A 72,089-nucleotide genomic window follows, 5' to 3' on the forward strand; every position below is an offset into this window, starting at 1 on the left:
GCAGGAAGAGTGAGGTGCATTTTGAGGTGATGGTGCAAAGGGCATAGGGACTAGGGAGCAGCTGTCCACACCGGAAGCGCCTTGAAAGAAACACCCAGAAGGGGAAGGCAGCACTCCTTCTCCCTTGCAAGGCACACTTGTACCTCCCTGAGAAGGACGAGGACCTGGTAAAGAATCCAGGTGCCTCATTCCCCTCTTGCCTTATCATTGCTGCATTGAGCTAATGGATAAGGTGAAGGCATGCAGGTCTGTGCACATCTCTGGAAACCAATGAGTGGTCTATTGGATTTGCCTCTTCATGATGGTCATAAATCTGTCATTGAAGGAAGCCAAGTGCACACCCATCAGAGACATAGAAGCACTCATGGCTTGGATGGACCCCTTCATCATCCGCCGATGGATGCACATAGCCTCAGGAAGCTCCACTAGTTGTTCCATTGTCTCCCGCTGCAGCTGCAGCAATTGCTATGTCATGGCTGACTCCAAAGGCATGCCATTAATCTGGGGCTTAGCATGGGCCAGGCTTCCCACAATCCTCTGACTGTCAGTGGCCTCGGCTGTCAGCCTCCATCAGCAGTGGTCGCATGAGCACCATGCCTTTTGTGTGCCAGATGCACCCTTGTGAACTCCTACTTGTTAACTCACCCTCTTGGCTTGGCACACCTGTCTCGCCGTCAGCGATTGCACGGCTGCCCTGGTGGCCAGCCGACCCTAAGATCCTAAGATGTGGTTAGGAAGGCATATGGGATACTTGCCTTTATTAGCCGAAGCATAGAATATAAGAGCAGGAAGGATATGATGGAGCTGTATAAAATGCTAGTTAGGTCACAGCTGGAGTACTGTGTACAGTTCTGGTCGCCACACTATAGGAAGGATGTGATTGCACTGGAGAGAGTGCAGAGGAGATTCACTAGTATGTTGCCTGGGCTGGAGCATTTCAGCTATGAAGAGAGACTGGATAGGCCAGAGTTCTTTTCCTTAGAGCAGAGAAGGCTGAGGGGAAACCTGACTGAGGTATACAAAATTATGAGGGGCATTGATAGGATAGATAGGAAGAAACTTTTTCCCTTTGTGGAGGTGTTAATAACCAGGGGGCATAAATTTAAGGTAACGGGCAGGAGGTTTCGAGGGGATTTGAGGCAAATGTTTTTTACCCAGAGGGTGGTTGGAATCCGGAACACACTGCCTGAAAGGGTGGTAGAAGTAGGAACCCTCACAACATTTAAGAAGTATTTAGATGAGCACTTGAAATGCCATAACATACAAGGCTACGGGCCAAGTGCTGGAAAATGGGATTAGAATAGATAAGTGCTTGATGGCTGGCGCAGATATGGTGGGCCAAATGGCCTGTTTCTATACTGTATAACTCTATGCTCTATGATTCTATGATCAGGTACAGAAAATAATCAAAAAGATCAATGAAATGCTCTGGTTTGTAGCTGGAGGACGATAACATAAGGTGTTAGACGTTATGCTGCAGCTATACAAACCCCACATCCAGAGCAGTTCTGGGTACCACACCTTAGAAATGATATATTGGCCTTGGAGGGAGTGCAGCCTAGTTTTAGCAGAAGGATACCTGTACTCCGAGTTAATAATTAAATTACGAGGAGAGATTATACAAGCTAGGGTTTTATTTACTGGAATTTAGAAGGTTAAGGGGTGATTTGATTGAAGATTTCAAGATAACAATGGGAACAGATAGGGTACATAGAGAGAAACTATTTCCACTGGTTGGGGAGTCTAGGACTAGGGGGCATAGTATAAATATTAGAGCCAGACCTTTCAGTAGTGAAATTAGGAAACACTTTACACACAAAGAGTGGTAGAAGTTTTGAACTCTCTTCCGCAAATGACAATTGATGCTAGGTCAATTTAAATCTGAGATTGATGGATTTTTGTTAACCATAGGTATTAAGGGATATGGGGCAGAGGTGAGTATATGGAGTTGGGTCACAGATCAGCCATGATCTTGTTGAATGGCAGAATGGCAAGAAGGCTTGAGAAGCTAAATGGTCTACTCCTGTTCCTATGTTCCTAAGTGAGAAAGCTCCCGGTGGGAGATCCAGCCAAGGCTTGGAGCTCAATCCAAATATCAAATTGGGCCAACGTTGGAAAACCTGGTGGAGTTGACCACGTGGTTCCACATTGTTAATTGTTTCTTTTCAAGTATCATGAGCAATGGAAAATATATTGTCATGCAGACTCCCACCTGCCAAGAATGAGGCATATTAATTTTGTCATATGAACATTGATTTTAAATTGTTGCTGGAGTGAAGAAATGACTTGTTTGAAGATCACAAGACACTGGGCTGGAAGGCTATTTGCATATGAAGACACACTGCTTGTGGAGACAAAGGACTATTCCCTGCTCCAATTAACCCAAATGGATTTTGATCACCAGACATTGAAGGTGTAAGGAAGTGCATTCCAGGCCTTGCTAAGATGATAAAATCCACAGAGCCAGGACTGGTTATAGCAGCTGGTCACATGACTAACTGGCTGGTCCAGATATTTTGAACTAGTCACAGGACAGTTTGAATTCAGAAGGCAGTGTATAACTGAAGCTGGAACAAGGAAGTCTCTCTCTCTCTCTCGCTTTCTCCCAAGCCACCAGACCCATGGAAATCGCATAAACCTCAAGAGAGAAAAGACTCCTATATCGGAACAAGTTGAAGTGTGAACTGGGCCTCAACGAATTGCAAGACTTACTGGCAACCAAAGACTCCACATTGAACTTAAAGGACTGCAACTACCAGACATTGCCTCACACTTTTCCCCTTTATTCCTTCTACCTTTTCTCTATCTGCGCATGTGGCATGCTAACGGGGTGCGTCGCATATTCATAGCCGTTAAACTGATTGGAATTGAAGATTAATAAACTTCTACCTTTCTTGTTGAAATCTAAGGAAACCTGTTTGAGTTCTTTGCCTTACAATTGGAGCAGTGAACAAGGATTCACTAAGGGGGAGCTAAAAACACAGTTTTTAAAAATTAAACCCTATTACGGTTAAGCCAGGCAAAGGCTGAGAGGGAACCCCTAGACCCCTTCTCACCTGGTCATAACACTATTCTTATTTTTATGTCGTAGTTCTCTTTCATTTCTTCTACTACTTTCCATCCAGTAGATCATAATTTGGATTATTTCTGTAATGATATACCCCTTTTAACCGTTGTCTAATTTTGTTTGCGGTTGACCAGTTTACGGTCATCCTTCCTCATATTTCCTCCTTTGGCTCAGCTACTGTAAAGAACCTCGGGACATTTTTCTATGTTAAAGCTGCTATGTAAATGCTAGCTTTTCTTTCTGTTGTTGCCATAGTTATTCTCATGTGTATCACATTAGTATCATGTGTCTTTTGGAGGCAGAGCTAACCACTTTGTAGAAAGCCATGTCATCAGCAGAGAGAACAATGTAACTTTTGGTGATATTAATGAAGATCAAAAACAGAGTGTTGTCAAAAATATCTCCTTACGGGTCTCAGTATAAGGTTCTGAGGCAAGAAGACAAACACATATTTAACAAGGCATGGTGTCTGTGCATGCTTCAGCAGCTTAAGAAATAGGCTGAAAAAGACTTTTTTTAAATTGGGCTGGAATGCCCTATCCTATTGAATCATCTAAAAATGGCAAGAGCTACCACCCTAATGTCATGTTTGGTATTAAAAGAATCAGTTGTTTTTGGACCATGAGATAGAAAATTATGCAAAATGCTAATGGCATTTGTAAATGATTAATTAAAATCTCATCCAGTTATTTTCCTAAGTCATGACTCGCAGACAAAAGTAAAATAAATATCTTGTCTCTCTTTCCCTCTCTCTATGGCTCTCATATTCTTTCAGTCATTGTCATCTTTGTATCTCTCTGTTGTCTCTGACTCTTTTCCTTATTCTTTCATTCTCTTTTTGTAAGAAAAATAGGCAGACTTGTTCTTTTTAAACTTATCTATATACTTTGCTGTGATCTGGTCAGAACTGCATCGACTATTGTTGTCGAGTACTGCTGTGAAGGTTTTCTCAGCACATTTCCATGAATATTGCCTTCCCTAATCTCATTCCTGGATACTTCTTGCAGCACTGCGTTGCTACTTTTTGAACATCAGGGCACCGTGTATTTCAAAACTGTTTGTTGTTGCTTTTTCTTTCTGAGAATGAACAGTTGAATTTTTATCTTTTGTGTTCTCCAAAAACGCTCCAGTACTTCCAGACACTTTGCAATAGAAAATGTTCCTAAAGATAACTTTACCTGCAATTTGGGTGCCTTGTCCTTTAAATAATGCCAGTGCAGGGGCCATCTTGCAGCAGAATGATCTACAATTTTGTTGCCAGGACTAATGTTGCCCAAATTAGGCATCCTGGCATCACATCAGCTGGTTAGGCTATATAACATCAGGATAGTGTCGACTCGAGGCCTTCCAGCACAGGTTGGGCTGCCCCTGTGCACACCTTCTCTTCTCATAGCACCATGCGGGCCACGCAGGAAGCAGTCGGTCGTGCAAGGTACCCCGCAAAAGCAGTTCCAGTCCTCACATCAGGAAATTTCTAGCCCTGCAAGTTTTGTAACAAAACACATTTCCTAATTTCTTGTTTTATAGGCAAGATGTTTAAAATTTTCAACTGTATGCTGTTTGAATATTTCCTGAGATTTAAGACTTTGTTTAGGTGTGTAGAGATACATTTGAGCTTATTTGCCCAATAGTCAGATCATCTTCGTAATTTGTAGGGAGGTTTGAGCAGAACAGCCCAGTTGCCATGTTCATTTCCAAATAGTAACATTAATCACCAGTGATGTTAATGCTGTTAAATAACACATACTAAAGGATTTACTATGCTAACAACAGCTCTCAGAGCAGATTTGATTCAATTTCTTTTGCCAGGAAAAGCTTCTTAACAACACAAGCAGAAGAGGAATTACCCTGCCGACTGAATTTGTCAGCTAAAAGAATGTATAGTTTTACTATCAATTTACGAATAAAACTGCCTCTAAAATCCAGCAGGTTCATAATGTTGTCCATTATCCTTAGTAGTCCAGATCATTCAATGTGTGGTTTTGGTCAAGATTATTATTTTTAAAATATATTAGCCAATTGAACAGCATTTTATTTGCACGAACTGAGTATCAGAACTTATGTGATGATTTCTTAACTTCTCTGATTACTGAGTCATCAAATTCAGTAAAACACATTGATAGCCATAGTATAACTGCATTTATTAGAAAAGGAAATGTCAGTAAATGGTAGAGAAATTGAGGTGGAAAGAGGTAATAAACATTTCTTCCCTCTCTTAAATAGCTACTGCATTTCAAGCGAAGGGAACACCGTTTAGGTGAAAACTGACTGCAGTTCAAAGAAGATGGCTGGAAGCACTCCAGGAATTTCCCCTTTACTGTAATGTTGAGGAAAGTAGACAACTTTGAGACTGAGGGGAACCCTCCTAATAAAGCAAAAGTACAGCAGTAGATGACAGTGAATATGGTGCCCCATGTACATGGCTGTTATGACCAGGTGAGCAATGTCTAGTGGTCTTTTGCTTTCTTTACCTGGTCTTATTGTAACAGGGTTTAATTTTTAAACACACTGTGTTTTGAGCTCCCCTTTGTGTGAATCCTTGTTCACAGTTTCCAATTATAAGGCAAAGAACTGAGCGTACACAGGCTTTCTTTGGTTTAAAGCAGAAAGAGGAAATTTATTAAAACCTTAAACTTAAACTCTAATACAGTTCATGCCTACAGATTTATGACAGGCTTGCATGCACACGTGATATAAACATGCAGATAGGAATAGAAAAGAGCAGAAGAAAAGATAAGTAGAACAGTTTGAGGCAATATCTTGTTACTGTTTCTCAAGCTCACTGTAGTCCTTGGTTGAAGATATCGTCTTGTGATTTGTTGGGGCCCAGTAATCTTCTTAAAACTTTGTTCACGTGGCAAACCTTTCTCACCTTGGGTTTCACTTGTTTTCACAAGATTCAGTTCTGTGGGAAGAGATGAAGGCAGGCAGACAGGCAGGCTGGCAGGAGAGGAGATGTTCTCAGTCCCAGGAGAAGGTCTTTACTCCATGATCACATGGCTTTGTTTGAGTTCAAATTCAAAAAAGACTCCCAGGTTGCCCTGCAGGTTAGTCATGTGACTAGTTCCTTATATGAAACAGTCTTTTCAACATCCTTTGTTGGAGGCTCAAATCCAAAAGCTCCAGCCAGCTAGACATGTGACTAGAACTGGTTTGACCACTTCTGTGTATTGGAGAAGCAGCTGCTTGATCCCCATTGTTTCACCATTGTCTGTTACCATGGAAATGTCTTTCCGGTCAGGGCTTGCAATTTTAAGTTTTAATGTTCATGTGGTGAAATAATGCGTGCCTCACCCTTGGCAGGTGGGGTTTGCCTGACATGGGTCAAATAACAAATATGCAAAAATCCTTATAACTAAGGGAGAGTGCTTATGTGTGTTTCAATAAATGATGCCCACTAAATGGAAAAGAATGCAAATACGATACATGCATTAAGTACCCAACCTGCATTATGGTGTCATATTAAAAATATAGTCTGCAAAGCACTGAGCACTGGCTCCAACACTTACATCTTACACCTCCTGACAACCATGTCAATGAAGTCGCAGCTCCAACTTGATTGTGAAGGCTTCCTTTGATTCATCAAATCATCACGTGTTTTCTCCCCCACATTAAAGGCCGGCTTGGGTCTGCAAACAAAACCCAACCCAAGCCCGACAGAACCACATCTGACCCTGAGCTCAACCCAGCCTGAGTCCTTCCAGTTTTTCCCCTGCCCGACCCAACCGGACCTGATCGAACCATCAGTTAACCTACCTTTTCACTTTGTTGCTTATCTGCACAAGCTTAAAATAACTGCAACTAAACCACCTTTCTAGTCCAAAAATTACATTAACATTGGAGCCACCTACCTAAGGTTGTGATAGAGTGTGTCTGACCCGGCCCAATCCGACCCGAGCCCAAAGGCTGGACCCGGAAGTGCGACCCGACCTGACCCGACCCGAACCCGACACATGTCGTCGAGTCCCGTTGGGTTCAGGTCAGGTAGCCGGCCTTTACCCCACATACTTCAAACCACTTGTAAGCTCTTCACTCCTTTCACACTTGCTAATTTGTAGGCTTGCCATAAGGCTGCACCTTCTCTTACATTCAACTGTAAGGAGAAAGGTGCAAGCAACCTTTGAAGGAGAGCCCTCAGAGGGGAAAACCTAATTTCTACTGTCTCAACTACTAGGAAGAACAAGTCGTCCAAATAACTGGTAAGGAAACCATCAAAAAAGTGGGTGAGAAACAGTCTTGGGGCTTCATGTCAGCCCAGTAATAAGTGCTCATTTCAACTTCAAAGCACTTTATACTTAAAGGACAGCAACTTGCTATAACTGCCCCTTGACTGAAAGGCACAGTATTGGTCTTACTACTGTGTGCACAGTCATTGGAGGCTTACCTTCTAAAGGAAAGGACTTGCATTTATATAGCACCTTTTCACAATTTCAGGATGTCCCAAAATACCTTGTGGTTAATTAAGTATTTTTCACATGTAGTCATCCTTGAAATGTGGAGAAATGAGGCAGCTAACATGCACACAAGCTCCCGTAACTAGCAATGAAATAAATATCTAGATAGCCTGTTTAATGATGTTGGGTGAGAAATAGGTATTGGCCAAGACATCAGCAGAACACTTGTGCTCTTTTTTGGATGGTGCATTGGGATCATTTACACCCACCTGAGATGGCAGATTGAGCTTTGGTTTAACATCTCATCTGAAAGCCATCATCAAAATGCATCTGTACTGTACTGAAGTGTAAAACTGGATTTTTGTGCTCAAATCCCTAGAGTGGAACTGAATCCACAACTTTCTTACTCAGAGGTGAAAGTGCTCCCAGTGAGCCAGGACTAATGTATGTTCCCTATTGTTTGTGTAGGGACCTCCAAAAGCCATCAGCTGTTAACATCAGTGTGGAACAAAGCTGACCCATCAAATGAGCTCCAATCAAACTCTCCAGACTCACATGCACCAACACAGAAGCATCCACTTTGAGGGAATCAGATCAGGGATCAAGAGGAAGCACATGGCGAGGCACTGAGCACCAGTGAGGAGGAGCAACTAGAGTGACAGAAGTAACCAGAAGTGAAGGTTAGGGGCAAACGTCAGCTTCTGCAGAATCACAGATTTAGACTTTACAGGGTCTTCACATCAAGCTGCACTAATTAATGATCAGAAGGTCTTCATGCAGTTAATTGAGAATAGTCAGAGTTGCCTACATAGAATGGCCAGGAAACCTTTTCCTTTTTTTACTTCCTTTTCTGCTTCCAAGACTGCAGATTCACTGTCCAGAATCTCTAGCTGCAGGGGTTTCTCTCTATGAATGCCAGAAAAATGCAGAACACATCAGTGAAAATTGGGCATGGAGGATTACACACCTATAACAGTGCCTGCCTAAGTTTTGATCAATTAGTTTTTTCTTCTCTGTGCTATGCCCATGTGATCCTTAACACCAAATATAAGAAAAACTTGCATCACATGTACTAAATTACCAAGAGTGCTGTTTTTGTACAAATACCATTTACCTCTGCTAAGATCACAGAGAGAAGAAAACTGATACTAATGTCCTAAGCATCCCCCACAACAACGTCCCTCACAATAATTTCCAAGGTTGTATTATTAACTTACTGCTGAGAAAATAGTTCAGTATGTTACTTGCATGCCTTCGCCTGGATCTTTAGGTCAATTGTCACAATCAGCTTTATAATCCTTTCACTGACATTATACAGCTTCTACCACACACTTGGGACTGAATGTTATGAGTGCACCGCATCCCCGGCAACGGCGTCTGGCGCCACTACACAGGTGCTGGCGCCAGTTTTAAAGGGCTTTAAGCCCTTACAATGTAGTTTTAATTTTTAAAGGTGCAATCATCAGGAAGTTTTATTAGCAATGAATAAAGATGTTGAGGCTGTTCCCCAACCCCCGCAATGGTCAATTAAGTGGCATTTATTCTCAAAAAATCATTTGTTCCCTTCCCGAACTTTCCCCCTGAACCTTTGAGCATTTGGCCTCTAACCCCTTCGCACCATCCCCACATCCAATAAAAAGTGTTCTCCCCGCTCCTCCACCCCTCCCGCCCTGACAATTTTATTACTCCACACTCCCCACCAGGTTCTCACTCGGAACTCCGGATGGAGTTCCGAAGGTGCGCGGAGCACGAACAGCAGCCGTAATATCAGAGTGGGAGGTGCATCACCTGCAGGTAGGTGAATTTGCATTTCATTAGCCCTTATTTTAATATGGAGATGAAGGGCCTGCCGCCTGGTGGTGTTGGGGTGGGGGGCGCACCGCCGGTAATATGCAGCTTCTTGACGTCGCGTGTCGAGGCGGGCCTCTCCCTGCAGAATTTTACCAGCCCCCGTGCTGCGACCGGTGCATTGAGGGGCCAGTAAAATTCAGCCCTTGGTTTGCAGGTTCCAGAATGGTTAGAAAAATGGAACCACAGTTCATTGTTTTGATATAGAGTGGTTTGCATTTGTCCAATGTCTTGTACAACATAGGGTGCAGTGAAATGATGCTGAGAATACCCTTGTATTGGTAGGAAATCGTTTTTAAGTACTGAATAAATAAGGATCCCAGCAAGGCTAGGTTGGTGGTTGCATAATAATAGGTCAGGTGGTGGTAGTTGGTTGAAACAAAATGAGTCTAGTGCTTCACCATGGAACAATGTGGTTCTGATTATTTAATAAATGTAATGTGTGTTCCTCATGTCTCAAAAAATTCTAAATAAAGCATTTATAATATTGCTAAATTATTCAAATTAAAAGAAAAGAAACTGCAAATGCTGGAAATGCTAAGCAGATCTGTCAGCATCTGAAAAGAGTAAAGACAGTTTAATGCTTTGGATGTAGACCCTTCATCAGACCTGGAAACTGAAAACTATGCAACCCTGTTAATGACACTGAGCAAAATGAGAGGGGGGGAAAAGAACAGCAGCCAGAAGTAAAGAGTCAACTCCTGGTCAACAAAGCTCATCAAATAGTCTTGAAAAGCTGGAAAAAGGCAAAAAAAATGGATACTGATACACAAAGATCATCTCATGGAGACAATGAGAAGTAGACATTAAAAGAAAAAGTAGTTAAGTAAGATGGTGGAAAGAAATGAGAAAGATGCATAAAAATAAACCTTCAAATGTAGGTGAATTAAACATGCAAAGAAATGTAATATGTAAAAGGAAAAAGTTGCATTTGGCATAAAAATGGGAAAATGTTGTGAATACACAGCAGAGCCATTATGATCCAAAAAGAAAAAGGACATACGAACATTTTAGGTGCAGATCCCTCCCACTAAAGAACTGTATTCTGATGAAAGATTCAGAACCAAAATGCTAACCTGCTTCTCCTTCCTCCAGATGCAAATGGCCCTATCAAACATCCTCAATAACCTCTGCTTCGAAAAAGCATTAGACAAATCGAGGGGTAGAAATTGATATGTATCACCCTCATTTTTCAGGCATAAAACAGGTGCAAAGCATACCAATTAAGCATTGAACTGCCAGCACCTAATCAATACCTGTTGAAAGACCTTATTCAGAAATTAGTTGGTGCTGAATACAGCAAGTGATGGACCTGACAGACTCTGGACTCTTCAGTGGCCCTTGCGATCTCCAATGAACATACGAACATACAAACTAGGAGCAGGAGTAGGTCACTCGGCCCCTTGAGCCTGCTCCGCCATTCAATAAGTTCATGACTGAACTGATTTCTCCACATTACCACTGGCACGGGCACTGATTCCTGAATTCCTCACAACCAGGACTGATGAACAGCGCAGAAAGATACAAAAATATTTCAAAATGGCATGTACAGGTAGCATGCTACCACACTCTCCCCTCTCCTCCCCATCCAGTATGGGAACCACCCACACTTCACCCTCTTAATGCAACATTTACACTATTTACCCTTCACACAACACTTTGGGGAAGGGTGGCAAAACTTCCCTAACACACATTGCCTGCCTTGTGCAACCCCCAAAACACCTCCAAAACTAAAGCAAAATGCTGCAGATACTGGAAATCTGAATTAAAAACAGGAAATGCTGGAAACAATCAGCAAGCCAGGCAACTCTATTTCTCTCTCCAATAACCTTTCATCAGAGCAGCAGAAGCCCAAACATCATTTTCTACATTAACATGCTCACGTGCTCACATCTCTTCCTTCGCCTCTCACATCACAATTGCCACACACTCTTTAACGGACAGCTTAATCCTCAAGGTCAACCTCCTAACCCTTTATCTTGCAATGAAAGAAATGTTTGTTTTGAAATATACTGGACACTTGCTTTGTGATTTCTTATTTAGAAGCATTGCAGTAAGACTGGAAGAGACCATTCAGTAGGTTTGAAATTCTTTGCACAGGTGAGGATTCCAGACAAGGTGCTGCTGGGCCAAACAGATCTGCTTTGATGGCATTTGGTTGGGTGCATAAGGCTTAGGTGCTGCCGCTAATAAAGATTTCCTGCAAAATCTGCACATTGATAATCATTGCAGCGGCAAGTGAGAACATGGCTTGTTTGGCAGTGCAGATGGCCTGGACATTCTCCGTGTCATGCATGTGTCAGGATAGCATTCTGCACCCGTGGAATCCAACTATCCTGTAGAAGCCCTTTGCTCTGTGCCTCTGCTGCTTGGAGATGATGCAGAAGTGGATAAAGTTGGCTGCTGTATGAAAGAAAGCATCTGTCACCAAAACTATACACGCCCTGACAGCTCCCAGGTTAATGTTGGACTGATCTCCTGTGGCAGCCTGGAAGGATCTGGAGCATTAAAAGTTGAGAGATGTTATCACTTTAATTGCGACGGACAGGAAGTTGTAGCAGTAGAGTGAGTCTGCAAATCTTCATGATACATCTTTGAGAGACATGGCCTTTGGATGCAAAGTGTAGCCTGTACACACTCACAAAGGATCATACCTGGTAGGCTTTTGTCCTTTACCATGCTGCATGATTATCCTGATTTGTACACAATGCTGCTCAATTCTTCCTCTATCATAGGGTGGTATGCCCATGGAGAAAGCCATCCTTTTCAGAAGTCAATCTGAGAATGGGTTTTGGTATTAAGAGAAATCATGTCGTCAACTTTTTGTCTGGGAAGGGAAGAAAGTACCACAGTAAAATGAAATGTAGCTGCTAAAAAATATAAAGGAAGGTGTTGTATATTGTTGCTAGCCATTCAGATGCTAGATTGAGCTTGGTTTACAGAGAACTCTGAGTCATCGTAAATCTGGTTCATTTATTATTTTTACATGGACTATATACACTTTCCATAAGCCTGTCCAGCTTCAGCTCCTCATGATGCTTCTTGCTTCTCTCAAGCCTATTGCACATGTGACTCTTACATCATCCTCACAGTGGGAGGTGTTAATCTCACTGTCCCAAACATTAACCCTTTTGGACCCTTATACTACATCTCTTGCCAAGTCTTTGACCATATATATTATCATACATATACATTCATTTTTACATTACATACTACCCCATCTCCCCCAAAGTCTCTGACATCACAGATTCAATCTGTCAGGAAGCTTCACGACTCTCCCTGATCAAGTTCTTTTCAGACTCGGAAGATGAGTAATATTTTTCTGGACACTTGGTCGTTGACTTGGATGGCCTTCATTGACGTTTGTAGTATCTGGTTTTCTCTGAACTTCAGGATCAACACCTGGTTCATTCAAAGATATGTTTGATTGATGTCTTTGAGGAATAGAAATAAGGTTTCTCCTATTTTGTCTTATAGTACCTTCTGAGGTGAGTATTAAATGAGATCTCTGGTGATTTTCATCTCTCCGGATAATTGTTCCTTCTCTGCCTTGGTCTCGTATCTATCCCTTTTGTCCATCCATCAACTTGGGTAGGTTTCTGGTACAATATCTTTGATTGTAATTCTGAACTTTTTGTTTCTAATTAGACTTCTCTCTGTCTTAAACTCTTTGATAATCCAGGACATCTAGCCAGTCATGGATGAGCTGGACGAACAGCCAACAAAATCGGAACTCAGTGATGCCATCGATTCTCTAGCCAGTGGAAAAGCCCCTGGAAAGGATAGCATTACTCCTGAAATAATCAAGAGTGCCAAGCCTGCTATACTCTCAGCACTCCATGAACTGCTTTGCCTGTGCTGGGATGAGGGAGCTGTACCACAGGACATGCGTCTTGCCAATATCATCACCCTCTATAAGAACAAGGGTGACCGCGGTGACTGCAACAACTACCGTGGAATCTCCCTGCTCAGCAAAGTGGGGAAAGCCTTCGCTCGAGTCGTTTTAAACAGACTCCAGAAGCTGACTGAGCATGTCTACCCTGAGACACAGTATGGCTTTCGAGCAGAGAGATCCACCATTGACATGCTGTTCTCCGTTCGCCTGCTACAGGAGAAATGCCGTGAACAACAGATGCCCCTCTACGTTGCCTTCATAGATCTCACCAAAGACTTTGACCTCATCAGCAGACGTGGTCTCTTCAGACTACTAGCAAAGATCGGATGTCCACCAAAGCTACTAAGTATTATCAACTCATTCCATGACAATATGAAAGGCACAGTTCAGCATAGCAGTGCCTCATCAGACCCCTTTCCTATCCTGAGTGGCGTGAAACAGGTCTGTGTTCTCGCAGCTACACTGTTTGGGATCTTCTTCTCACTGCTGCTCTCATACGTCTTTAAGTCTTCAGAAGAAGGAATTTTCCTCCACACAAGATCAGGTGGCAGGTTGTTCAACCTTGCCCGTCTAAGAGCGAAGACCAAAGTACAGAAAGTCCTCATCAGGGAACTCCTCTTTGCTGACGATGCTGCATTAACATCCCACACGGAAGAGTGTCTGCAGAGACGCATCGACAGGTTTGCGGCTGCCTGTAACGAATTTGGCCTAACCATCAGCCTCAAGAAAACGAACATCATGGGACAGGACATCAGAAATGCTCCATCCATTAACACTGGCAACCACGCTCTGGAAGTGGTTCAAGAGTTCACCTACCTAGGCTCAACTATCACCAGTAACCTGTTTCTCGATGCAGAAATCAACAAGCGCATGGGAAAGACTGGCCAATAGGGTGTGGGAAAATGGCGCATTGACACGGAACACAAAAGTCTGAGTGTTTCAAGCCTGTATTCTCAGTCCCTTGATCTATGGCAGCAAGGCCTGGACAACGTATGTCAACCAAGAGCGACGTCTCAACACATTCCATCTTGCTGTCCCCGGACAATCCTTGGCATCAGGTGGCAGGACCATATCTCCAACGCAGAATTCCTCGAGGTGGCCAACATCCCCAGCATATATGCCCTATTGAGCTAGCAGCGCTTGAGATGGCTTGGCCATGTGAGCCGCATGGAAGATGGCAGGATCCCCAAGGACGCATTGTACAGCGAGCTCGTCACTGGTATCAGACCCACTGGCCGTCTATGTCTCCGCTTTAAAGACGCCTGCAAATGCAACATGAAGTCCTGTGACATTGACCACAAGTCATGGGAGTCAGTTGCCAGCAATCGCCAGAGCTGGTGGGCAGCTATAAAGGCGAGGCTAAAGAGAGGTGAGTCGAAGAGACTGAGTCGTTGGCAGGAAAAGAGACAGAAGTGTAAGGAGAGAGGCAACTGTCTAACAGCCCTGACAACCAATTTTATCTGCAGCACCTGTGGAAGAGTCTGTCACTCTAGAATTGGCCTTTATAGCCACTCCAGGTGCTGCTCCACAAACCACTGACCACCTCTAGGCGCTTACCCATTGTCTCTCGAGACATGGAGGCCAAAGAAGAAGCCCTGAAAGTAGTTTTTTTTGGGTCAGATAGGAAGTTGAGTTTTGAGCTTCCTCCTCATCAACAGCTCGGACAGTCCTCATCCACATAACAATGGAATAGATCTGTAGTTTAAGAGTGCAGTTTGAAAATCTATGTTTTTCTTCAAAAATGCTTTAATAGTTCGAACTCCTCTTTCAGCTTCACTGAGGATAACACGGGCAACTTATGAGATGTATGAATCCACATTTTCCCACAAATTGCGTGAAGTATTCAATTACAAATTGGGGTCCATTATCTGGCACAACCTCGTCAGGGATGCCATGCTTTGTAAAGATCTCTTGTAAAGCTCGAATTAAAGATACAATAGTTGTCATATACAACCTTTTAACATCAATCCATCTTGAAAAATAGTCAATCTCTATCATATAGGATTTCCCATGAAAGAAAAATAGTTCCATCACTAGAGATTCCCACAGTCTGATTGGAAATGGTATCGATACAAGGGGTTCCCTCTGGTCTGGTCTGTGCCCTGCACATACCTGACAATTAGAGATCATTTGTTCTATATCTCTGGATATCCCTGGCCACCAAACAGATGACTGAGCCCATGCTCTGCATTTCGTGATACCCATGTGGCCTTGATGTATTCTTTCCAAGATATATGTCCCGAGTGAGACCAGAATTGTCAGCCTATCATTATACACCAGCAAATCAACCACAATAGTGAAGTGCTTTCTGTGCTCAAAGAAAATTTTCATCACTGTACCACTAGGACATTGCTGCGGCCAACATTGCATGCAATATTGACGTATTCGGATGCATTCCTCATCTCGCTTCTGAACATGACAAATTTCTTGGAGCTTTTGTGAACTTGCCGGCCGTTGCAATGCAGTGTACTGTGAGAACAACTCAATCTCATCAACAAAGTTAACATCCTGTTTGTAGGATGGTCAACAGTAGCTCTGGATAAAGCATCTGTGGAAGTTTGCATCTTGCCTTGTACATACACCGTCTCGTAGGTGAATCTCATTAACCTCAACCGGAATCTCTGAATTATCGGAGGCATTCTAGTGAGTTCCTTTTCATCCGATAAGAATACTAAGGGTTCGTGTCTCTATGACAACTTTTAAGTCAATAATATAATTTGAGAACTTTTCACAAGCCGATGTGACTGCAAGTGCTTCTTTCTGTATGACAGCATACCTTTTCTCAGTCTCAGACAATACTCGTGGTGCATAGTAGATTGGTCTTTTACATCCATCAGGCTGTTCGTGAAAAAAGCCCTGTGGATGAGGTGTCTGCTACAATTGTGGTTGGTAGTGAAGGGTTGTAATGCACTAAGATATCTGGCAAAATCAGCATTTCCTTGATCCTTTGAAATGCCATCTCTTGATGTGCATTCCGACACCATGATTGATATCTCTTTACGAGTTGTCTTAATGGATCAGTAACTTGCGTTAGATTGGGCAAAAATTTTGCCAACTAATTAACCATTCCAAGGAATCGTTGAAGATCTTGGACAGAAGTAGGAATTGGAAATTCGCGAATGGCTCTTGTCTTTTCCGGGTCTGACATTATGTCCTTACTATTAACAATGTGTCCTAAGAAATGAATAGACATTTTCAAGAATTCACACTTTTCATTAAGTGTCAGGCCTTCTTCTTTTGGACAATTTAAAACCGCTTGAATCTTCAGACCATGTTCTTCAATGGATTCATCATGGACTAATATGTCATCCATATGGCATATTACTCCTTTAAGACCTTGTAAAATGTTTGACATAATCCTTTGGAATATTTCAGGTGCAGATGTTATCCCGAATGGTAAACGATTAAAACAAAATCTTCCAAATGGAGTAATGAAGGCTGTCAGTAATCTTGACTTCTTATCCAACGGAACTTGCCAAAGGCCACTATTCACGTCAAGTTTTGTGAACATAATACTCTTGGATAACTTTGCCAGGCTTTCATCTGCTGAGGACATTGGATGAATTTCCCTTGTGAATGCCTTATTAAACTGAGTTGGGTCTACACAGATGCGAGGAGTCCCATTTGGTTTAGGACTGGAACCTCTGGCTTCATGGAAGGAGAAATGATTCCCATCCTGGTCAACTCTTCCAGCTGAATTTGGACTTTCTCCATCAATGGGTGTGGAAACTTATCGGAAGCCTCATTGATGGTCGCTCCCTTGGCACTAAGCCGACCCTCTCATGATACCACATGTAAGCCTCAAAGGGAAATGTGGTATGGAGTACTCACCTTGGCAGACCAAATGAGGTCATTGATGCACATCCAACACTAGATCCAGGTTCGGGGGTGAACCCAAGGGTGATGACCTCCTCTGCTATCTTTGTCCAGGCTTGGTCAGCCAGGGTCCTCTGCTCCTCCCATCCATTGGAAAGTCGATTTCCCACCTTGCCCTTGCAGCCTAGAGGAGAACCTGCAGGGAGGCATCACTGAACCATGAGGCCGCCTGGGATCTTCCTTCTACCATTGTGTGTGTTGCCTCCAAAGGAGCTCCCTGGTACCTTTGAGTCTTGAATGAGGGGTGCAGCAGCAGCAGCAGCAGCAGCAGGAGGATGGTTGAAGGCAGCTGGAACAGAGTGTCTTCAGGCAGCAGAGGCAGTTTACACCAAGGCAAAAGGAACAAGAAGCACTCCTTTGTTCATCTAGAAATGAATGCAGGGCTGGCAGACCTTTAAATATGGCACCACCACCTGCTGCAGCATCAGCTGAGGATAACATTGCCACATTCATTCCTGCCATGGGCCAAGGATTGGATAGCCCCCGTGCCTTGAACTTATTAATTGGCTTACTGCCATGAGATCGTGTGCAGCTGGCTCCCTAACTCTGTAATGGAAAAGCACCCACTTTGGTGCCACCGCCGTGACCAGCACCATTGCCATAAAATCCAGCCCTACGTAATGTGGGCTGGAAAACTTCCATCTCCAGCTTTCATTGTTGCTTTGAAACATGCGGGCATGTTTTAACATACCTGACCTGCTGGGACCAGAGAGACAATCGAGCACAGGGAAACCAGAAGTTGGGATTGTCCCACACGTTGTAGTAATTTAACTCCACAACATGCATGTGACATCACCGACAGGTTCCCTCACAGAAGCCAGTCAGTGGAGGTTGAGGATTGGGGGGTGGGGGGGGGTGGTGGTAGTGGGTCCAGTCCTGGTATCCCAGGGAGGGTAGGGTCAGAGGTCTTTGCTGGGGGAAGAAGCGATTGGAGGTTCAGGGAGGGCCAAAGGCTTCAGTGAGAGACCTGACACCTGAGCTGGGGAGGTTGAAGGCTCAGTGGGGGAAGGTCAGGGGAAGATTGGAGGCCTTGATGGGAGTGGTGGGATGTCAGAGGCCTTGGGAAGGGGAAAATCAGAGGCCTCACGGGGGGCTACTTTTGAGGCCTCTGGGTGGGATTGGAGGCATGGGTGGAATGGTAGTGAAATAGGAGACCTCAATGGGGAGGGGGGTGGATCTGAGGGCTTGTAGGGGAAATCGGAGGTCTCATGGGGGAGACTGAAGGCCTCAGAGAGGTGAGATCGGAAGAGTTGTCAGGGGTGGTGCCCAATCATGGGGATTTGGCCAGGCAGGCACACTGGATCCAGCAGGGAAGTGGAAAGTCACTCACCTCTCAATACAGCAGTCCCTCATCTTGGTTTAACTGGCAGGTTTCCCAAGGTGCAGGAAACCTGGTTGGCCAGAGTTAAATTTCAAATGGTGACTAAAAATGAGGCACACAGCCTCATTATAATATTATAAAGTGCAAACACACCTCCTTGGAGCAGTTTGGCTGCTCGCCACCCTCCTCCCCGTCCTGACTCCATTAAAAATGATTGGCTGAATTTTATGGGGCCTGAAAGAGCAGGATAGGAGGTGGGGAGAGGGGGGGGGTGCGGGGTATCCTGAAAAATCAGGAGGGGATGGGCTCGTCCCGAGCCCTGACATCGGTTCTGCATTTTATGGGCAACTGGAAAGATGGAGGGTGGAGTTGCAACTACACGCAGCAGGACTTCAATTTGGCTTATTGAGACGATAATTAAGCTGAATTTGCAGGACGTGAATGTGATTATACAGGGCGTTTTTTCACTTGATGAACACGCATGGAGATCACGGGCCTTCAGATTCCCGACTGGTGACAGCTGGCGTCAACAAGACGAGACCTCAGTACCACCTCTGGAAGTCAGCCATTGTGAGAGTGTTCAGTGGCTGAAAGGGGAAGACTGGGCAGTATTGTGCTATTGCTTTAACTGTTGAATATGTAAATAATCTAACATTAATCACCATAGGAAATGATGTAGACCGACGCATGACATAGCAGTTGGAGCAGTGTTAGTCTACAGTAAGCACGTGGATCTCGGAACTCTCCTGTAATTCTGTTATTTTGCAATAAAGAACCCTTCATTCAACTTACCATTCAGCCTCAGATTGTTTGGTACCTTTGTGTTGAGAAATCAATAACAAAACAGGGAGTGGAGGCCATTGCTGACCAGCAGCCAGAGGCCTCTAAGGGTGGGTGCTGCTTAAGGTGGTGGGTGATCTTTAAGGGACACAGAGGGGCATTGATGTACAATTTACAAGGTAGGACTGAATGCAGGGCTGGTATTTAAAGATGGCACCAGCACCTGCCTCTGCATAACCTGACAATGAGATTGATGCCTCGTGGCCCACCCACAGTCGAGTATTGCATGAGTCCCACGTCTCCAGGCCATTAGTTAACCGCCACTGCATAATCAGGATCTGCTGGCCACATTACTCTTGTGTGGCAGTGGTATCTGCTTATGGTGCTGCTGCCGAGACCCACGCAACACGTACAAAATTGAGCTTGAAGGGGACAGGTTGGAGGCAAGTTGGTGTTAGGATTCAGACTTTTAACACTTTAACCTCCGTCCCGATCAAAATATTCTTGTTTTTTGGCATTAAGATTCCTGCCATCGTTCCTGCTGTAACAACTCAGTTAAGTTGTTTTGCTCAAGGTAAGCTTACTGTATTATATCTGTAGATTGGTTGGAATAGAATTGAAAACATTTGTAGCCATGGCACGATACGTCTTGCCATAAGCCCATTAGAGTCAGATCGAAGTTGAGGGCATGTTTCAGCTTTGAATTTGGCTTTGGGGGTTGTCCCATTTTGGTATTTACAAAGCTGAGCCTGAAATTTAATTCATTCATTACCTGCATCTTCCAGTCTGCCATAAAACCCTCCTTTACTCTGTTGACAGCAGAAACAAAACCTTCACCAGCCTCTATAGCAACAAATATCAGCACAGAAATGGGCTCTGATCTCAAACAATAGGATTAACATTTATGAGTTAGCCCTGCTGCAACAAAGCTTTGCCTTATTGGATCACTTATCAGGAATTTGGACATCCAATTCATGACCTGCACTTAAACTTAACGCACAAAAATCTCTCCTCTCATGCAAAATTCTGTTCCAGGAGCACTTGCTTGTAATTTTTACCCCGATAGGTCTCATCAATATGTCTGACCATAACACTACCAGAGAAACATGTTCCAGTACTAAACTCCAGGCAACTGGTTGTTTTTAGCTTTTCCTTTCATGATTCACCATTTGTCACCATTGTTTCCCCTTAGCGCTGTTACAGTGCAGGCTATTTCCTAACCTTCTGTACTTGTTCACAACAAAAAACACTTTTCATAGCTGACCCACATGCCCTATGATCTGAAGCCTACATTATGTCTGCTGTGAATGGGAGTAGCATGCCACTGGACTGACAGATACCCTTTTAATTGTGTGCTTCCCCACAGGACATTTCACAGTCTATCCAGCAATGCACCATTGTCCACCATACTGCTCGTCCATACCATTCAAGCTGATAGTCAATTTAGTAATGCAGAATATAATCCGATGGAAGGAAAGAATGCGATAAATATTTAAATATTTCATAGGTGCTCCTGGTTTATAATGTGCTGGGAGGAACACGGAACTTGGTGGTTGGAATGTCAGGCACAAGCAGCCTCAGAAGAGCTTCTTACTTTTAGTTTATGATGGAAAAACCATTTATTTTATTGTGCTGAGGCATTGAAGAAATTGCCCATCAAAGGCCTGCAGAAAGGTGGGACAGAACGTAAGATCAACACTATAACAAGGGAAGGGAAATCCGTGAATGAAATGTGTAACTTGCCAGTTGAACCTCCCTTCAGCGCCATTAAAAACATGCACTCAACAATTGGTGTGCTGCTGAAGTGATTACATTTCATTATATGCAGACCTCCTAATGTTAATGTTTATGAATCTTGTGTACTTATGCTGCTGCATTGCTTGGCCACATAAGGGGCATTGAGCCCATCAGGCATGAGGTAGTCTTCAGGTTTTTATAGCTGATTATGTGGGGCCCACATAATCAGCTCCACAGAGCTGCTCTCTATTACTGCACCATAATTTCCAATTATTTTTATCAGGTCATACATCTTACTAGCTCATAATTACCCAAATTTCCTGAGCCTTTTTGGCATAATGAGTAAGAGCAGTGTTGAGGCATTTATTTTCTGCAGATAGTTGCACATAACTAAGTTACGACAGTTTTATGTGCTAATTTACCATCACTCTTGTTATGTAATCAGGGTTATCAACTCTGGTTGGAATTTTCTCTGGAGGTTTCATCACATGGTCTCTCATCTACAACTGCCCCACCTCCACACTCCTGCCATTGGTCACCCATCATGTCCATTCTTGTGAGGCATCGCTTTCCCCTAACATGTATAAAGTGAACAGACTCTTTGTTACACAATTGGATCATTCTTGACTGTCAGTCAAACAGCCCATTTTCCTATCTCCAATTGTTTTACAACTAACAAATGAAAACGATCAAAGAAAATGAAATGACAAAGTTTTTTTTAATGTCTCTCTGATTTTTCTCCTGCTTTGCTTACAGCAGTGTTCTAAAGATTAATTTTCAATTCCTGAAGACTTCAGACCAATCCTGGAGGGCTGGCAACACTACTTCAGATTGTACATTGAAATACTGCCAATCTGATCATCCTTGGTTCGTACTACCTCATGATAAAATGACAGCATTTCATGTAGGCTTAGCAATTTCATCATCATCGTGATTTGAAGGAAAATAAAGTGCACATAAAATCTCTCTGGGGTAATTAGTGCATGTGAAATAACATTAAATATCTCCGAAATTGTCCTTTCACTTTTGGGAGATGAAGATTCTGTTATTACAAGGCATGAAAGATCCAAATATTCCAAACCACCCTGGGAGAGAAATAAAAACAGAAAGTGCTAGAAATACTCAGCAGGTCAGGCAGCATCTGTGGAGAGAGAAGCAGAGTTAACATTTCAGGTCTGTGACCTTTCATTAGAACTGACAAAGGTTAGTGTGCTACACCTGTCTCTTTTTCGTGATTGCAAGTGGCTCTGCAGGAGGGGAGGTGGTGGGGTATTGGTAATGTTACTAACCTAGCAACCCAAAATCACATGCAAATGCTTTGGGGACTAGGGTTTGAATCCTACCATGGTGGATGGTGGAAATATAATTCAATTAATACATCTGGAATTAAAACGCAAGGATAGTGGTGATTATGAAACCATTGTTGTAAAAACCCAGGTGGTTTGCTAATGTTCTTCAGGGAAGGAAATCTGCTGTCCTTATCTGGCCTACTTGTGACTCCAGACCCACAGAAATGTGGTTGACTCTTAAATGGCCTATCAAACCATAACAAAGCCTAAGAGAAGGAATGAAATTGGACAGAGCACCCAGCATTGACCTAGGCATCAGAAACAACAATAGCAAATCCAGCCCTGTTGACTCTGCAAAGTCCTCTTTACTAACATCTGGGGGCTTGTGCTAAAATTGGGAGAGCTTTCCCACAGACTAGTTAAGCAACAGCCTGACATAGTCATACTTACAGAATCATAACTTACAGAGAATGTCCGAGGCATCACCATCCCTGGTCGCCCACCATATGTGGCGGCACAGTGGTATACAGTCAGGAGGGAGTTGCCCTGGGAGTCCTCAACATCGACTCTGGATCCCATGAAGTCGCATGGCATCAGGTCAAACATGGGCACTGAAACCTCTGAATGATTACGACCTTCTGCCCACCTTGGCTGATGAATCAGTGCTTCGCCATGTTAAGCATCAACTGGAAGAAGCAGTGAGGATAGCAAGGGCACAAAATGCACTATAGGTGGGGAACTTCAAAGACCACCACCAAGAATGGCTGTGTAGTAGCACTGCTTGCTGAGTCCTAAAGGACACAACCGCTAAACTGGGTCTGCGGCAAGTGGTGAGGGAAAAGCATACTTGACCTTGTCCTCACCAACAGAGCTAGGCGATTCCCCCAACCAACAGATCAATTCTAAGCTCTGCAGTCCTGCTACATCAGTCGTGAGTGGTGGTGGACAATTAAACAACTGACAAGAGGAGGAAGCTCCACAACATCCTCAACGATGGAGGAACCCAGCATATCAGTGCAAAAGACAAGGTTGAAGCATTTGCATCCGTCTTCAGCCAGAATTGCGAGTGGATGATCCATCTCCGCCTCCTCCTGAGGTCCCAGCACCACGGATGCCAGTCTTCATCCAATCCAATTCACTCCATATCATATCAAGAAACGACTGAAGGCATTGGATACGGCAAAGCCTGTGGACCCTGACAACATTCCAGTAACAGTAATGAAGGCTTGTGCTCCAGCCAAGCTGTTCCAGTACAGCTACAACCTGGCATCTACCCAGCAATGTGGAAAATTGCCCAGATATGTCACGTGCACAAAAGGCAGGACAAATCCAATCCGAACAATTACCACCTTATCAGTCTACTCTTGATCATCATCAAAGTGACGGAAGGGGTTGCCCACAGTATTACCAAGTGGCACTTGCTTATCAATAACCAGCTCACTGTCACTCAGTTTGGTTCTGCCAGGGCCACTCAGCTCCTGACCTCATCATGGACTTGGACCAAACATGGACAAAAGAGCTGAACTCCAGAGATGAGGTGACAGTGACTACCCTTGACATCAAGGCAGCAAAAACTGGAGTCAATGGGTATCGGGGGGAAACTTTCTGCTGGTTGGAGTCATACCTAGCACAAAGGGAGATGGTTGTGGTTGTTGGAGGTCAATCATCTGTCCCAGGACATCACTGCAGAAGTGCCTCAGGCTAATGTCCTAGACCCAACCATCTTCAGCTACTTCGTAGGAATATAGGAGCAGGAGTAGGCCATTCAGCCCATCGGGCCTGCTCCGTCATTCAATACGATCACGGCTGATCATCCACTTCAATGCCTTTTTCCCACACTATCCATCAATGACCTTCCCCCCATCATAAGGTCAGGAGTAGGGATGTTCGCTAATGATGATGACAATGTTCAGCACCATTCGCGACTCCTCAGTTACTGAAGCAGCCCATGTGCATGTGCAGTAAGACCGGGACAATATCCAGGCTTGGGCTGAGAAGTGGCAAGTAACAGTTGTGCCACTCAAATGCCAGGCAATGGCCATCCCAAACAAGAGAGAATCTAACCATCTTCCCTTGAAATTCAATGGCATTACCATCGCTGAATCCCCCACCATCAAGATCCTGGAGGTCACCATTGACCAGAAATTGAACTGGACCAGCCATATAAGTACTGTGGCTACAAGAACAGATCAGAGTCTTGGAAATCGGCAGTGAGTAACTCACCTTCTGCCTCCCTAGTGCCTGTCCACCATCTGCAAGGCACAAGTCAGGAGTGTGATGAAATACTCTCCATTTGCCTGGGTGGGTGCAGCTCCAACAACACTCAAGAAGCTTGGCACCATCCAGGACAAAGCAGCCCGCTTGACTGCCACCCCATCCACCACCTTCAACATTCACTCCCTCTACCACCGACGCACAGTGGCAGCAGTGTGTACCATCTACAAGATGCACTGCAGCAACTCATCGAGGCTCCTTCAACAGCACCTTCCAAACCTGCGACCTCTACCACCTAGAAGGACAAGGGCAGCAGATGCGTGGGAGCACCACCACCTGCAAGTTCCCCTCTAAGCCACACACCATCCTGACTTGGAACTATATCGCTGTTCCTTCACCTTCACTGGATCAAAAACCTGGAACTCTCTTCCTAACAGCACTGTTAGTGTACCTACACCCCAAGGACTGCATTGGTTCAAGAAGACAGCTTACCACCACCTTTTACTATTTATACATCTACAGAAGACTTAGGGATTCCCTTTTATATTAGCTGCCAGTCTCTGTTCATACTCTCCCTTTGCTTCTCTTATATGCTTTTTCACTTCCCCTCTGAACCTTCTATATTCAGCCTGGTTCTGAAACGGAGTGCAGATTGTAGGCTGCGTATGGAGATTCAAGTTTGGTAAGTGGTGAGTTTGGTGAAGGGGAAGGAGGAGCTCCATTTTTCTACTTTTTTAACCCTCCAGTATTTTTTCCTGCTTCGGTGCAGTGGAAAGAGCTGTTTGGTGACTAATTGGTAAGCTATTCTATTTATAATAAATAGTCTGTAAAATTAAGGTATAGCAGGGCAGCTCTGTCGAGTGGAATGTACAGCTTGTGACATGTGGGAAGTCATGGATGCACCATTTGTCCTAGACAAACACATCTGCAGGATGTGTCACCGGCTGCAGAAGCTTGAGCTCTGGGTTTCGGAACTCGAGCGGCGGCTGGTATTACCATTGTGCATCCACGAGGCGAAGGACTATGTGGACAGCACGTTGAGGCAGGTGGTCACACCACAGCTTAGGAGTACGCAGGCAGATAGTGAATGGATGACAGCCAGGCAGCCTAAGAGAACCAGGCAGGTAGTGCACGAGTCCCCTGATATGATCTCACTCACTAATCGGTTTTCCCTTTTGGATACTGGTGAGAGTGATGGTTCCTCAGAGGAGTGCAATCACAGTCAAGTTTGTGGCACCACAAGTGGCTCACCCGCATAGGAGGGGAGGAAGAGGAGTAGAAGAGCAGTAGTGATAGGGTACTCCTTAGTTAAGAGAACAGACAGGAGTTTCTGCAACAGTAAACGTGACTCCAGAATGGTGTGTTGACTCCCTTGTGCCAGGGTCAAGGATGTCACGGAGAGGCTGCAGGACATTCTTCTGGGGGGAGGGTGAACAGCCAGAGGTCATGGTCCACAACAGGCAAGAAGGGGATGAGGTCCTGAAAGCAGATTTTAGGGAGCTAGGAAGGAGATTAAAAGCAGTAATCTCAGGATTACTCCCAGTCCCACATGCAAGTGAGCACAGGAATAGGAGAATCAAGCGATTGAACATATGGCTGGAGAACTGGTGTAGGAGGGAGGGCATCAGATTACTGAGACATTGGGACTGGTTCTGGGGCAGGTGAGACCTGTACAAGGTGGTCGGGTTGCATCTTAGCAAGACTGGGATGAATATCTTCGCAGGGAGATTTGCTAGTGCCTATGGAGAGGCTTTAAACTAAATTGTCAGGGGGTTGGGAACCTGAGAGAGAGCTCTGATTGGAAGGAAGCAAAACTGGTAACTTGTCGGGGGTGTGGGAACCAGGAGCATGTATTAGAGAGGAATACCCAGATGCACAGAATACTGGGGAAGATTCTCCAATTCTTGTTGCATTTCCTTCTCTTCCTCCATCTTCTAGCAGCTTGTCCTCCTCTGTGTGAGCTTTCTTCATTCTGCCAGTCATGTTCAATTCCAAGAGGGAAGCCTATCATGTTGTCCAAATTTTTTAATCAGCACCAGCCAGACCACTCCCTGTGGATTATTCAAACTTTAGGTACATATAGGAAAGCTCCAGAAATAATCCAGTGACTAACCTGCAAGTAGTTCATGATCCCTTTAAGTCATGCAGCTTGGGTGGGGGTGGTCCTCATGCCATTTAACATCATGTTCAGCTCTGCAAGATTAAGCAGCATGTAGACTGGAGTGTAGCATTCAAAAATGACAGCGTTGTTTCCAAATCAACATTGCACAATGATTGACATCATAATCTGCCTGCTTTGCGTGCTGCCAGTATGTTAGGTGCACTCGCACAAACCGTTTTAACAAGGTGCAGACTGGCACGCTTCCAGTCAATAGTGAGCACACACATCTCGGACAATATTTTACTCGAATAGGAGGCTGCGTGGTGCTTAAAATACCTGTGCTACAGAGCCCAATTTCTTGCCCCCATACTTTAAATTCAAAATGTGAACAAAGGGACTGCTCATGTGCCTTTTGTAAGCCCACATCATTTCTTACAAAATATATTTTAAGAAAGCTTTCCCTGTGAGTATGGTAATAAGCATTCAATCTACTCAAGTTCTGATCAAAATGCATCAAAAGGATTTCACTGAATAATAAGATAAGGGCGCGATCAATACGCTTTCATCTTCTTTGAACTTTTCTCCAAATAGACCATCAGGACCTGATGCTTTACCACTCATATTGCCACTAATGGCTTTCTAATCTGATCTTCAGTAATGTTAGAGTTTAAAACCCCATTTACTTCATTATGTGAACATAAATCAAAGACAGGAGCCATTACCCTGACCTTATGCTGCAATATTTATTAGTGTCTGTAGTATCCTGGTTTAAAGTTTCTTTCAAATAAATCCTCCAGTCGGATGATTATAGATTTTTAGGCTATGAATATTACTGCATGATACATGCATAATTCATTTAATATATGTGTGTATATATATAATATAGAATATTAATTAAAGTGAGACAGTATATTACTTAACTGCATATGAGTGTTATATCTCGATGATTACTGTATAGTGATAAGAACCAGTCTGGTCTCCAGTAAACATAGGCCTCTGATTGATTATTGAATGAGACTTGACCAAGATGATCTGAGAAAGGTGTGTTTGTTTTTTTTTCTGTGGAAATTGATGTAATTATTATCTCTTCCAAATGTTATCTACAATGGTGCTTTTGTTGTCACCACTGAAAAGAACAGAGCAATGTAGTACCATGAAGAACAAAACAGCAACAATACTCTTCAACCTGCAATTTGAACATGATTTGCATGAACATTTACATAATGCTGTATCATGTGCCAACGTACTTCAACTATAATGAATTGCTTTCAAGTCCAATGGCTGTTTTAATATGGGGAAACAGCAGCCATTTTTCAAGCAACTGATCCCCTACAAAAACTAATGAGAGAAATGAACAGTTATTCTGTAGATTAAGGGAGGAATGTTGACTAGAATACCAGCCAAATTATTTTCTCTTTGAAAAGTTCTCATCCGCCTGAACTATAAGATAAGGCCTTGGCTTAGCATCTTATCAGAAAGCTGGTACCTCCAGAAATGCAGCACTTCTGCAGCACAGTCTGGAATGCTAGTCTGGATTATCTGCTCAAACCCTGGATCAGTGGGGCTTGGACTCTCAACAGTTTAACTCAGAGCTGGCAGTGCTTAAAAAAATGGGCCAAACCAGTTCAATAAAGAGATACAGAAAATATTTCTCCTTAAGTCTGTTATTTTTAATATTCATTCAGCAGGGTGGGGGGGGGGTACTTCTTAAATTATTTGATTATGTGGACATACTCATAAAGCTTGATTCTGACCCTGTAACTTCAGAACTGTTCCATCAACCATACTTGCAATTTTATAAGTGGCTTCTCCATCATCAGGTTTCCTTTTCGAAGCTTGATCTGATAAGGGGAAATCCAAGATGGCCCTTGGGAACATCAGCAACATTTTGATTTTAATACGACCACAATAACTTTGAAACTGTTCAATAACTCAGTACTATATCTTAGAGGTGGGTAGAGTTTCTGAGGTGGCACTCGTGGTGCAATGGGAAAAATGTGCAAGCAGTGATTTGGGTGTGCTGCCCTCCATGGTAAAATCCTTCATGTGCGCTCCCAGACTGCAAAGTTTTGCAGTGGGGGCACTAAATTTTACCCAACAATTTCACAGTAATTAATTTTTGCAAACATAGGTGACTAGTTCAATCAGTCCAATTTTGCAAGGTTGGCAATGTCATAAGCACATTCACACTTGCAGGAAGGAGGGCTAGCAGCAAGATTTTATGAAACCTGCCCCTCCTGATTGACAGCTGCCAAAACTTACAGGCCTGGCCCAACTTGATATGCATTGTGAGGCCTCCATATGAAATGGGTAAATGGGTCTGCTGCTGGGAGCTTGCACAGTAGGGGAGTCAGCGATTGTAGGGGGGAGATGGGGGGTGGGGGGTGGTGCAGTGGTGGGGGGAAGCGCTGAGGATAGACAATTTCTGTGTTGCTGGAGTGTAGCTTCAGCATGCAGTTAAAGAGAAGATGACCACTTCAAATGAGTGGCCAAATAGGCAGAACAGAACATTTCTGGCTGGCAAAAGTTTCCAATTTCCAGAACAATTTTAGTTAACAAAAAACTTTCACAGTAGCAAACAAACAAAGGTGGATGTAGAGAAAACATCACTTTGAGAAAAATGTATTCAAATATGTAAATTACAATTATAGCCCATGGTGCACATAAGTTGCTTATATTAGATTTGATCTGTGATAGAGGATAGCAGAAGCCTTGCTCCAAAGTATATATGTTTATTATTGTTACAAAATAAACTACAAAACAAGAAGTAAAGAAGCAAAGTTAGAGCCCATGGAATAAAAGGGACAGTAGTAGCATGGATATGAAATTGGCTAAATGATAGGAAAGAGAGTTGTGAACGGTTGTTTTTTGAACCGGAGGACGGTATACAGTTGGGTTCCCCAGGGGTCTATGTTAGGACCCCTGCTTTTCTTGATATATATTAATGACCTAGACTTGGGTGTACAGGGCACAATTTCAAAGTTTTTGGATGACACAAAGCTTGGCGGTATTGTGAACTGTGAGGAGGACAGTGATAAACTTCAAGAGGACATAGACAGGCTGGTGGGATGGGTGGCGTAGGGGAAGTGGCAGATGAAATTTGATGCAGAAAAGTGTGAAGTGATTCATTTTGGTAGGAAGAATGAGAAGAGGCAATATAAAATAAAGGGTACAATTCTAAAGGAGGTGCAGGAGCAGAGGGACCTGGGGGTATACGTGCACAAATCATTGAAGGCTGTAGGGCAGATTGAGAAAGCATTTAATAAAGCATGCAGGATCCTGGGCTTTATAAATAGGGGCATAGAGTACAATAACAAGCAAGTTATGATAAACCAGTATAAATTACTGGTTCAGCCTCAACTCAAGTATTGTGTCCAGTTTTGGGCACCACACTTTAGGAAGGATGTGAAAGTGTTAGAGAGGGTGCAGAAAAGATTCATGAGAATGGTTCCAGGGATGAGAAACTTCAATTACGTGGATAGGTTAGAGAAGCTGGGGCTGTTCTCCTTGGAGAAGAGAATTTAAGAGGCGATTTGATGGAGATGTTCAAAATAATGAGGGTCTGGACAGAGTCGATAAGGAGAAACTGTTGCCAATGGTGGACAGATAAAGAACCAGAGGACCCCAGTTTAAGATGATTGGCAAAAGAAGCAACAGTGACATGAGGAAAAACTTTTTACGGAGTGAGTGATTAGGATTTGGAATGCACTGTGTAAGAGGCAAATTCAATTGAGGCCTTCGAAAGATAATTGGATAATTATCTGATGAGAAAAAAATTGCAGGGCTACAGGGAAAAGGTGGGGAAGTGGGACTAGGGGAATCTCTCTTGCAGAGAGCGAGCACAGACATGATGGGTCAAATGGCCTCCTTCTGTGCCGTTACCATTCTATGATTTTATGATTCTAAGTTACAATACAATGGCTCTACTTCTAGCATGGTCAGTTAAAGAAAGATACAACCTGTTAACATCTACAAGGTTTCAAGGTGATTGATCTCAAATGGCCTTGCTACCACTTGAGGATGTCCAGTTTTGCTCCAATAACATTCCAACATCCATTCTCCAAGACCAGGCGCATATACATTAAAACACACCTTTATTCCAACTATCATTGTTCCCTAGGTGATGTCCCATCAATAATATTCTTTGTCTCTCACCTGGCACTCCTTGTTCCATTATCTCAACTGAGATAACACACAGAATACCTAATCTTCCTAAAACCATCAAATAAAGTTAAGGTGAGAAGGATGGATAGGTACCTCCTTATTCAAAATGCTCCAAAGATATGTTTAACTAGACAAGGGCCGGGATTTTATCCTTGGTAGACGGGAACCATCCACCGACTGAAAAGTCAGTGGCGAACCCGCTTCTGCCTGGCCTGGGGATCTGACCTATATTTTGCGGGTCCCCGGCATTTAGTTGTTTTGAGGCGGGACTTCCACCCGCTTGAGGCAGGAAGACCCGCCTAATAGAGCTGCCGGCCAATCAGCCAATCAGGAACGGTGGCGGCTGCTGGGACTGCAGCCCAACTTCGTGAGGAAGATGTTGGGGAACCCTGGAACGCAGGTAAGGTTTTTTTTTGCCTCGCCAGGGGTGATCGGTCGGACCCCGGCCACCCTGCGTAAAGTGGCAACGGAGGCGGGAGTGGGTCCGGAAGGGCCCCCCAAGCCTCCCGCTCCATTTTATGCCCCACCCCTGCTACCTTCCCATTGTTGGGGGGGTGGTGCGGGGTGTAAAATTCAACCCATGATTTCAGTCTTTAGCTGCCTAGTAAACTATAATGTTCATATCGAAAGCTTTCTTCTAAAGTAAAAGCCTACAAAAGTGCTTTGCTTACATATTAGTTTAGTGATACAGCACTGAAACAGGCCCTTTGGCCCACCGAGTCTGTGCCGACCATCAACGACCCATTTATACTAATCCTACACGAATCCCTTATTCCTACCACATCCCCACCTGTCCCTATATTTCTCTACCATCTACCTATACTAGGGGCAATTTATAATGGCCAATTTACTTACCAACCTGCAAGTCTTTTGGCTTGTGGGAGGAAACCGGAGCACCTGGAGAAAACCCACGCAGACACAGGGAGAACTTGCAAACTCCACACAGGCAGTACCCAGAATTGAACTCGGGTCGCTGGAGCTGTGAGGCTGCGGTGCTAACCACTGCGCCACTGTGCCGCCATTGAGCATATGAATTTCCCATATGCTCACTTGTCTACCCCAACCTCATTCTACAGGTCCTGTCCTATGTTGTAAATCATCTCCCATCATGCATGGTTTCCAAGGGTAGATGTCCCCATTTTTTTAATGTCAGAGTTATGTTAATATGCATGTCAGTCTTTCAATATAAGGGTTATTAAACTGCAGAAGTAATCCAAGAAAATGGTTTATTTACTACTTCACAGTCTCAGTCTTCAGAAGCCCCTGGTTACTCCGCATGACCTAATACATTGCATACCTTTTTCATGCCATCTGCTTTTTTAATCTAAAGTTCACGGTCAATTCTACACATAATGATACAGACAAAGAAGATCATAATACTTTACACAGAAACCAAGAAATCATTGACTTAACAGTCTCTCCAGAACTCCTTTAACCATTATCCATCATGTCGATATTCTTGCTAAGTACTTTTCACCCCAGCTGTCAGCTGTCCTAGTTTAATAGTTAACTCAACAGAAACTAACCCTGTATTTTGTAAATCCAAATTCTAGATCCCTCTTTACTTTAGTTTCATCCCTCTGATATGCAGCAGTATGTTTAACTTTATCTTGATTGTTTTATTGAAAATTTGAAAATCACAAAAGCGTCAGTCCTTGCAAAGGCAGAGCTCCCAAATGTGTTGACACTAATCAAACAGAGGCAGCTTCAGTGGATTGGATATGTCCACAGAATGGAAGATGGTTGCATACCCAAGGACCTTCTGTCTGGTGATGCAGCTGGGGCCAGATGACCAGTGGGGCGCCCAAAGATCCGCTTCAAGGATGCTTGCAAGCATGACATGCAGGCCCTAAACATTGACTGTCACACCTGGGAGTCACTAGCTGGCAAAAGAAAGAAATGGCGACACATCCTGTGAACTGGCATGCACTACCATGATGGCCAGTGGCTACAGCAGCTTGGCAACTGGCGTCAACGCCAAAAACAACAACTCACAGCATCACTAGGCAGCTTCACATGTGGCACTCTAGGCAGAAACTGCCTCTCAAGGATTGGCCATTAGCAGAGGTGCACCAAGAGAAGACACCACCTGAATAGATTATTTGCTGCATGTCCATTATCTTTCGTGGATGGAAGGATGCCAACCAACCATATCTCTATGGAGCATGTGTCATTGCTTGATTAAAATGTTTTCTTATTCTTCTGAGCCACATCACCCATTTTATGTTTAATGTTGTCAAGTGACTCAGCAAGTCTGTGACCCCGTTCTTTAGTTCCCCCAAATAAACTGGCAAGAAGAGATGGAAAAGGGGTACAAGGAATGGAATTTTTACATGTGTACTGGTCTCATTTTATATTCAATGTGTAAAAAGCCAAATAAGCAAGGGAGCACTGCTGGATCTAGTAATTGGATATGAACCAGAACAGAGAAGTGAAGCATAAGGGAACATTCAGACAATAGCATCAATAATATCATAAATTTTAAGATAAACATTGAGAAGGACATAAGTATGACAAAGACCAAAACAATAAATTAGAAAAAAACAGTGGGACAGCAATGGGATGATCAATAAAGTCCAGGAGAAATATATCCCACTAAAATGTAAGAACAAATGAGTCAGTAATGACACACCGTGGATGAATAAAGAAATAAGAGAAAATTGAAACTAAAGGAAAAGGCATAAACTAAATACATAGACAATAAAGGAGAGGATGACAACAGGGAATATGAAAAGGTTAGGAAAGAAGTCAAAAAACACAAATAGGAATGTGAAGAAAAACTACAAAATTAAATTATCAAGTTATATAAAAATAATTAGTAATGTTTTCAACAGACATATAAATAACAAATAAAAAACAGATAGGAATAGGGCCACTAAGGATGCATGTGATAATCTAGATAAGAACTAGGAGCAGGATTAGGCAATTCAGCCCCTCGAGCCTGCTCCGTCATTCAATACGATCATGGCTGATCTCATCTCAGCCTCAACTCCACTTTCCTGTCCATTCTCCATAATCCTTCAACCCATTACTAATTAAAAATATGTCTATCTCCTCTTTAAATTTACTCAATGTTGCGGCATCCACCGCACTGTGGGGTAGTGAATTGCACAGACTCACGACCCTTTGAGAGAAGTAATTTCTCCTCATCTCTGTTTTAAATCTGCTACCCCTTATTTTAAAACTATGACCTCTCATTCTAGATTGCCCCACAAGAGGAAACATCCTCTCTACATCTACTTTGACAATCGCCTTACTTATCTTATATGCCTCAATTAGATCTCCTCTTATTCTTCTAAACTCTAAAGGGTAAAGGCCTAAAGTGTTCAATCTCTCTTCATAAGACAAATCCCTCATCCCTGGAATCAATCTAGTGAACCTCCTCTGAACTGCCTCCAATGCAATTACATCCCTCCTCAAGTAAGGGGACTAAAACTGTATGCAATACTCCAGGTGCAGTCTCATTGATGCCTTGTACAGTTGCACTAACACTTCCCTACTTTTATATTCTATTCCTTTAGCAATAAATGCCAAAATTCCATTTGCCTTCCTTATCACCTGCTGTACCTGCATACTAGCTTTCTCCAATTCATGCACCAGGACACCCAGATCCCTCTGCACTGAAACACTCTGAAGTTTCTCTCCATTTAGATAATAATTTGCCTTTCTATTCTTCCGAGCAAAATGAATAACCTCACACTTATCCACATTAAACTCCATCTGCCAAATTTTGGCCCATTTATCTAATCTATCCATATCCATTTGTAGATTTCTTATTTCTTTATTGCAACTTACTATCCCACCAATTTTAGTGTCATCTGCAAATTTGGCTTTCGTACCTTTTATCCCTACATCCAAGTCTTTAATATAGATTGTAAATGATTGGGGCCCAAGGACCGAACCCTGTGGCACCCCACTAGTTACATCTTGCCAACCAGAAAAAGACCCATTTATCCCGACTCTCTGTTTTCTGTTGGTTAGCCAATCCTCTATCCAAGTTAATAAATTGCCCCTAACCCCCGTGATCTTACCTTGTGTATTAACCTTTTGTGTGGCACCTTATCAGATGCCATCTGCAAGTCCAGATATACTACATCTACAGGATCCCCATTATCTACTTTTCTTGTCACAGCTTCGAAGAACTCGGACAAATTAGTCAAACACGATTTACCCTTCATAAAACCATGCTGACTCTGATGGATTGCGTTTTGACTTTCTAAATGTCCTGTCATTACTTCCTTAATAATGGATTCTAACAATTTCCCAACAACAGATGTTAAACTAACTGGTCTATAGTTTCCTACTTTCTGCCTCCCTCCCTTTTTGAATAAGGGCATTATATTAGCTTTTTTCCAATCCACTGGAACCTTTCCCGCATCCAGGGAATTTTGAAATATTATAACTAATGGATCCACTATCTCCACTGCCACTTCCTTAAAGACCCTAAGATGTAGGCCATCAGGCCCTGGGGGCTTGTCTGCCTTCAATCCCAATAGTTTGCTCAGTACTTTTTCCCTTGAGATTATGATTTTTCTAAGTTCCTCTCTTTCTATAACCTCTGCATTACCTGTTACTATTGGGATGGTACTAGTGTCTTCCACCGTGAAAACTGAAGCAAAATACTGATTTAGTGTCTCTGCCATTTCTGTGTTCCTCTCTATTAATTCCCCAGTCTCATCCTCCAAGGGAGCAACATTCACTTTAGCTACTCTCTTACCTTTTATATATTGAAAGAAGCTTTTGCTATCCATTTTTATATTTTGCTCTGGTTTTCTTTCGTAATTTACCTTGTTCTTTTTATTACTTTTTTAGTAACCCTTTGTTGATCTTTAAAAGTAGTCCAATCTGCCAGCCTGCCACGGGCCTTTCAAAAATGCTATGCCTTAGTTTTTGTCTTTATGTTATCCTTAATTTCCTTGCTTAGCCATGGATGTTTTTTTTCCCCTCTTAGAATCTTTCTTCCTCTCTGGAATATATTTTAGTTGGGAGGAATTGAATATCTCCTTAAACATCTGCCACTCCTCATCAACTGTCCTACCTTTTCGTCTTTCTGCCCAGTCCACTAGGGCCAAATCTGTCCTCGTGCCTATGTAATTACCTTTGTTTAACTCCAGAACGCTAGTGTGGGACTCCAGTTTCTTGCCCTCAAACTGAATTTGAAATTCTAGTATGCTATGATCACTCTTCCCTAGAGGATCCTTAACTATGAGATAATTAATTAATCCCACCTCATTACACAATACCAAATCTAGAATAGCCTGCTCCCTAGTTGGTTCCACAACATATTGCTGCAAAAAACAATCTCTAATACATTCAATGAACTCTCCCTCGAGGCTACCTTTGCCAATTGATTAATCCAGTCTATATGCATATTAAAATCACCCATGATTATTGTTGTACCTTTCTTGCAAGCCCCCAGTATTTCCTGGTTTATACTGTGCCCCACTGCAGAACTACTGTTTGGGGACCTATAGATTACTCCCACCAGGGACTTCTTTCCCTTGCTATTTCTTATTTCTACCCAGACTGATTCTACGCCTTGATCGCCAGTGCCTATATCGTTTCTCACTACAGCATTGATCTCTGCCTTTACTAACAAAGCTACACCTCCTCCTTTTCCTTCCTGCCTATACTTCCGAAATACTGAGTACCCTTGGATATTCAATTCTCAAACCTGGTTTCCCTGCAACCACGTCTCAGTAATCGCCAGTAAATCATACACATTAATCTCTATTTGCGCTGTTAACTCATTTATTTTATTCCGAATGTTTCATGCATTCAGATACAAAGCCTTTAAGTTTGCTCTATTATCAAATTGCCCTACTCTTGTACAATTCCTTGCTGCAATATGACATTCACAGGTAATAACAGCGAAATGGCAGAAATATTAAATAATTACTTTGCTTCAGTAATTAGCAGGCAGACTAACATGGTGGGCATGACATTAGAAGAAGAAACTACTAAGGTATAAAAACATTTAAGATAGAAAGGGAGAGATAACTGATAAACTAATCAAACTCAAAGAAGGCAATGAAAACCCCCTGGTCCAGACGGATTGCATCTGCGCATATTCAAAGAATTTAGGGAAGAGATAGCAGAGTCATGATTACATATATATATAAATTCATTAGAAAAGGCAATAGAGAATTGACGGAAAGCTAATGTTCTTTTCTTCTTTTGGGCCTCCTTATCTCGAGAGACAATGGATACGCGCCTGGAGGTGGTCAGTGGTTTGTGAAGCAGCGCCTGGAGTGGCTATAAAGGCCAATTCTGGAGTGACAGGCTCTTCCACAGGTGCTGCAGAGAAATTTGTTTGTTGGGGCTGTTGCACAGTTGGCTCTCCCCTTGCGCCTCTGTCTTTTTTCCTGCCAACTACTAAGTCTCTTCGACTCGCCACAATTTAGCCCTGTCTTTATGGCTGCCCGCCAGTTCTGGCGAATGCTGGCAACTGACTCCCACGACTTGTGATCAATGTCACACGATTTCATGTCGCGTTTGCAGACGTCTTTATAACGGAGACATGGACGGCCGGTGGGTCTGATACCAGTGGCGAGCTCGCTGTACAATGTGTCTTTGGGGATCCTGCCATCTTCCATGCGGCTCACATGGCCAAGCCATCTCAAGCGCCGCTGACTCAGTAGTGTGTATAAGCTGGGGGTGTTGGCCGCTTCAAGGACTTCTGTGTTGGAGATATAGTCCTGCCACCTGATGCCAAGTATTCTCCGAAGGCAGCGAAGATGGAATGAATTGAGACGTTGCTCTTGGCTGGCATACGTTGTCCAGGCCTCGCTGCCGTAGAGCAAGGTACTGAGGACACAGGCCTGATACACTCGGACTTTTGTGTTCCGTGTCAGTGCGCCATTTTCCCACACTCTCTTGGCCAGTCTGGACATAGCAGTGGAAGCCTTACCCATGCGCTTGTTGATTTCTGCATCTAGAGACAGGTTACTGGTGATAGTTGAGCCTAGGTAGGTGAACTCTTGAACCACTTCCAGAGCGTGGTCGCCAATATTGATGGATGGAGCATTTCTGACATCCTGCCCCATGATGTTCGTTTTCTTGAGGCTGATGGTTAGGCCAAATTCATTGCAGGCAGACGCAAACCTGTCGATGAGACTCTGCAGGCATTCTTCAGTGTGAGATGTTAAAGCAGCATCGTCAGCAAAGAGGAGTTCTCTGATGAGGACTTTCCGTACTTTGGACTTCGCTCTTAGACGGGCAAGGTTGAACAACCTGCCCCCTGATCTTGTGTGGAGGAAAATTCCTTCTTCAGAGGATTTGAACGCATGTGAAAGCAGCAGGGAGAAGAAAATCCCAAAAAGTGTGGGTGCGAGAACACAGCCCTGTTTCACACCACTCAGGATAGGAAAGGGCTCTGATGAGGAGCCACCATGTTGAATTGTGCCTTTCATATTGTCATGGAATGAGGTGATGATACTTAGTAGCTTTGGTGGACATCCGATCTTTTCTAGTAGTCTGAAGAGACCACGTCTGCTGACGAGGTCAAAGGCTTTGGTGAGATCAATGAAAGCAATGTAGAGGGGCATCTGTTGTTCACGGCATTTCTCCTGTATCTGACGAAGGGAGAACAGCATGTCAATAGTCGATCTCTCTGCACGAAAGCCACACTGTGCCTCAGGGTAGACGCGCTCGGCCAGCTTCTGGAGCCTGTTCAGAGCGACTCGAGCAAAAGACAGAAAGCTAATGTGATTCTTATATTTAACAAGGGAGATAGAACAAGTCCAGGGAACTATAGACCAATCAGCTTAATGTTAGTGGTAGGAAAAATAATGGAATGCTACTCAAAGATGTAATAGAAAAATGTCTAGAAATTGAAAATATAATAGAGAATAGTCAGAATGGATTCAAAAAGTAAAGGCCATGCTTGGCCAACCTTATTGAATTATTTGAAGAAGTAATAGAAGGTTAGATTAGGGTAAAACAGTAGGCATAATGGGCTGAATTTTCACAATGTGCCCACTTGATTGGTATCCCATCCACCACCTTCAACATTCACTCCCGTCACCACTGACACACAGTGGTATAAGTGTGTACCATCTACAAGATGCACTGCAGCAACACACCAAGGGTCCTTTGACAGCACCTTCCAACCTGCGACCTGTACCACCTGGAAGGACAAAGGCAGCAAATGCATGGGAACACCACCACCAAGTTCCCCTCCAAGTCACACAACATCCTGACTTGGAACGATATTGCCGTTCCTTCACTATCGCTGGGTCAAAATCCTGGAACTCCCTTTCTAACAGCACTGTTGGTGTACCTACATCCCAAGGACTGCAATGGTTCAAGAAGGCAGCTCACTACCACCTTCTCAAGGGCAATTAGGGTTGGGCAATAAATGCTGGCCTAGCCAGCAAAGCCCACATCCCCCGATTTAATTTAGAAAATGGAGGCGGAAAATATAAGTCGGACTGCTTCCAGGTCCTGAATCCGCCTCTTGGAAAAAGTAGATTAAAATTACGATTTTCGTGGGGTCAACGCCCTAATTTGATTGGACTCAGTTTTGGCAGCCAATTAGAGGTCACGGGGTGGGAACGGAGGCAGGCCAGATAAAGCATGGGCTGGATTTAAATCCCTACAACAGTCATTACTGTGGCTGCCATTTAAAAGTGCTGGAAGGAAGAAGACTCTCTGTGAGGATTGCATTGAGCTGAAGTATGAAAAGATGGCAGGGGAAAACTGGAGGCTTGGCACCCAGTTTGTGGATAGCGACCTAGATGTAAAGCTTAAGGACAGAGGGAGAGGAGGGAGGTCATCTTCCTGGATGGTGGCAAGAGGAGGCCAACTACACCTCTCCACAAACCCCCCCACCCCCCTGCCCACTGAAACAAAACAGGCCTGGGTGAAGGTAGCTGCCATTGTCAGTGACAGAAGTCTTAATAGAAGAACATGGATGCAGTGCCTTAAGAGGTTCAGTAACTTGATAAGCTCTGGCAAAGTGACTGCAACCCCCAGCCCTCAAAAAAGGTCCCAGGGCTTGCACCCTCCAGCAGACAGACACTCAGGGCATATGCTGCACCTGAACATGGGAGGGGCATGTGCCCAGCGCACTAACTGACCACCCCCCCCCAGAATGGCTCAGAGCCAAATTGCTACTACGGACCTGTCAGCGCCAAGATATGCAGTTTCTTATGGCGAGGGGCAGCTGCAACAGACCATAGAGAACACCAGTGCCTTATCTTGCTCTTCTTTTTCCTAGAGGAGAAACAAGCACATAACTCCTGGGAAAAGGTGATGAATGCAGGTGGTGATCCTACAATCAAAGGATTATGCCAATGACGGAAAGACCTGTGGAGATTGCCAGGATTCCGAATGTGAAGGAAGTTGGGCATGGCGAGATGGGAATCCATGGTGCAGATGGTAATTACAGAGGGTGACGCGTTCAATAAGGGGGGGCTGCAGTGACTGCCACCCCATCCAGTAACATGCCAAGCACTGCGTAGCATTGGGTAACTTCAGCATTGCAGTGTCTTCTCTTCTAGGCCGGTTCTCAAGAAGTTTTCTTGTGTCTCCCACAGGTGCAGGCATTCACCCAAGGACACCTTCTCCCTATCCCTCCGCGGCCCCAGAGGAACCTCCCGAAACAGAGGAAATGCCGTCATACCTGACAAGCGCACCTGACAGTGCAGAGGCTGGATCTCACCTCATTGGATCCTCATACGAGTTCAGATAGGGTGGCACTAGGTGAGGAGCACAGCACAAATGTGCAGGAGGAAGTGTCAGAGGCAAAGGCGACTGTGGGAAATACCCCTTGGAGGAGAGAGGATAGGCACAGCCCTGCATAGCTTGGCACAGATGCAGGGCCTCAGGAGTCACAGAAGAGAAGGCTCTGTTAATTGTGTGTCAATAATTTGATTATATGCAGGTGAAGGGTTTTAATTGGGGTTTTAGTTGAGCACTTATAAGCAGACACTCAGTGGGATTGGGAGAGTTTTTGAGTGAGCAGCTATATGTTTGTAATCCTTTTACTCTGCCCAATAAATGTGAAACTGAGTAAATATCATCTCTAGCATTATCTTTCCATAACAAGTTTTCTGGAATTTAACATGGTAGCAGAGAATGGTTGCCTAAAGTTGAAGGTTGGAAAATAGGATTTTTTTTGGATAGAAAACTAAAATCTCTGGCTATTGTGAAAAATATGGCAGAAAGCAAGTGCAAATTGTCAGGGTATGATTACACTCCAGTGTTTTCGGTGTATGAACCATATGACCAATGGAAGAATGAAGTGGATATGTGAACACGGGTTACATCTCTACCAAAAAGGAAACAAGGTATGGCCTTGGCGTTGTCACTTCCTATCAAACGTGAAATCAGAAGTAAAATGTTTTTTGAACTGGATGCTCATCAGTTGGATACTGATGCAGGGCTGCATCATCTATTAGAATTTTTGGATGAAATTTACAATAAAGATGGCCTATTGAATTCTTATGAGGCATAGTCAGACTTTGATAGATTTCAGAAAACAGATGGTTATTCAATGGAGGAATAGAATTTCAACAGACAGTATAAAAGATTGATTAAATTCAATTTGGAGATCCTTGGTTCAGTGCTAGCTTTTAAATTGCTAGATTGTGGTAGGGTGTCACATTTGGACAGGCTCCTGGTTCTAACTGAGGTTTGGTTCTTGAACAAAGACTCCCTGTTGGATCAAATGTCTGAGGTTTAAAAAAAATTCCTGAGGAAACAGTCATTTCCTGCTGTCCTGATAAAACAAGTGGGGCATTCTGTAGTATCACAAAGAATGGAGGACTCAATGTTTACAAGATTTAGAAATAATCCAGGTACTGGAAGAAGTTTTAAGTATAATGGAAGAGTTAAAGACAGGAGGAATGAGGATGAAAGCAACTTTTGCAGATTTGAATATTACAGTGGAAGACAGGGTTGGAACAGCAATCAAAGGTGAATGAATCCCAGGAATACCCAAGGAACAGTTAATAGGTGCTTCAGATGTGACTCAAAGTATCATTATGCAACTAAGCTGAGGGGCAGAGTCTTTGAAATAACACAACGCAGAGAATTTGAAGGCAGAAAAGGAAGATACTAATGGATCTGAACGAATTGTACTAGTCACAAGGAATTTTAGTCCTGTGATGAATGTGTTTGGTTGTGGATTTGTTCAACTGTGTGGTACTGGATAGTGCTTGTACGTCGACAGTATGCAGAGCCAATTGGTTACAGTGTTATCTGGATTCACTTAGTAGTGAGGATCGACACAAGGTTAATGAGTATAAAAGCTTTAGGTTTGGTGATGACAACACCTTGAAGTCACTGAAGAGAGTGGTAATCTCATGTAAAATAGCTGGGGTAAGCCACTTTATCAGTACTGATGTAGTCTCCAGTGAGATATATTTACTCTTGAGTAAGCCTTCAATGAAAAAGGCACAGATGAAACTTGATATGGAGCATCATGATAAGGCAATTGTTTTTCCCTTAAAACCTGATATTTCTGGTGGCATCAGGTGTTATGAATCAGAGATAAAAGGCAAATTGTCTTAAAGTTACACAGACAATTTGCTCACCCTTGTCAGAGATTAAAAACCCTGCTAAAAGATGCAGGTGTGATTGATGAGTATACAAGAATAATAGATATTAGTGAAAAGTGTGACATTTGTAAAAAGTATCTGACGACACCATCACGTCCTATTGTCAGCCTTCCATTGGGACCTGACTTTAATGAGGTGGTTGCCATGGATTTGAAGGCAGAAGGGCAGGTTAATAGGGTGGTGAAAAAGGCATATGGAACACTTGCCTTTATCAATCGAGACATAGATTACAAAAGCAAGGAGGCCATGTTGGAGTTGTACAGAACTTTGGTAAGGCCACAGCTGGAGTACAGTGTGCAATTCTGGTCGCCACATTATAGGAAGGATGTGATTGCATTGGAGGGGGTGCAGAGGCGATTCACCAGGATGTTGCCTGGGATGGAACATTTAAGCTATGAAGAGAGGTTGGATAGGCTTGGGTTGTTTTCGCTGGAGCAGAGAAGACTGAGGGGTGACCTGATCGAGGTGTACAAGATTATGAGGGGCATGGACAGGGTGGATAGGGAGCAGCTGTTCCCCTTAGTTGAAGGATCAGTTATGAGGGGTCACAAGTTTAAGGTGAGGGGCGGGAGGTTTAAGGGGGACTTGAGGAAGAAATTGTTTACCCAGAGGGTGGTGACGGTCTAGAATGCCCTGCCTGGGAGGGTGGTAGATGTAGGTTGCCTCACATCCTTTAAAAAGTACCTGGATGAGCACTTGGCACATCATAACATTCAAGGCTATGGGCCAAGTGCTGGCAAATGGGATTAGATAGACAGGTCAGGTGTTTTTTAATGCATCGGTGCAGACTCGATGGGCCGAAGGGCCTCTTCTGCACTATATTATTCTGTGATTTAAAGGTATGAGACAAAGACAAGAATATTTTCATTCTACATTTTATATACTAGCAACAAAGTTGGTCCTTCTGCAATAATAAATAGTAAGGACAAAAGGGTGATTGTAGACAAAATTATGGAGAAATAGATGGGGACTGGACTTGGGGCACTAGCTAAGTTTCTGACTGATAATGGAGGGGAATTTGCCAATGATGTGTTCAGGGATATGTGTGAAAACATGAACATTACAGTTATGAATACTGCAGCTGAAAGTCCTTTCAGCAATGGGCTTTGTGAAAGGAATCATGCAGTGGTTGATAAAATGTTACATAAAATCCGAGCTGACCAGCCAAACTGCAAGTTGAGAACTGCCCTGGTATGGGCGGTTCAAGCGAAGAATTCACTTCAGATGGTTGGAGAATATAGTCCTTATCGATTGGCCTACGGGCGGAATCCCAAATTGCCTTCTGCACTGTGCGACGGTCCTCCTGCTCTAGAAGGTGCTGCAATTAGCTCCATTTTCTTCTACACATTTGAATGCCTTACATGCAGGAAGACAGGCTTTCATCAAGGCTGAATTTGCCGAGCGCTGAAGTATCATATAAGGCCATCTGAGATGGAATTTAGTTCAGGTGATTTGATCTATTATAAAAGAGGGCCATAGGGAATGGAAGAGCCCTGGTAAAGTAATCGGTCGAGATGGTAAGACAGTAGTTATCAAGCACGGAAATCAAACTGTTAAGGTTCATTCTTCACGATTAATCAGGGTTAATTACAAAATCTCAGAATCTGAGCAGTTGATAGGAGCAGAAGAGGCACCTTGTACATCAAATACTAATGTGTTTTGTGATGAAGGTCCTGAGGCACAAGTAGATCAAGAGTTGGACAGTAATGTAACCAAACATGATGCTCAGGAAAGAGCTATTGCATCCAAAGGCCAATTGCCTCGAGTACGTACTCGAGTCACATATTCTAGAGGGGTCTGATAAATGGAGGGATGCAACAATTGTGGGGCGTGCAGGAAGATCTACAGGCAAGTTTAAATATTGGTTAACTGTTCAAGATGATTGCCAAGAAGCCACAGCTATGGACTGGCAGAATGGGGTGAAAGAGTGGAGGGTAAGAAAGCGCAGTACAAGTTTTGATAGTGGGTCAGGAAATGACTATTGCGTAAGGAAGCGATCACGTACTGGAGAAAGAGCCTCCAATAAAGTTTGAGGGAGATCTTCTAGCAGTAGTTCCGAAAGACATCAAAGATCTAATAGAGGCCATAGTATGATTCCACAATGAAACAAAGGCTAGAGGGCAGTCTCGGAATAGAACTAGAAGCAGAAGTCCTCATGATTGTGAAGTTTTTGTGGCTGCCAATAAACTTGACGATAAACTAATAAGAGAAGCAAAACATAAGGAATTAGAGTCTATTCTGAGGTACCCAATAGAGGACAACTGGCATTGTCACATAAATGGATTTGTACTGAAAGAGTCCTTTCCGATAGAAAGTATAAGGCTAAAGTAAAGCTAGTTGTGAGAGGTTTTGAAGAGCAACTGATGGATACTGATGTTAGAGTGGACTTCCCTACAGCTGGAAAAGTAATCTTGAAAATCTTTTTGGCTCTTTTGGCCACATATTCATGGGAATGTAGATCCATTGACATAAAAGCCGCATTTCTGCAAGGTGATACTTTTCAGAGAAGTATCTGAAACCACCTAAAGAGGCAGCAGATATAGAAGGAAAATTATGGAAACTGAACAAATGCATCTATGGCCTGAATGATGCTTCCAGGGTGTGGTATTTCTCGGTGAGATCTGTTTTGTTGAAAATTGGTTGTATTCAACTAAAAGCAGATCCTGCAATGTTTTATTGGTATCATAAAGGGAAATTTTCAGGCATCTTCATGATGCACATTGATGATTTCTTGTGGGATGGTACTGCAGATTTTGAGAAATATGTTAAGATTAGGGTAGAATTTACGATTGGAAGTCAGGCTTGTTGGGCCTTTAAATATATTGGTTTAGATATTAAGCAGACTAAGTTTGAATCAACAATCCTATTTCAAGAGTGTTACTCCCATCCCAGTTCATCGTGTTAGATTATCTTTCTGTGATGACCTATCTAAACCAGAGACTGAACAATTGCAAAGCCTGGTAGGTCAATTAAACTGGCTGGGCTCTCAGACCAGGCCTGATGTTAGTTTTGATGTGCTGGGATTAAGCACGATGATGAAACATCCAAATGTTGAAAATGTTTTAAGGGCAAATAAAACATTAAAAAAAGAAATCTGGAGAAATGTGTCCTAAAGTTCCCATCCTTAGGTGACCCAAACAACATGAAGCCAATAATTTTTAGTGATGCTTCACAAGCTAATCTTGCTGATGGGTATTCAAGTGCAGCTGGCTTCATAATATTTCTGATGGATGAAAATGGGAAATATTGTCCTTTAGCTTGGAAGGCTAAGAAAATAAAACGGTTGTTAAAAGCACGTCAGCTGCGGAAATACTGGGTCTTGTAGAGGCAGTGGATATGGGGTTCTATTTGTCAAATATTTTGGCTGAAAATCTGAACAAGGGATATCCTGAAGATCGGAGATCCATTGAATGTTATGTGGAGAATCGTTCTTTGTGGGACAATGTACACTCTACAAAAAGTGTGAGCGAGAAAAGACTGTGTATTGACCTTGCTGGATTGAAACAAATGCTGGAGAGAAAGGAAATCTCCAAACTTAAATGGGTAGATGCAAGTCACAGCTATCCGATTGTTTCACAAAAAGAAATGCGAGTACAAAGAAATTGTTAGAGGTGCTAGAGGAGGGGCATCTCACAATGTAAAGAAAAACTTTGTAACCAATATGGAATTTATTTTGATTTAAAATATTCTTTGAGCCTATTAATACTTTGTGCATAATGTGGAATTTATTTTGAAATGATGTTCAAACCATTTTAATCTAAGTTGTATTGTAAAGGAAAGAAGGGAATCTGTTAATTGTGTGTCAATGGTTTAATTATATGCAGGTGAAGGGTGTTAATTGGGGTTTTATTTAAGCACTTATAAGCAGGCACTCACTGGGACTGGGAGAGTTTTTTGAGTGCAGAGTTACATGTTTGAAATCCTTTTATTCTGCCCAATAAATGTGAAACTGAGTAAATATAAGCTCCAGCATTATCTTTACATAACTAGCTTTCTGGAATTTGACAGGCTCTACCTGCAACATCAGCAGGAGATGTGCTCCATCCTGTTCTGGTTTCCTGAGGCAGTGCGGGATCATGGGCTGAGGATGGAGGAGTTCATCCAGCTCATATGTGCCACAATGGCTTATGACTTTGAGTGCATGAGCTCTTCCATCGGAGAGTGGCTGATATGTGGCATTACTCTGAATGGATACAGGAGCAGTGCACTGGCATGCACAGAATGCATGCTACAGTGAAGCATGGAGCAGTCAGTGGCACAGGTGGCACACAAATGTCTGGAGGGGATGCCAGTTGCACCCCAGCTGGTGCTGCCTCCAGCCATCTGAGTGCCAGACAAGGTTTAAGGATGTCACAGGAGGGTGAGGGTGCCACCCCTCATGGGTTTCCTTCATCATCCTTGGCCTCTTTGGCTCCTCTGACAGTGAGAACCTCTGTACAGCAGGCCCAGGTGACCGAGACTGTCCCAGCAATGATTCAAGTGGAGCAGCCTCTGGAGATGCCCTCCCCCACCCCTCCCCCCCCCCCCCCCCCTTTCCTGGGCACCTCCACGACTAGGACGACTGCCATGTGTATCTCAACCACACACAGAGACCAGTGAGCAGGCTGCCTCCACTACCTCTGCGGCCACAAGGAGAGCACTGTGTAGGAGTGGCTGAGCCCAGAGGCTTCTGCGTGGTGCAGAGCACTGAGTGGGTCACTGGGGTGCCTTCTTACTGTCTATATGCATTGTTTCCCTTTGGAATAATTGTATAAAGAATCACACTTCTGTGAAGGAATCTGGCCATAATAGGGGGTTATAAGGTAAAAAGTTATTTTCTTATGAATTAGGGATTAAAAAATTAAAAGCAGTGTTCATCTTCCTGAAAGGTTAAAAAGGTTCACGGGCCATGCCTGTGTGTTGAAGGATTTGTCTCATCTTCGAACATAGAGGCAGCTTCTGAAAAAGAGGATTCATTCCCTTATGTCACAAAACTCACCACGGTAAGACACTGATAATATAGTTTTATAAATGGCTACATAAGCTACTACAGTGTAACAGTTGATGAGAATGTTTTATGCGGACAGCCCTAAACCAGTCAACTGAATTTTTGACAACTGACCAAACACAAAAAATGACTAATCAAAAATAGACCTCCATGAGAGGCTTTCAGCATGCTGCTAGATTATCCTTTCTTAGGAATCAAAGAAGGTGGATCTTAACTAGAAATTAACAATTATGCAGCCTATTTGAGAAATAAGGGGGACAAACCTACTTGGAAAAAGTAACACCCCTATACGTAAAAAAAAATTGTTATGCAACTTAGAAACAGTATAAATATTGGAACCACACAGCGGATTTTTAGATCCATTGGACTTGGCCCAATGTGTCTCATGGTAAAGATATGGCTATTGGGGTGAGGTGATGATAACTCTCCCCTTAACTGAGACAGAGGTATCTTGCTAAACCTGTAGTCTTCTCAGGGATTTAAGGTAAATGTCACTTTAACAATTGATGAATATCTTATTTAAATATTTTACAGTAACAATATTTAGGTTTAAAAATTAGATTCTGTTCTAGAAACAATATTATACTTTCTGCCCTTTCCTGAAACTATAACATTGCAATTTAATGTCTCTCCTTTTAGTGAATTGCAAGTTCAGTTCTTTAATAAACTTTAATATAATTTAGAAATGATATTGTCTCACAGTCTTCTGTAACGCTAACTCGTGAACCCATCTTCATACACTCTCTTTGGAGGGGAGGTACATTACTGAGAGATTCCTGGACCCTCATAATATACAGGTTATTATCTAGTTGAAACTTGTTAAAAAGGCTATATTCTCGGTAATATTCTCAGCTGCTTCTTTTCCTTTAGGGAGAGTTTGATCAGTCCTTCATATGAACATACAAATATACGAATTGGGAGCAGGAGTAAGTCACTCAGCCCCTCGAGCCTCTTCTGCCCTTCAATAAGATCATGGCTGATCCGATTTTAACCTCAACTCCACATTCCCGCTGACCCCCGATAACCTCTCACCCCCTTGCTTATCAAGAGTCTATCCACCTCTGCCTTAAAATATTTAAAGACACTGCTTCCACCGCCTTTTGAGGAAGAGTTCCAAAGACTCACGACCCTCAGAGAAAAAAGTTTCCTCATCTATCTTAAATGAGCCACCGCTTATTTTTAAATAGTGACCCCTAGTTCTAGATTCTCCCAGAAGGGGAAACATCCTTTCCATATCCACCCTGTCATGATCCCTCAGGATCTTGCATGTTTCAATCAAGTTGCCTCTTACTCTTCTAAGTTCCAGCAGATACAAGCCTAGCCTGTGCAACCTGTCCTCATAAGACAACCTGCCCATTCCAGGTATTAGTCTAATAAGCCTTCTTTGAACTGCTTCCAACACATTTACATCCTTCCTTTAAATCAGGAGACCAATACTGTACACAGTACTCCAGATGTGGTCTCATTAATGCCCTGTATAACTGATGCATAACCTCCCTACTTTTTGTACTCAATTTCCCTCGCAATAAATGATAACATTCTATTAGTTTTCCTAATTACTTACTGTACCTGCATACTAACCTTTTGCAATTCATGCACTAGGACACCCAGATCCCTCTGCATTTCACAGCTCTGCAATCTCTCACCATTTAGATAATATGCTTTTTTATTCTTCCTGACAGAATCGACAATTTCACATTTTCCCACATTATACTCCATTTGCCAGATCTTTGCCCACTCACGTAACCTATCTATTTCCCTTTGTAGCCTCCTTATTTCCTCTTCACAACTTACTTTCCTACCTATCTTTGTCATCAGCAAATTTAGCAAACGTACCTTTGGTCCCTTCATCCAAGTCATTTATATAAATTGCAAAATTTGAAACCCTAGCACAGATCTCTGTGGCACACCACTCGTTATATCTTGCCAACCAGAAAATGACCCATATATACCTACTCTTTTTCCTGTGAGCTAGCAAATCTTCTATCCATGCTAATATGCTACCCCCTACATGAGCTTTTATTTTCTGCAATAAACTTTGATGTGGTATCTTATCAAATGCCTTCTGGAAATCTAAGTACAGTATATCCACCAGTTCCCCTTTATCCACAGCACATGTTACTACTTCAAAGAACTCCAATAAATTGGCTAAATATGATTTCCTTTTCACAAAACCATGTTGGCTCTGCCTGATCACATTAAGAGTTTCTAAGCGCCCTGCTATAACGTCTTTAACAATAGCTTTTGACAATTTTTCTAAGACAGATGTTAAGCTAACTGGCCTGTAGTTTCCTGCTTTCTGTTTCCCTCTCTTTTTAAATAAAGGAGTTATGTTTGCTATTTTCCAATCTAATAGAACCTTTCTCAAATCTAGAATTTTGGAAAATTTCAAACCAATTCAAGTGTCTTTAGGATCTGTCCTTCTTAACCTTAAGTTAGCAGTCACCTCAGAGTCCATTGCATGCCATGCCTTCATCCTGTGTCAAAGAAACTCAGCTGAAACATTCCTGAATCAACTGATCCCTGACATTCATCTCATCCTGAAGAAGCATTGTCGCCCCACGCTGTGCCCAGCCACCTCCTTATGCAGCTATAGCACCTCAGTGTTCTGCATCTTCCCCCTCTACCTCAATTTCCTCCTCCTTTCGCACCTCCTGTTTCTCCTCTTACTCCAATGAGCTACCTCAATCCAGGTTCCCAATTCATCAAGGCCCACTCATCTCTGGAGTGAGCAGCAGAGCACCACAATGACTGGGATCCTATCAGGAGGGTACTACAGGGCACCACCTGACTGCCCCAAGAACTGGAAACGTATCTTGAGAAGCCTGATGGCCTACTCAATGGTCCTTGTGGGCAGATGGCTCTGGTTATATCGCCTCTGTACCTCTGTCATGAGCTCTCATCGAGGGGTCAGTAGCCATCTCTTCAAGGGATATCCCTTGTCCCCTAGAATCCATCCATGCACTTTGGGAGTTGGAGTGAATACCTGCATCTGCCTTGACTGGTGGAGGATGAAGGAGTCATGGCAGCTGCCAGGAAAGTGAGCACAGAGATGGAGGAAGTTCCTTTTGTGGTTGCAGACTAGTTGAACATTGAGGAAGTGGAAGTCCTTCCTGTTGATGAATCTGACTGCTGGTCACTGGGTGCCTTGATGGCCACATGGGTGAAATCGATGATTCTCTGCACCTGGGAGATTCCAGCAATAGCGGTGAAGTCTATTGCCCTATGTCCCTACAAGTCCTCATCTGTCGTGAAATGAATGTTTGTTTTTCCCAGATCTGGCAAAGAGGGCTTCAATGACCTGAGATGCAGTGGTGTGCAGCCATTTGTAAAATGCGAATAAGGTTCGCAGCTGATCCTTGGAAAGAGCCAGAGGTGATGAAGTTCAAGGCCATGGTGATTTTGACAGCTACTGGCAGGGCATGAGGACAGTGCTGCAAGGTGTGAGGTCCTCAGAAACTGGGGCACAGATGTCTGTCACCATCTGCCTGGAGAGTCGTAGTCTCCTGCAGTAATGGATCTCCATCATCTCCAGGTAGCTCCTTCTGCGGTAGATCCTATGTTGAAGGTATGGCGTCTGTTGCCTTCCTACCCCTCTTTTTTCTCCCGTGCCCTCCTGCTGCTCGGGGTTCTGCCTTTCCTGTGAAGGATGCTAATGCTCAGTGCCATTGGGCCCAAAATCTGAGAGCCATGTCCCCATTGACAGCTATTGCCTTCCTTATGCTCAGCTGGTCCCCCAATTGTCCCTTGGGGTGGGGACATGACTGGCTCCCCAATCTGCCCCCACCTTCCTTCAGCTGGTCTTCCCCAGACAGGGTGTGTAACCCATGCACCCTATGGAAATCTCAACACGCCACACCAACAAGCTCATAATGAGCTCTTAAAAAAACTTTAATTGACCGTAACAGGGGAGCGGACGGGATTGCATCCCACCCTGCTCCCGACCTGGTGAACGTTGCCAGTGCTGGGAATGGCATTGTAAAAACATGGCACGCTCTCCTGCATACTTCATTGAATCGGGGTTGGTCCCTCAGCTTGATGGTAATGATAGTGAGTGATATGCCAGACTATGAGGCTACAGATTGTGTTTGAATCCAATTCTGCTACTAATGGCCCACAGTGCCTCATGGATGCCCAGTTTTGAGCTGTTAGACCTGTTTTGACATTTTTTCCATTTATCCCATTTATTATGGTGCTAACATGATGGAGTGTGTCATCAATGTATTTCAGGAGGTCATGTGTAATTTAGGAGTGAAGAAGCTCAAATTGTTTGCTTGTCACCCACAGTACCAAGGTGCTTTGGAAAGGTATCATCAAACCCTAAAGAGTATGTTTAGGGCCTATTGCCTTGAGCATCCCCAGGATGGGATAAAAGGATATCATTCTTGTTGTTCATAACTAGGGACACGCCAAATGGGTATGTTGGCTTCAGTCCCTTCCAATTTGTCTATGGGCATGAGGTTAGGGGCCCCCTTAAACTCATTAAGGAGAGATTTTTGGCACAGAAGGAGGAAACTACCCTTCCAGTTTGTGTCAAAGTTCAGATAAAGGCTCTCAAAAGCTTGTGTGGTGGCCAGCACACATTTCAAGGCATTTCAGTGGGTGATGAAAGCACAAGTAGGTAGAACAGCCAATATACGTAGTTTTCAAATTGGGGATAAGGTGCTAGTCTTGTTGGCTTTGTCTGGTGGACCATTGAAAGCTAGGTTTAGTGGACCCTATTGTATTAAAAGGAAAATCAGTGATGTGAACCATGTAGTTAGTACCACAAACAGACGGAAGATTCAAAGGATGTGTCATGTGAATATGCTGAAGAGGTATTATGTCTGTGAACATAGTCAGCCAGTAGGTGTATCACAGTAGAGAATGTAGATGGTGAAACTGATGCATGTGATGAACCAGATGTTGAGTCTGAGACTGAGTTCTCTGATTAAGCCTCCTACGGTGAAGCTGGCAAGTGCAGAGGTGCTGAAGCATCTGGATGAGGTGCTACACCATCTACTTGAGTAACAGAGGAAAGGCATAGCTGACCTGTTGAGGAAATATAAACCTGAATGTGCAGATAATCCAAGTCTTACTTCTCTGGCTATTCATGAGGTTGATGTAGCAGAAGCTAAACTAATTAAACAAAACCTCGACAGACACAATCCCAGCAAATTGGCCAAAGTCAGGGAGGAGGTTCAATACATGTTAAATAACGATATAATTGAAACCAGCCAAAGTAGTTGGAAAACTCTTGCAATTCTGGTACCTCAACCAGACAGTTTTCAAAGATTACCGAAAGGTTAATAGGGTAACTGAGATGGACTCCTACCCAACTCTGAGGCTCAATAATTGTATTAATAGGGTGGGGAACTCAGCCTTTGTTAGCAAGATTGATTTGCTTCAGGGATGTTGACAAGCCCCCTTGCCTAACCAAGGCAAATAAATCTTTGCTTTTGTGACATTAGATGGTTTGCTCCAATGTAATGTCATGCCATTTGGTATGAAAAATCCATTGGCTACATTTCAAAGATTAACCAATCAAGTGATTTCTGGGTTGAGTAATTGTGTTGTGTCTGTCGATGAACTTTCGGTATATAGAAACTGTCATGCAGGCCCCCACCTGTCAAGAATGAGGCATATTAATTTTGTCATATGAACATTGATTTTAAACTTGCTGGGAAGAAGAGAAGGCCTGTTACAAGGGCTGCCAGACACTTAGCTGAAAAACATTTGCAGACATTGCTTGTGGAGACAAAAGGAACATTCCCTGACACATTCAACCCACAATGGATTTTGATCACCAGATATTGAAGGTGTAAGGAATAGCATTCCAGAGACTGCTAAGGTGTTACAATCCACAAAAGCCAGGACTGGTTAAACCAGCTGATCATATCACTGGTCCAGGGTTTTTTGAACTAGTCAGAGTTTTTGAACTCAAACTGTTTGCTCCTGGAGTGAGAAGATCTCTCCTGTCTGCTCCCATCTCTTTCTCACAAGTCTCTGGACCCACTGAGGACACATGAACTGCAAGAGAGAAAAGTCTCCTACATCGAACAAGGTTTAAGAAGATTACTGGGCCCCAACGAAAAGCAAGACCTGCCTACAATCATGGACTCTACAGCGAACTCTAAGAACAGTAACAAAACCATCTTCAGAGATTGCCTCAAACTTTTTCCATTTTATTTTTCTTCTGCACTTTTCTGTCTCTTCCTACATGTGTGTATCGCGTATGCATGCTAGCGTGGGCGTGTCGCATATCCGTAGGTGTTAACTGAATTAGAGTTGAAATTTAATAAAGATCAGCCTTTTTTTCTTTAAGCCTAAGAAGACCTGTTTGGCTAGTTTCTTTGCCTTTATAACTGGAAGTTAGTGAACAAGGATTCACTAAGGGGGAGCTAAAAAATGGTGTTTAAAAATAAACCCTGTTATGGTAAGGCCAGGTGAAGGCTAAGAGGGAACCCTAGACCCCTTTCTGGCTTGGTCATTACAGCAATAATTGGAATTATCATGTCAGATATTTGAGAGCTTTATTTGACTGGTTGGCCAAAGCTAACACTTGTCATAAACATTGGCAAAGCGCTAGTTTGCCAATGCCCAAGTTCACTTATTTAGAAGATATTGTGGGTCAAGGTCAAGTGCTACCACAAGAAGCCAAGGTTGAGGTGATAATCAACTATCCTGTACCCAAGACAAAGAATGAAGTGTTACAATTTCTGGTTATGTGTGGGTTCTACAGGAAATTTGCCCCTAATTTCAGCATAGTACTCTCTTTCTAACAGCACTGTGGGTGTACCTACACCACATAGACTGCAGCGGTTTGATAAGGTGGCTCACCACCATCTTGAGGGTAATTAGGGATGGGCAATAAATGCTGGCCTAGCCAACAACACCCACATTCTGTGAAAGAATAAATTCAAAAACAAAAAAAAGTCACCCCTTTGAGAAATTGGTTAAAGAAAAACATGGCATTTGTGAAGTTAAAAGCCATTTTCATAAAGGAGCCAGTTCTTGCAGCCCCAGATCTAAGGGTAGGGGCAGTGCTGCTCCAAGGTGATAATGCTGGTATGGAACAGTCCATTAGCTAGTTCTCTAGGAAGTTTAAGCTTCAAAGAAAGTACTCAGTGAGAAAGAGACTTTAAGACCTGCGCAGGCTCTTCAACAGGTATATGTAATCAATAGTCAAGGAGAAGTACTAGTGTATACAGACCACAGTTCACATGTGTTTCTAGAAAAGTTCAGAACAAAGAACCTCCGGTTATTTCATTGGAGTTTGATGTTATAGCCATTTACACTAAAAATTGTGTGCGTTGCAGGGAAAATCAATGTAATTGTTAATGCTCTGTCCAGAGTTTAAAGAAGGGGTGTAAGAGTGAAGGAAGGCTGAGTTCTAATAATTTAATGATGCTCGAACCCTGCTAATCCTAACTGTCACATTTACTTGGTTTTGTTATTGGTTAAACCTTATGATATTTATATGATATGTATAATTGGGGAATATGAAAATGTTACATGTCAGGTATGTAATCTAATTATTAAAACCTTTGATAAGAACTATCTGTATATCTGAATTGTTATGAAGAAAACCTGACTATGGTAAAGCTTTCTTTTTTTCCCCAAGTCCGAAATGTGATGTAATCTGTGGTTTGTGAGACCAATGGGGGAGAATAAGCGAGCTGTTGTCTGAACAGACAACTTGTTGAATGTTCTGTTAGGTGCACAGACCCTGGTTTCAAAGCTTGTTTTTCTTTTTGTGACAGACCCTAAAATGAAAGGGAAGCTAAAACTTCAGGTTAAAGTATTAAAAATCTGTTTCCTGACTCAAACTCTCCTCCAACCTACCCATTTCCAGCATTAACTGAGGCTAGAAGTTGGGCAGGTGACCAACCTGCTTCAAGGGGGTGAGTTGAAACTTTAAATATGATAAGCCTGCAGGTTGCATTGTCATGAAGGTTTTCAACTTTAACTGCAGTCGGCTGGGATTTCTGAACATCAGGAAACCTGACCGCTTCATCGAGGTGAGGACTTGGTGGATACAGGATATAAATTCCTTCACATTTGTTTCCTGGATTGGGTGCCTGCCTGTGAGGCCTGCATGATCGGGCACCCCACACCCTTATGATCCTCCCCCTCCCCCCAATGCCGCCAAGTCCAGCCCCTCCCTGAGACCTCCAATTACCACCCCACCCACCCAGTCTCTGAACCCCCTCCTCAGGCCCACAACTTTTTCCTGGGATCGGCAGCCCCTCCAATCCACTCTGCCTTTCACCCCCCACCCCCACCATCTCCATTATCCCCTCTGCCCCCATCGACTGACCCACTGCCTATGGGTCAAGTTAGTAAACATAGTCGCTTGCTAATCCAGAACAAAAGAACTCCTGCAGTTTGTAAAAGTAGAAAAAGGACAAAGTCTTCTTTCTCCTTCTTTAATCCATTTTATCCTTTTTCTCTCAAGCCAATTTTCAATTTCTGATGTTTGCTACTTGAACCCCATTTGGAAAAAGAGTTCATTAGAACTAAGCTGCATTGGTTACTCTTCTGAGTCCTCTGAAATAGGCCATTGTAATCAATCTGCACATTTCTCCATGGGCCATGGATGCTGGGACATGGCCATACTGGGCACGTGTGAGACAGTTAGTAATACTGGCATTCACAGTCTGATCCATACAAGGCCGCCAGATCTGCTGCATTAGTCTTTTGACCAAGCTATCACCCTTCTGGTGCTCACAAGTGGTGTGGGCCCAATGGACCACCTCATTACGAAGTGATTGCAGGACCACCCATTTTCCCTAATAAAATAAGTTATCCTTTCTGTTAAAGGCAAAATTAAGTCATGAGATCTTGCCTTTGGCTGCTTGGACTGATTTAATCAAAGGGTTCTCAGCCTCCACCCCTGCAAGATCAAAAAAGGCTGTTTCACTTTGAACTTTATTTCCCTGGCCCTGTAAGGAGTGGGTGCTTTTCACACTGCTAGGGCTTTTCACACTTCTTGGCTAGCTGATCTGCTCTGCCATCCTGACTCGCCCAGGGGAAATTTTAGAATGGGTTCAGACTTTGACCACCCTTAAGGGCTGTTTTCACCGCACAGCCTCTGCCAGAATATCATTAATAAGTCCTGCCGAAGGCAACATCCTGCCATCGACAGAGGCAAATCCTCTTTTATTCCAATTTCCTTCTTTCTTGTCAAAACCTTAGGGTGTCGGAAGGAATCAATCACAACAGCAGGTCTCACACTTGCAGTAACCAAATTAAGAAAACGGTGTTCATAAAAGCAAAGTGCTGGAAATACTCAGCAAGACTGGCAGCATCTGTGGAGAGAGAAGCAGAGTTAATGTTTCATGTCTGTGACCTTTCATCAGAACTCCAGGTAAGCAGGGTGTGAGGAATTGTATTCGAGGTAGCTGTGGGAGTCAGTGGACTTGTAATGAATATTAGTGGACAGTCTATCCCCACTGGGTTTTTCATGTTTGTGCTTTTGGCAAAGGTTGTTCATTATTCTGTCATTAACACCCTCTCTGCACTAATGCTTTGTCTTTCACCACACCATTAACACACTCTTTGCCTTTGCGCCATGACTTCCTTGTCAGTTAATCTCTCCGGCCCTCTGCCCTATCACATACCTTCCCTTTTGTTCTCTTCCCCACCCCCCCCCCCCCCACCCCCCGCTTTACTTGCTTAAAACCTATGACATTTCTAACCTTTGCCAGTTCTGATGAAAGGTCATAGACCTGACATGTTAACTTTGTTTCTCTCTCCACAGATGCTGCCAGACCTGCTGAGTATTTCCAGCCCTTTCTGTTTTTATTTCAGATTTCCAGAAGCTGCAGTATTTTGGTTTTATTAAGAAAACTGCTTTGTAAAAATTTTAATTAATTTAAAACAAGACTACACATCTTTAATTTAAACTGTATGAAACAATAGTCGTTTTTAGCTGTAATCCAATTAAAAGCAAGTGCTTTGAAGAAGTTCAAATTGATTTACTACCAGGCATCCTGCAAATGTAATTTGTTGCTCTTCAAAGCTGCATTGCTTGCTCCACGTTGGAATGCCAAATGTAAGTTATTTCTATTAGGCTTAGCCTGTGATGCTCGGGGACTAAAGGAAATGCTTCAAAGTACATATGTTTATTATAAACAGTGAATGAGCTGTTGATATACGAGCTTTATATTAAAATGGAAGCTTGCAAAAGCACTTTATTTACATGTGCTGACATCTTAAAAGGGATTCACGAAATGAATCACTTGAATGCAACTTAGCTGCATAAAAAGTACAGATGAATTATCTGCATGACAGCATGACTGTAAGGTCCATTTTCAGGCATTTCACAGCGGAACAAGGAGCTGGAGAAACAAAGAGTAACCTAGGAGTTCAGAGGGCACACAGAGCTCATGGCACATACTAATGCTTAATCCAAGAAATCCTCATTTTTTTAATTGTGGGACCTCGCTGTGTCTAATGTGTTTGCAACATTTAACCTTTTTTCTCCCCCCGCCCCCTGAGCTTTCTCCACTTGACCCTTCAACCCCTTCCCACCATCCCCTCCACCAATTCGGTAAGGTTTTGCTGTTCTGCACCACCACCACCCCCCTGCCCTGAAAACTTTACTCCTCCCCACTCCCCACCAGTGTTGTGCCTCGGGATCTCTGAACAGAGATCCGAAGTCACGGGACTTCCGGCAACCAGCCGGAATATCGTTGTGGGACGGCCATCGTGACGTGATAAACAATTATCTCTCTCCCCCTCCCCCTCCCTCTCTCGGAGGGCTCCCAGATTTTAACTTCAATCAAGGACACTAAGGACAGTATCTGTATTCCAGTTATTGTACACTCTACTTCAACCTACCAATTCTTTCTTCCCCTCTTTATCTATTTGTACAGAAACATAGAACATAGAAAAATAGGAGCAGGAGTAGGCCATTTGGCCCTTCCAGCCTGGACTGCCATTCAATATTATCATGGCTGATCACCCAAACTCAGTACATTTTTCCTGCTTTCTCCGCGTATCCCTTGATCCCTTTAGCCCTAAGAACAATATCTAACTCTTTCTTGAATATATTTAATGATTTGGCCTCAACTGCTTTCTGTGGTAGAGATATGGTCTCACCAAGGCCCTGTATAATTGCAGCAAGACATCCTTGTCCCGGTACTCTAATCCTCTTGCTATGAAGGCCAACATACCATTTGCCTTCTTAACTGCCTGCTGCACCTGCATGCTTACTTTCAGCGACTGGTGCACAAGGACACCGAGGTCTCGCTGCACCTCCCCCTCTCCCAATCTATCGCCGTTCAGATAATCTGCCTTTCTGTTTTTGCCAACAAAGTGGACAACCTCACATTTATCCACATTATACTGCATCTGCCATGTATTTGCCCACTCACTCAACCTGTCCAAATCACACTGGAGCTTCTCTGCATCCTCCTCACAGCTCACACTCCCACCCAGCTTTGTGTTGTCTGCAAACTTGGATATATTACATTTAATTCCCTCATCTATATCATTAATATATATTGTGAATAGCTGGGGTCCTAGCACCGATCCCTGCGGTACCTCACTAGTCACTGCCTGCCACTCAGAAAAAGACCTGTTTATTCCTACTCTTTGTTTCCTGTCTGCCAGCCAGTTCTCTATCCATGTCAGTACCTTATCCCCAATCCCATGTGATTTAATTTTGCATGCTAATTTCTTACGTGGGACTTTATCAAAAGCCTTCTGGAAGTCCCAATACACCACATCCACTGGTTCTCCCTTATCTATTCTACTAGTTACATCTTCAAAATTCCAGTAGGGTTGTCAAGCATGATTTCCCTTTCATAAATCCATGTTGACTTTGTCCGATCCTGTCATTGTTTTCCAAGTGCTCTGCTATTACATCTTTTATAATGAACTTTAGCATTTTCCCCACTATTGATGTCAGGCTAACCGGTCTATAATTCCCTGTTCTTTCACTCTACCTCCTTTTTTAAATAGTGGGGTTACATTAGCTACCCTCCAATCTGTTGGAACTGTTCCAGAGTCTATAGAATTTTGAAAAATTACCAGCAATGCATCTACTATTTCTAGGACCACTTCCTTAAGTACTCTGGGATGTAGATTATAAGGCCTGGGGAATTTATTGGCCATCAATTTCCCTAACACCATTTCCCTACTAATACTGATTTCATACAGTTCCTCCTTCTCACCTAGACCCTATGTTCCCCAACATTTCTGGGAGGTAATTTATGTCCTCCTTTGTGAAGACAGAACCAAAGTATGTATTTAATTGGTCTGCCATTTCTTTGTTCCCCATTATAAATTCCCCTGTTTCTGACTGTAAGGGACCCACATTTGTCTTCACTAATCTTTTTCTCTTCACATATTTATAGAAGCTTTTACAGTCAGTTTTTATGTTCTCTGCAAGCTTACACTCATACTTAATCAATCCCTTTGTCCTCCTTTGCTGAATTATAATCTGCTCCCAATCCTCAGGTTTGCTGCTTGTTCTGACCATTTTATATTTCTCCTCCTTGGATCTAATGCTATCCCTTATTTCTTTTGTAACCCACAATTGAGCCACACTTCTGGTTTTATTTTTGCACCAGACAGGAATGAACAATTGTTGTAATTCATCCATGCATTCTTTAAATGCTAGCCATTGCCTATCCACTGTCAACCCTTTAAGTAATGTTCACAATCTATCATAGCCAACTCGCGACTCATACCTTTGTAGTTTCCTTAATTTAGATTCAGGACCCTAGTCTCGGAATCAACACTCTCACTCTCCATCCTAATGAAGAATTCTATCATGTTTTGGGTCGCTTTTCCCCAAGGGACCCAGCACAACAAGATTATTAACTAATCTTTTCTCATTACACAATACCCAGTCTATGATGTCCTATTTTCCAGTTAGTTCTTCAATGTATTGGTCCAAAAAATAATCACATAAGCACTCCAGCAATTCCTCCTCTACAGTATTATTGCTAATTTGGTTTGCCCAATCTATATGTAGATTAATGTCACCCATAATTACAGTTGCACCCTTATTGCATTCTTCTCTAATTTCCCGTTTAAAGCCATCCTCTACATCACTGCTGTTCGGGGATCTATATACAACCCCGACCAATGGTTTCTGCCCCCTGTTGTTTCTTAGCTCCACCCATACAGATTCCACATCAGGATTCTCTGAGCTAATATCCTTCCTCACTATTGTATTGATTTCCTGTTTTACTAATAATGCTACTCCACCTCCTTTCCCTTTTTGCCTGTCCTTCCTAAATATTGAATACCCTTAGATGTTCAGTTCCCACCTGCAGCCATGTCTCCGTAATTGCAACTTTATTGTATCCATTTACATCTATTTGTGCGGTTAATTTGTCTATCTTATTGCGAATACTCCATGCATTAAGACACAATGCCTTTAGGCTTGTCTTTTTAACATTGTTAGTCATCTTAGCATTATTTCACACAATGGCCCATTTGTTTCTTGCCCTTGATTTCTATGCCTTCCACTTTTGCCTTTTTATTTCCTGTCTTTCGTTTCTATCCTTGTTTCCTCCTCCTCAGTCTCCCCGCTCAGGTTCCCATCCTCCTGCCATTCCAGTCCTGCTTATACAGGTCCCCCATCCCCAGAACCGGTCCCGATGTCCCAGGAATCTAAATCCCTCCCTCCTGCACCATTTCTCCAGCCATGCATTCATCTGGTTTATTCTGTTCCTATACTCACTAGCATGTGGTACAGGAAGTAATCCTGAGATTACTACCTTTTTGAGGTCCTGCTTTTTAATTAGCTTCTATTTCCTTAAATTCATCTTTGCGGACCTCATCCCATTTTCTACCTATACCGTTGGTACCAACATGTACCACGACCACTGGCTGTTCACCCTCCCCTTCAGAATGTCCAGCAGCCACTCCGAGACATCCTTGACCCTAGCACCAGGGAAGCAACATACCATCCTGGAGTCTCATTTGCGGCCACAGAAAAGCCTGTCTGTTCCCCTTACTATTGAATCTCCTATCACTATGGCTTTCCCAGTCTTCCCCCGCGCCCCACCCCCCCTGCTGTGCAGCAGAGCCATCCATGGCGCCACAAAATTGGTTGTTGCTTCTGTCCCCTGGGAGGCCATCCCCCCCCCCCCTCCACCACCCCCCCTCGTTCTACTCCAAACACTACCCACTACAATCTAAAGTTCTTAATAAATTACACTAATTTTTAAAAAAAACACACACTAGTAGTACTCACCTTATCACTTATATGGTAGGTTTTGAGGTTTTTTTCAAAAGACTTTCCCTTTTTTAAGCTATTTAAATGCACTAACAGCTGTTATTTACCCAACCAATCGCCTTGCAGATTTCCTGAGGCGTCTTAGTTTTTTTCCCCCTCTTTTGAATCTCAATGCGCGCCTGCACAGAATGAGAGAGAGAGACAAAGCCTACCGCCCTCCGGATCAGCCTCCTCACAAGTCCGCCAGCCGCCACTCCAGTCACCGGGTAAGTAAGGGTTACAGAGCTCTCTGCTCTCTTTTTCAGGTCCCGCTCCGGATCAGCCTCCTCCCAGGTCTGCCAGCCGCCGCTCCGGTCACCAGGTATATGTGTGTGCCTCTCGTATGCATGTGAGCGTGGAAGCGTCGCGTATTTTAGTAATTTTAACCGGTTTAGAGTAATAGGGTTAATAAACTTACATTTTTCTTGTTTAAATCCAAGAAAACCTGTTTGACTGGGTCATTTGCATTTGTAATTAAAGTGCAATGGGCAAGGACTCGGAGGTGGTAAGGTAAAATCACTGTGCTTAAAGATAAATCTTGTTACAGCCAAACTAAAGAAGGGGCAAGAGGGGAGCCTAAGGCCCCTTCCTCACCTCGTCATAACACACGTTATGGAGGATTAAAACTTCCTTCTAACTGTCTCCTCCATACCTACCTCTTTGATGAAGCTTTTGATCATCTGTCTTAATATTTCCTTATGTGGCTCAGTGTCAAAATTAGTTTGATAACATTCCAGTTTATATATATATATATTGCAACATCAGCAATGGGGCAGTCAGTTCTTGGACTCCATTTTCAGGTTGCTACTGCCCATGGGAGACCTGAAACTGTTTGCAGTTATTTTACACTAGCTACATTCGCACTTAATGCTGAAATGTAAAAGTTACTGCAGGAAGGTAGCGACTGAGTTCAATTTTGTTTGCATTTATACCTTAGAGATGATGCCTAGGATTTTATGTGGCCCCGAGGTGAGGTTGGAAGCAGGAGGTGCACGGAGTATGGCAGGGGGCGAGGCGGCCAAGGGCCCGTCCCTTCCCCTTCAGGCAATGATCCCAGGGGCAGGATAGGCTGATGACTGCTTTGCACCCAGAAGTCAATTGAGGCTTTTAAGTGGCCTATTAACAGTCAATTAAGGCCGCCACTGGGATCTTTTCGGGGGGAGGTTCGTCCCTCCTTTACTGGGCAATTTGTGGTCCATGGAAGACCCCACCGCGGCCAAGTTACTCTTTCTCCACCCCGCACCCCCCTCACCCCAGACTCCTCTCCAGAGCCTGCCGGACTGGCCCCAGCGACCCAGCCTCACCTACCTTTCTTCTGGGGTTCTAGCGTTAGGCTTGGGGCCAAGGCCTCTGCAGTACCAGAAGAGACCACTACTCCTGGGTACTGACAGTACTGCTGAGCTACTGTCCCTCTGATTGGCTCTTGCAGGCGGGATCCCCAACTTTAAAGGCATGGGGATCCTGGCTTGTGAAACTTTGATTGAAAAAGACCGAAGGATTGCTCGGGGGAGCGGGCGTGAAAAGGCCAAGCGGGGTCCCTCCCACCTTTTCAGCCCCGCGCCAAGAACATCGACTCCAGCACAAAATTCCCGCCCAACCTGTGAGGTAAAGCTCTGAATGTTTTGCAACTGTAGTTGGGATATTTTCACATTTCTATTATGAGTGAATCTTGGATTGAGATCTGTTATTGTCAGCTTTGGATTTAATTGATTATGGTTCACATGGGTACAACTGGTGCAGATGAAAAACTGCTAATCCTGCAGACACATTGGTCATTAGAAATGTTTGTACCGACATTGGTCATTCAGTGAATACATAAAAATGCATCACTTTATAAATTAAAAACATTGAAAGAATATTCACAAAGAAACTCCTGCTTTATAGGCTCCTCTACATTGAATTAGTTTTTCTATTAGCTACAGCAGCTGGACCAAGGTTATAAAGTCATAAAAACTAAGAGCAGGAGTAGGCAATTCAGCCCCTCGAGCCTGCTCCGCCATTCAATACGATCATGACTGATCTCATCTCCGCCTCAACTCCACTTTCCTGCAACCCTTTACTAATTAAAAATATGTCTATCTCCTCCTTAAATTAACTCAAGGTCCCGGAATCCACCGCACTCTGGGGTAGTGAATTCCACAGACTCACGATCCTTTGAGGGAAATAATTTCTGCTCATCTCTTTTAAATCTGCTACCCCTTATCCTAAAACTATGACCTCTCGTTCTAGTTTGCCCCACAAGAGGAAACATCCTCTTTACGTCTACTTTGTCAATCCCCTTAATCATCTTATATACCTCAATTAGATCTCCTCTCATTCTTCTAAACTCCAGAGAGTAAAGGCCTAAACTGCTCAATCTCTCTTCATAAGACATACCCCTCATCCCTGGAATCAATCTAGTGAACCTCCTCTGAACTGCCTCCAATGCAATTGCATCCCTCCTCAAGTGAGGGGACAAACGGTACGCAAACTCCAGGTGCAGTCTCACTAATGCCTTGTGCCATTGCAGAAGCACTTCCCTACTTTTATATTCTATTCCTTTAGCAATAAATGCCAAAATTCCATTTGCCTTCCTTATTACCTGCTGTACCTGCATACTAGCTTTCTGCAATTCATTCATGAGGACACCCAGATCCCTCTGCACCAAAATATTCTGAAGTTTCTCTCCATTTAGATAATTTGCCTTTCTATTCTTTTAACCAAAGTGAATAACCTCACACTTATCCACGTTAAACTCCATCTGCCAAATTTTGGCCCATTCACCTAACCTATCTATATCCATTTGTAAATTTCTTATTTCTTTATTGCAACTTACTATCCCATCTATTTTAGTGTCATCTGCAAATTTGGCTATAGTACCTTCTATCCCTGCATCCAAGTCATTTATATAGATAGTAAATAGTTGCGGCCGGAGGACCGAACCCTGTGGCACCCCACTAGTTACATCTTGCCAACCAGAAAAGGACCCATTTATCCCGACTCTCTGTTTTCTGTTGGTTAGCCAATCCTCTATTCAAGCTAATAAATTGCCCCTAACCCATGTGATCTTGCCTTGTGTATTAACCTTTTGTGCAGCACCTTATCAAATGCCCTCTGGAAGTCAGATATACTGCATCTACAGGACCCCCATTATCCACTTTGCTTGTTGCAGCTTTGAAGAACTGTAGCAAATTAGTCAAACACGATTTACCTTTCATAAAACCATGCTGACTCTGATGGATTGCGTTTTGACTTTCTAAATGTCCTGTTATTACTTTCTTAATAATGGATTCTAACAATTTCCCAACAACAGATGTTAACTAACTGTTCTGTGGTTTCTTACTTTCTGTCTGCCTCCCTTTTTGAATATTAGCTTTTTTCCAATCCACTGGAACCTTTCCCGCATCCAGGGAATTTTGGAATATTATAACCAATGGATCCACTATCTCCGCTGCCACTTCCTTTAGGACTGTAGGATGTAGGCCATCAGGCCCTGGGGGCTTGTCTGCCTTCAATCCCAATAGTTTGCTCAGTACTTTTTCCCTCGATGATTTTTCCAAGTTCCTCTCTTTCTATAACCTCTGCATTACCTGTTACTGTTGGGATGGTGCTAGTGTCCTCCACTTTGAAAACTGAGGTAAAATACTGATTTAGTGTTTCCGCCATTTCTGTGTTCCCCTCTATTATGTAGAGTATTGACTAATGCAATTGACATAAATGCACCCGGTAAACTATGTGCATAATATTTTACGCCGCCTGTCAATATGTTGAGTGCAAACACACCACACGGTACAATAGGACCTCAGGCCCCTCCTTATACTGGGGCTTACAGCCATTGCACTTTCGTAGTCTCCAAACAATCGTCTTTTAGTATGTACTGTATTATAGAAATGTTGACTTGTAGACAAGCCCTTGTGGACCAAGAAGCAGATGTGGGGCTACGGGAGTTTTTTCTGAATTTGAATGATTGTCAGAATGCTTGCACAAACAGATCATCATTGAATCTTATCACAGAAATGCACAAGGACTAATTCATATGGCATAAAATGCAATGCTCTTGAAGCTAGTGTGCACCATAAACAGCAATACTTCATCTGTAAGTTCATAATTGAAACAAATGACTTGCCAAGAATCATACACTTGCATTGTGATCTGTTTCTTAAAATAAAAGCACTTTTCTTTCCTTGTTTACCAGTCAGGATGACATCCATCTTATGGAACTAATTCTTCCCAACTACAGAGCTAGAAGCTAATGTTGTAAGATGGATGTCATTGTAAACACAAGAGTACAAGTGAAATATCAGCTTCTGAAATTAAAATGGAAAAAAAGTCTTAAAATCAAAATATGTGATAAACTTAGCAATTACAGATGTCCCTTGCTGCCAGGTCCTTATTTATAGTCCAAGCATGGATAAAATGCAGTTTGTCTAGCTCCTGATGTACCAAAAACTCTGCAATACCAGAACATCAGGACATCTATCTGAAAAATTTGTAATAATAACCCCAGCTCTGAGTGTTTTGAGGAAAATGACGAGCAAATCATGAAATTATTTCCACATGTTCCTGGGCCAAAAAATTCAATGGCATTGTGCCCCTCTCTCAGGTGCTAAAGAGGCATCTTAGCCTCCATTATGGCGGACAGGAAAGGCACATTCATTACAAGCAGAGTCTGCCATATTTGTATTGGCAAAATAATAGGCTGCAGGCCCATGTCCATGCTTATACAAATAAAGAGCCTAACTCCTGTTTGAGGGCCCCCCTATGCAAAATTAGGCTGCCCTGAGGCAACTAGCATCTGGGCCGGCTGCTTTCAGGAAAATCAGGTTTACATGTGGCCCATCAAGGGTTCTTTATAGGGCCCACTAAAAGGCTGCCACCAGCCAGGTAAAATATTAAAATATACTTACCTTGTTACACTTCACCCCCACCTGATCGAGATCTTAACCCCCTCCAATAATGACATTAACACAATCCTGATTGTTGCCATCCCCCCCAATCCTGACCACCACTCCCTCCTGCCCAATCATTACTCTATCCATTATCCTCCCCCCAATTGCCCTCCTTTCCCAGTCCCCTTGAAGAACATACCTGATGGCCACTGCCAGTGATACAGTGGCTTGATCTGCGAGGCCTCTACTTCGGCAAGTTGCATGAGGCCCAATATTAGCTGTGCCTCAGGCTGACCTATCCATTCAGGTGCAGGCACAGCTCCCTGTGCCCAATGTGCACCTACTTTCAACTGCAAATTAATTTTTCCCATTCTTGGTTCTTTGATCCATCTAGAAAATTGTTTTCTGATGGCTATTTTCACTCCAAAATCTCTTCGATAACATCAGATCACCCAGTGTTACCCACAGTGATGAATCTCGCCAAGCAATGAATTAAAATGTACAATCCACATAACACCGTGCACAGTCAGGTAAATTGTGCTGAAGTATACAATTGTGTACTAACATGCAATGTAACAACAAAAGTGGCACACTGCTCTCTGGCTATTGCTGTTCTCCTCCTTCATACTGGAGGTTGGCAGACAGTGGTGTTCCCCAAGGGTCAGTGCTCGGGCCACTGTTATTTTGATATTTAGAGATGACTTGGATCTTGGAATGCAGAGGCAAATTTCAAAATTTGCCAATGGTACCAAACTTGGAAGAGCAGCAAACCCTAAGGATGATATGAACTGCCTGCAACAGGATATAGATAGGCTAGCGGAGTGGGCAGACAGGTGACAGATGGAATTTAATACTGACAAGTGTGAGGTGATGCATTTTGGCAGATGGACTAGGGAGAGGAAATATGTACTTCATGGCACAGTTCTAAAGAGTATGCAGGAACAGAGGGACCTTGGGGTGCATGTATATTGATCTTTGAAGGTGGCAAGACAGAGTGGTGAGAAAGGCATATGGCACCTAGGACTTCATAAATAGTGGCACTGAGTACAAAAGTAGGGAAGTTATACTGAACCTTTAGAAATCTCTGGTTGGTACCAAATGGAGTATTGTGTGCAGTTCTGGTCAGCAGACTTTAGGAAGGATGGGAGGGTCCTTGAGAGGGTGCAGAGGAGATTTACCAGACTGGTTTCAGGGATGGGGGATTTTAGTGACCAGGTTAGGTTGGAAAAGCTGGTGTTCTCCCTGGAGCAAAGGAGATTGAAGAGAGATTTAATTGTGGTGTACAGACTTAAATAAGTTAGACAAGGAAAATCTTCCCAAGAACTGTCAGTCAAAAGACTAGGGGGACACAGATTGAATGTTTGGGCAAGAGGTGCAGGGGGAATGTGAGGAAGAACTTTTTTTATGCAGGGAGTGATAATGACTTGAAATTCGCTGTCCACAAAGATGGTGGAAGTGAAGACAATCAATTTTTTCCTAAAGGAAATTGGATGGGCACTTGAAGGAAAAACTTGCAGGCCTAGGGGATTGAGTGGGATAGTGGGACTGACTGGATTCCTCCGCAGAGAGCCAGCATGGACTTGATGGGCTGAATGACCTCCTTCTGTAAGGAACTCTATGGGCTGAATTTTACGTAAAATTGAGCAGGAGGCTCCAGGAGGCCTTCCCGCCCCACTCCCGCCTCCGGCCAACTTTACGGCGGAGGGGGAGGAAATGACCCACCCTCCCCAGGGCAATCGAGGTCCTTAAGTGGCCACTTAACGGCCACTTAAGGGCTCTCAGCCGCCTCCAGGGATATTTTACCTGTGGCAAGCTGGCATGCTGGGGACGTGAAAGGCCACCCAGCGATAGCTGCCGGCCTTTCTATGTGCTGGGGGGTGCCATGGCAGTCGGGCACAGGGTTGAGGGCCGCAGCCACCTCCCAAACCATCCCTGGGACCCAAGATGCCTCCCCCCCCCCCACCCCCAAACAAACACTTTTGCCTCACCGGGGCATGCCCGATTCCCTCAGCGAGGCATCGAAAACCTACCTTGGATCCCGGCTCCATGGCATTCTCCTCGGTCGGCTGGGCTGTAGTCCCAGCACAGCCCCAGCAGCGCCACTGGGAGCGGTGGCCAAAGAGTTGCCAGCCGGCTGATTGGTGCAGCTCACTGAGGCTGGACTTCCTGCCTCAGGCGGGTGAATGTCCCGCCTCACGACAATTAAAACCTGGGGACCTGTAAAATGTGGTTCAGCTCACCGGGCTAGACGGAAGCGGGTTCCCCACCAACTTTTATGTCGGTGGCGAAGTCCCGTCCACCGAAGGTAAAATCCAGCCCTATGACTCTATGGCTCCTCCTCTAACAAAGTGTTTTGCCCTTTAAATAACTTGAGCAGGATAAACAATTTTTCAGACAGCAATTTCTGAAAAATCATCCAAGCTTAATATAATCTGCCTTGTATTTTGGGCTCAATTAATTATGTGGATCAAATATCATCCAGTAATTAATACTCTTTTTTTTTTTAACTGCATTTTAAAAATATACTGACAGCATGGATCTGGGAGGAGCAGGAACACAATCTCTCCGTCTTTAATTTCATTAGAGATTACAAGACTGAATTGCTTCAAATTAGATGAATCTGTTGGGGTGAATTTCCTCAGAGCACCTTCCGCTCTGCTTCCGTACCTCTGGCAAAGTCACGACAGCATAGCAGTAAAACTTCAGTGGAAAGTCACACCCTGGCCTTGGGCGTAATTCACCTGATATTGGCATAACTGGCGCAAAAGATCATGGAGCTTTAAGTGCAAATTGCATTCAATGCAACTCAAGAATTCACAATCTTTTGCTTTTGTTTTAAAAACCTTAGCCCAAAACTGGCCACATCCCCAGGGTGGAAGTTTCTGTTGATTGCACTCATTTGCAGGCTTTAAAAATTAAGCTGGATCTTTCGGGCACAAGGAGACTAATCAGAAGGTTTAGAATTATTTCTTTTTGATTTACTAAGGAACTGACTATTGTACCCAATCTAACTAAAAAAATTGTTTTGCATATTTTTTTTAAGTCATTCTCCATCATTTAAAATTGAGTTACTCACAAGGGGTGGATTGGCACTATGATTTAAAATACTTATTATATTGTGTGTCATGGTCACGGAGGGAACAGTGATAAAATATGAAATGAATTGGTGGAATTATGAAATTAAAAATAAACTGTTGAACTAAGCTACAAGAAAATGGATAAAAATGGGACTCCTCCGAGGCAGCCGAAATGTAAAATGGCGGGTGATGAAGTTGGGTTGGGTCCTTGACGTCACGATGCCCAAATGCCATTTTATGCTGGTTGGACGGCGGGCGAGATCGAGGCGCCACTTGCTGTCCAGTTAGAGTCAATTAAAGGTCACGTGAGGTTGTGAATAAACCAATTGACAGCCATTTTACGTCGGCTGTCAGATTTTATGGCAGTAAAACGAGTCAAAGGATGTGTCGGGAACCCGGCAGCTTCAAAACAGCAGCAGGCAGTGTTCCTCTGAAGGAGTTGGAAGTACTGTTTTTGATTCCTTGTTCATATTTCTTTGCGTGAGTTTAAAGTTTGGGGTAGTTTCTGCTTGATCAGCAAGGGTCATCTGAGTGTTTAGACAGTCCTGGTCAGGCCCCAGCAGTACTGATTTATTGGGTGAAGGGGAGGGGTAGGGGTCGTGTGTTCCTGTCCTTACAGCAGGCTGGTAATCCATGAAGTAATTGCATCTGTGGAACACAGCAGCAATGGGAATTGTGCACTCTGGAGACGGCTCTTCTAATGAGGAGGACTATGCCCCAAGGAGGGACAGGACAACTGGACAGGGGAACACTCAACCTGCTAGCCCAGTACAGCCTCGTAATGGGGGAGAAGGTGACAAAGTGGCCAGGGTGCAACCACCTGTCAGGAGACGAGCCTACCCAGAAGGCAGGGCCTACCGCTCACGATTGCGCTTTCTTCAACTGTCAGAGCGTCAGTGCCGAAGAAGACTGTGCCTGTCACTAGAGACTCACACATCTCCATGTGAGATGCTGGCAGCAGAGGTCACTTCCAACTGCATGTGTGGCCATCCAATGTCGGTTGCATTGAAGGTAACAGTAGCACTAAATTTCTATGCATCAGGTTCGTTCCAGGCTTCATTGGCAGGCATATGCAGAGTCTCACAAGCATCAGCGCATCACTGCATTAAGGTTGTGACTGATGCCATATTCAGGCATGCCAACCAATTCGTCAAGTTCCTGACAGATGCCGCCAGGCAGGCCGAGAGAGCCAGAGGCTTCAGCACCATTGCTGGGTTCCCCATGGTCCAGGGAATAATAGACTGTACTCATGCGGCCACTTGAGCTCAGGTCAGTCAGGGGCCTTCATTAATCACAAGCGGTTCCACTCAATGAATGTTCAAATGGTCCGTGACCACCGTAAGGGAATATTGCAGGTGTGTGCTCGTTATCCTGGAAGCAGTCATGATGCTTTCATTCTCTGGAACTCCCAGGTGCCAGCACTATTCATCTCCCCCCACCCCCTCCCCAAGTGCCTGCAAGGGTGGATACTTGGCAACAGGGATTATCCACTGAAGACATGGCTGACACTGGTGAGGAACCCGAGGAATGAGGCAGAGGAACGTTACAATGAGAGCCAGGCGGCCACCAGAGTGACCATAGAACAGACTATAGTTCTTCTGAAAATGAGATTTAGGTGTCTTGATCGCTCAGGTGGAGCCCTCCAGTGTTCCCCAGCAAGAGTTTCTCGAATTATTGTTATCTGTTGCGCCTTACATAACCTTTGTTGGAGAGGGGAGAGACTCTGGAGGATAAAGTTCAGCGCGAGGCTTCCTCAGATGAGGATGGTGATGTGGATGAGGATGAGGGGCCACAGCCACCTCAAAGGCAGGGAGGGAGCTGGCGGTCTGGGGGAGTTAACTGCAAGCAAAACCTGGGAGGCTCCAATGCTCAGGCGTTTCTCCTGAACAGAGACTCAGCAACCAGACACTCCCATGGCAGTCTGAGAGGAGGCATTAACAGGAGCTGGAAGCGCAGAGGCACACCTTCAGGGGGAAATCTCAGCTGATATCAGCCACCTTTCCATCAAACACCACCCAGCCCAAATGTGTCACCTTTCAAATAATCCTTCTCATGCAGATCAATCAGCTTGCCTACAACATTAGCAATGACTTGTGACATATGAAAATGCCAGGTGAAAACTTTAATAAGTTTTAGTGCATTTATACATCAAATAAATATTTACAAATTACATCAGTGACCCTGGAGTGCTGTTAATGTGATTTTTAAAAAATGTTTGCAAGTGCTCACGTGTGTGGACAACCCCTCACCACCAGCCACACCAGAGGCAGGTGGCTGATCAGGCTGCCGTGTTGCTCTGGATGACTTTGGCAGGCGTCCCCTGCCTGCCCAAGGCTGTGCGGGCCGCGGCATCTCAAGGTGACCCTGAGAAATCTCAGGAACACCCTCTGACACCCTGGGAGTATGCAGTGCTGATGACACTGGCAGAGGGAACAAGGAGTAGCAGGATGCATCAGGAGCGCCAAAAGAAACTAAGGTTATGGGAAATGTAAGGTTATTATTTGTCTGGCTTTAAGTCAAAATATTAAAGGGATTCTCCACACCAAAAAAAAAAGGAGCGCCCTGAGAAGAGCTCCCATATGAAATCTGCTGCTGCCCCTGTGCCGTCTCAAGGCTCAATTGTTCCTCTGTGCTAACGTCAGAAGGATGAGCAGCCTCAAACCGTCGCCTGCGCATCAGAGTCCGATCT

Source organism: Heterodontus francisci, chromosome 4 (genome assembly GCF_036365525.1).
Source record: "Heterodontus francisci isolate sHetFra1 chromosome 4, sHetFra1.hap1, whole genome shotgun sequence".
NCBI classification, from domain to species: domain Eukaryota; kingdom Metazoa; phylum Chordata; class Chondrichthyes; order Heterodontiformes; family Heterodontidae; genus Heterodontus; species Heterodontus francisci.